The following is a 72,089-nucleotide window of genomic DNA, read 5'->3' on the forward strand; positions in this document are numbered from 1 at the left end:
AAAAGGGATTCACAATATATTATGGTCAAGCACAACTCTATCCTCAATAACCTCATTATATAACATCCTGAATACTTTTACATTTCATCATAATACATCTGTCATGTCCACAAGCTAACTATTATATACATAAGACTCTTTCTCTTCTTGCCTTCTCTATCTATCCCGTACCTGCAAACCTGGGGGTTAGGGGAGAGGGGTGAGCTAGATGCCCAGTGAGTAGAACTATATAAAAGAATATTTAAAACATGCTATCATGAAATGCGTCACTGCACAAATAGATCACATCACGGATGGACTGATTCAAAAATCCCTCAACTCCATGCCCGGCCCTATTATGGGCACCACAGGACTTCGTATTGCCCGGCCCTATTATGGGCACCACAGGACTTCGTACTCGGAGTTATTGCTCGGCCCTATTATGGGCACCACAGGTCTTCGTATTGCCCGGCCCTATTATGGGCACCACAGGACTTCGTATATAGAAGGCTAATGAATCATCCTAGTGTCCATCCACTATCATCTAGCACAACAATACTATGCGGCATATTCGTGAATTCTAATGCAAACAACCTATAATATAATCATGATGCATGAAGCATGATATAAGCATTTCATTTCTTAATTTAAAAGGTTTAGTTTAGTTCCACTCACCTCTGGCTGACTCTGACAAACTCTGTAGCAGCTGGCTCACTGCTGGGGTCCTTGGTTCCTCGGGTCCGAACCTACACAGGTGGACTCCAATGAGGGACCAAACATACATAAACATAACTCTAATATATCCCCCAAAAACCCCCTAAAACATCATGAAAATATCACAGAAAATATGCATGAAACGGCTGAACAGGGCACTTTCGGCGGCACCTTCGGCGGCCGAAAGTCCTGGACAGAGACGAAACTCAGGCAGGTTCGGCGGCACCTTCGGCGGCCGAAAGTCCCAGACAGAGACGAAAGTCTCTTTTCGGGGGCACCTTCGGCAGCCGAATGCTGCCTCCTCAAGAGGGGTTCGGCGGCCGAAACTCCCTTCGGCTGCCGAACCTGGTTTCTGCCAAACGGGCAGAAACTTGGTTCACATGAACCTCCTGCCTCCCAAAGCCACAAATCATGCATATACTTCAACCAAAGCATGCATACAAGTTCCTAGGGGCCTCAAACATGCATAAACCCCATCTACAACACTTCAATCACACACATTCAAGCTACATTGTTCATAAATCACATAAAACCTAACATTTACTTAAAAACTCATACAACTCAACACATGCCATTCTACCCCATAAAACCACTTAAAACTTACTTAAAACATGCATTGAGCTTAAGATCGGCTCTTACCTCTTGAAGATCGAGAGGGTTGAGGAGATCTAAACTTGGAGATGGGGAGAAGTTCCAACTTTAGGTCTCCAAGCTCCAAAACTCGCTCCAAGCTCAAAGATCTTCAAAACCAAAGTTATAAACTTGTAAAAACCATGGAAAAAGGAAGGAAAAACTCAAGATTGAGCAAAGATGGCGGAGAGCTCACCTTGGTCGAAATGGGGAGAAAAAGCTCGCCCATTTTCGACTAAGGGACCCTTTTATAGTGGCTGGCCAGGCCACGTTCGGGGGCCGAATGTGCCTCCGCATCCATGCAAATGTTCGGCGGCCGAACCTGAACTTCCCTAACTCATGCTTTCGGGGGCCTAACGTGCCTCCAAAACGCATGCATGTTCGGCGGCCGAACTTGACTTTCGGCGGCCGAACCTGGGTTTTCCTCCAAGGACTTTTCATGCAAAACTCATTTAGTTTCATACTTTAAAACCATTAAAAACATGAAAACATTTTATGAAAGCATGGTTCCACCCTTCTAGAGGTCTCCGACATCCGGGATTCCACCGGACGGTAGGAATTCCGATACCGGAGTCTAGCCGGGTATTACACGATCAAACCAAAATAACCGATTTAGTGGCTAGGCCCAAGCCCAAGTCCAAGCCCGAGTCCTCCCCCTCTCATACCCAACCCAGCACCCCAAACCCTCTATCCCTTTCGGCCCAGGCGTTCTCCTCCCCATTTCCGATTTCCCCTCCCTGCTCCCCCCTCCCAATTTCCCCTCCCCCCAGCCCGAAACGAAACCCCTATTCAGTATTCACTCACAGTTGAAATTAAAATCCCTAACGACGAATCATCGAATCCCATTATTCTCTTTCTCGTCGACCATGGCCATCAACCTCTTCCCGTCAATCTACTGAATGAAGTCACGAACCCTCTTCCCATCGATCTGCTGAAAGAAGTCACGAATCGCTCGCTCCCTATCAATCTCTTTCCCTCACTCCCTATCGATCTCTTTCCCTCCCTCCCTAGTCCCTATTGATTTGCTGAGTGTCACCGTCAACCGTCGACTGTCTGTCCTCTTCAGTGATCTCTTCTGTTGGCTTATAATTTGAGGTATAGTTTTTGTATTGTTGCTAAAAAATTGAATCTGCTTATTGAGTTCTTGCATTGTATAGAGTTTACTATGGAGCTTCTCTCTGTTTGGGTTTTGTTTGTTGTATGAGATTAATTGTCTATGGATTTTGGATCTTGTTGAAGGACTTGGGTCAGCTTTGTTAAAGGATTTGGGTTAGCTTTCATCATTATAACTAATTCTCATAAGTCATAACACTGCCTATTGAGTATTGATTCACATGCACATACACTGACTTCAGTGACTGTAAACTCTCATGAACAATGGAAGTGATAATTATTTGTTTTGTGCGATTTCTTGAATTAGTGCATGTGCTTGATTTCTATTTTAATGGTTGTGAGGATGTGGACTTTATATATATATATATATATATTTGAGGGATGAAATGCAAGATAATCAACTTGAGTGTTACAGACTTACCGGAAAACTTTGGACAGTGAGGGTCGGTCATTTATCTTTGTGACTGACATATATGACTAGGAAAAAAATTCTAGTTACATTCTAACCATTCTAACAGCACAAAAATAATACTATGTTATTTGGTTTATTATAAAAATACTAGAAGTGTATAATGTAAATATATAAGGTATACTTGTTACATCCAAGAGCTTAAATTAGGAATATTAATCTGAAAATTAACAACAAAAATTCAAGCCTTATCATTTAGGTAGAATTTATGACATAATAGAAAGGATAGACAGTGTTCAGCAATTAATTTAAGTTATAAAACTTGTATGTTTAGTATGTATTATTTGTAAGAAAAAATATTATTTCCAATTTCTTTTTTTTATATTGTTATTAATTAATTTAAGCTTATGTTCAATTGAATATTTTTGTTACTTTTTAGGTGAATCATGGAGTCACAAAATGATCAGATGCTCCAAAATAGTACTAGTGATTCGAATCAAACTAATACTGACGCTTCAACAGAAGCAACCACATCATCAAAAGCAAAGAGAAAACCAGTAAAGCCAAGGTCTGTAGTTTGGGATCACTTCACAAAATTCATTAATGGTGAAGGTGAATTAAAAGGTAAGTGTAATTACTGTAAAAAGGAATTTTGTTGTGATCCAAAAAGAAACGGAACCACTGCACTTAGGAATCACCTTAATGCATGCAAAAAGCACCAACATTCCATTGAGACTAGACAAACACAATTATCATTGCAAAAAAATGCAGGTGATAATGATGTGAATGATTTAGGCACTCTTACTACTTGGAAGTATGATGATAATGCAATTAGGAAGGCCCTTGTCCATATGATAATCATTGATGAATTGCCTTTTAGATTTGTAAAAGGAGAAGGTTTTAGAAGCTTCATGAGAGCAATTTGTCCAAGGTTTAGGATTCCCTCTCGTTGGACAATTTCATGTGATTGTTATGATTTGTTTATTGAGGAGAGATCAAAATTGAAGTCTTTTTTTAAAAAAAAATTGTCAAAGAGTGAGTCTTACTACAGATATATGGACATCATTGCAACGCATTAATTACATGTGCATAACTGCTCACTTTATTGACAATGATTGGAAGTTGCATAAGAGAATCATTAATTTTTGTCCCATTTCAAGTCATAAAAGTGAAGAAGTAGGTAAAGCAATTGAGACTTGCTTGCTAGAGTGGGGGTTGGATAAAGTGTTCATTGTTACAATTGATAATGCTAGTTCTAATGATGTGGCCATATCTTATTTGAAAAAGAAGCTTGCTAATTGGGGTGTTAGTGTTGCTAACTCTACTTACTTGCATATGAGATGTATGACACATATCATCAATTTAGTTGTCCAGGATGGCTAAAAAGATGTGAATGATTCAATGATGAAAGTACAAGATGCAGTAAGATATATCAGGAGTTCTCCAGCTAGATTGAAGAGATTTAAGGAGTGTGTGCTTCATGAAAAAATTAAAAGCAAATCTTCATTATGTTTAGATGTGCCAACTAGATGGAATTCAACTTACCTGATGTTAAATTTAACATACAGCTCAAAAATATGAAAGGGCGTTTGAGAGGTATGAGTCACAAGATCCTATGTTTACGATTGATATGGGAGAGAATGGCATACCTGACTATTATGATTGGACACAAGTTAGGAAGATGGCAGATATGTTGGCTCATTTTTATGAGCTCACTTTGCGTATCTCGGGCTCTAGGTATGTCACATCAAATCTATTTTTCAGTGAAGTTAGTGACTTAGCCTTTATTTTAAACCAATGGATTAGTAGCAATAATCTTGATATGAAATCTATAGGGGAAAGAATGAGGGTTAAATTTGACAAGTATTGGGGAGATGTGAATGAAATGAATAAGATTATCTATTTTGCTGTTGTCCTTGACCCTCGTGACAAATTTGAGTTTATAGAGTATTCTTTCTCCCAAATGTATGGTAAAGAGAAAGGTGTAGAGCTATTCATTAAGGTCAAGAGTTCTTTATTTGATTTGTTTAATGAATATAAAAAAATGTATCAACCTGATGTTGAGCAATTCAATGATAATAGTTCACAATAATTAAGTGGGAGTTGCACTACTACTGGTTCAATAAACCCTAAGCCTAAATTCTTTTTGAGGCATCACTACAAGAAGCAGAAGTTGGAGGAATCTGGTGGGTTTGATTCAAAAACAGAGTTAGAGGTGTATCCAAGTGAGACAATTCAAGAGAAAAAGGAGGATTTTGATGTCATGAAATTGTGGAAAATAAATTCTGAAAGGTTTCCTATTCTAGGAAAAATAGCTAGAGATATATTAGCAATTCCAGTTTCCACAGTTGCCTCAGAGAGTGCATTCAGTACTGGTGGAAGAGCGCTAGATTCCTTTAGGAGTTCCCTAACTCCTAAAATTGTTGAGGGCCTGATATATGTGCAAGATTGGATTCGTCCATTAAATATTCAATTAAATGTTGAGGAAGATCTAGAGGAACTTGAAAAGCTTGAAGAATGTATGTTATATACACTTTCATATTTGTGTTAATTTCAATATATATATATATTAATTTTTTTAGCTTATTATTATTTGCAGAATTACAGTCTGTTGGAATCACCTATGATTTAGGTGGATCATGCTCTACTCTTACATCATAGATGTAAGATTAACTATTAAAAATTTAAATTTATTTCATGATAAGGAATCAAAGTGATTTTTAAATATCTTTTTTTTTATGCAGATTTCAGTCTTTTAAGTATGTTTCAACTCAACACTGTTGAAGGTTGTTGTGGATTTAATATTTTATTAAAAGTTGTTTGTGGAATGATATTTTGTTGTGAATTTGTTGTTGTGGATTTAATATGTTGTAGCGAATTTATTATGTGGAATTTTGATTTTATATGTACTTTTAAATTTTATATGGTCGTATATGGACTGTTTAAGTATTATTATTGTGTATTCAGATAATATTTATTGATAAATTTATGTGAAATATTTATTGTATTATTTTGTTGAAATTAGAAATAGAAAATTTTAAAAAAATTGCAGATTTCGGTTTGAATCGAATCGAACCGAACCGAATTGATTTTTATCGGTTCGATTTGATTTGGTTATATCTTCATAATCGATTTTTTTGATTTTTAAAATTTTAACACTTCGGTTTTCGGTTCGGTTCAGTTCGGAACCGAATCGACCGATTGCACAGGCCTAACCATAACTAATATTATCAATTAATAGATTTTAAATCTCTAAATTTAGTTTCCTCTCCCATGCAACTGAAATAGGCAAACTAAAAAATTCTCTCAAAATAAATAGCAATTAGAGACCCTAGAGAATCCCAAAACCCTAATTCCAAATCACTGAACTCCATTGCATTGTCGCTACAATAAATTACACTTTTTGTGACAAAGTTTTAGTGAGAAAAAATTGCCACTAAAAGTACACTAAAATTTATGGATAAACATCTAAATTTCGCCATTGACATTCTGAGATCCAGAAAATAGGGTTTACAGTGGGTCTGTAAGTTTAGTCGGGAAAGAAGACGTTCCTTCCCTTTTATCCATTTTCCTTTTGTCTACTAGTGATGTCTAACCGCTTATCTACTACAGTGCCACATGTCTCTGTCACTCAGATCCGTATGTACGGATGCGTCAGAGCCCCTCTCCACGCCAAGCGGCCATTTAATTTCTCTCTGCACACATGCGGATAGAGCTGCGAGGTGACTGGGCATGCTCCCCTACCTCTTGTCACGTCACTGGGCTAGACTTTCCTCGGATGGGTCCGCGCGCGTTGCCTATCTGGCTTGCTTCATGTCACTGGGCTGGGATACGCAATGGGGGGCTGGTTTGCTTGAGAAAGGCCTGATGGGCCTTGGGCCTGCATTCTTCGTTAGGGTCTGGCACTATCCCTAGGCGTAGAAAGCCTGGCGGTCATCAAGTGCCCCTTTACCTCCTCAGCAGTTTTTCCATGAGTGATGAGATGGTAAATCCCTAGGCCCCATTATGACCGCACGGGCGGAGAACGGTTCCTATCAAAACGTCCTTTCTTTGCCTTTACTCTTTTCAAATTCAAAATCTCCAATTCTTCTCCAGGCTCTTCTTCTCACTTTGCTCTCTATGTGCTTCTTTCCTTTCATCTTCTGCTAAAATCTCTCTGAGGTACGTCTCTTGCTCTTTAATGGCTGCTCCTAGACTTCCTAACATTGTGAATCTAAAGTCCAACATCACCCCTTCCTCTCTTTTCAATTTCTTTTCCCAGGAGTACCTAGGTACCCCTCTTTTCCATATTAGGGCTCCTCACCGTAACGAGAGGATTGTTCTTCTTGTTCCTCCACCTTCTAGTCTGATTGATCTCTAGAGGGATCATAGCTTAGTTTCTTTGTCAAGCAATGCGAGTTCAGCTTGACCTTCCCCTTTTCCTCGTTTTTCATACAGGTCTTTTGCTATTTCAGGGTAACCCCTCGTATGCTTGCACCCAATTCCATCCTCTTCATGTGTTCTTTTGAGTCTATCAGTTTGTGTTGGGGTTTCACCCCGTCGGCTGCCCTATTTTTCACCTTTTTTCGTTTGGTCAGGGCTAGTCAAGGGTTTTATTACTTTGCTCTCCAGGGAGGGTTATCTATCTTTTCGGGTTATAAGGACTCCATCGAGGGTTGGCTGAAAAGTTTCGCCGTGGTGGAGCTGAAGGAAGGCTCTGGGATAACCTGGGAGGAAGACCTCTCATGAAGGGATGTGCCCCCGCGTTGCAATGACCTTCCTTAACTGTCCCTTTCGGAACAGATATGCCTTCTCCGACTGACCTCTGTTTCTCTGAAGTATGATGTCGAGAAGTGCATATTAGTGTCCAGTCTTCAGGACTGCTGGAAAGCTGGTATTTACTTGCTAACGTCCTGTCTTTCTCCTGTTTTTACTTTTCCTTGCATTTGTCTCTAACTGTTTGGGTACTTTCATTTTTTGCAGTTTCTGATTTCCCAATGGAACAAATCAAGCCACCGATGAACTTTACCTTGTCCCAAGAGAACATGAGGGCCGCTCTGGAGGCCTTCCAGACTGGTTGATTCGTGACTGACACGACTCGAGAATGGGTTCAATTTTCGCTGCGTAATTTTGGATTGCAGTAATTTCTAGGTTCCCTTACAGAATCTGTAACAACCCGAAAATCGGACCGCTACCGGCGCTAGGATCCAGATCGACTTAAGGTCGCCGGGACCCGTAGCAAGCCTAACATACATCCTGTATACCTGACAAATCCCATACATGATCAAACATACACATGAAGTTTTAAACTTTTTCTTTCCTTTACCAAGCTTAACCTGTGCATGCACAATCCCATAAACATAAAATCTCACACTGGAGTCCTCATCAAATGCTCCAATGGGGCAACATATCATACGTTAAGCTTGGTGTACATAATCATCATCATATAAACATTAACATACTATCACGTATCAAAGGGATTAACCATACATGACTAGGGCAAAGCACAATTCTAATCATGACATGACATTACATATCCTTACATTTCAATATATACTTTTACATCATTACATGGCTTTACAAATACATCATGTCCACTGCTATTCTATTACATAATCATGACCATAACCATAACTTGCTGACCTCCTGAACTATCTCTGTCCCTGCAAACCTAGAGTTAGGGGAGAGGGGTGAGCTATAAAGCCCAGTAAGCAGAACCATATAAAGAAAACATTTAAACATATGCCATTATGAAATGCATCACATCACAAACAATACACATCAAGGATGAACTTGTCACCAATAGCCCTCAACAAATCGTAACATGTCCAACTGTGCCAAGGGCGATAAGGCCACGCCTGGTCTTTCCTTACATAACTCATATCATAACATGTCCAACTAAGGTAGGGGCGATTAGGCCACACCTGGTCTTTTCTTACATATAATGTATTGCCAGGGGCGATTAGGCTACACCTGGTCTTTCCATCTCATGTCATACCATGTCATATCATATCATATCATATCGTACTGAGGGCTAGAGGGTCATTCAATATTCATCCACATTATCATCATCGTATTATGCAATGCATCATATTCGTGAATTCTAATGCAAACAACCTATTACATAACATGGTATTCGTGATGCATGAACAGGCTTAAATCATTTGGTTTAAATTTAACAAAAATATAAGGTTCAGTTCTACTCACCTCTGGCTGATGCTTACTAACTCTGGAGCAGCTAACTCACTGCTGAACACCTCGGTTCCTCAGGTCCGATCCTACACAGGTGGACTCAAATGAGGGACCAAACATACTCTAAACAACTCATAAACAACTCCCCAAAAACCCCCTAAAATATCACCAAAGCATGCATAGAAAACACCCAAGAAAAGGCTGGACAGGGCACTTTCGGCGACACCTTCGGCGGCCGAATGTCCCTTCCAGAGCCGAAAGTCATGCAGGTTCGGGGGCACTTTCGGCGGCCGAACCCTCTCTCCAGATCCGAAAGTCAGGCACTTTCGGCGACCGAACATCACCTTCGGCGGCCGAAAGTCTGCTCCAGATCCAAAATACAACTTTCGGGGGCAAGGTTAGGCGGCCAATCCATGCATCCATAAGCAGGTTCGGCGGCCGAACCTGAGTTCATCCAGAACTCAGCCTCTTATGCATACAAGCCTCCCAAGCCTTCCAAACACCCAAAACATGAATCCAACCTCTTAAAACATGCATAAACCCTTAATCATGCTTAAAGGAGCTTAACAACTTGATTAAACTCCAAAAACAACATCAAAAGCATACATAAATAGCTTATGACCCACATAAGCCAAAATCATTAAAACAACCCATAATCTCACTTGCTCTCTCCCAATCATGCATACACTCTCCCACATGCATATAGGGCATAAACACTAGTCCAAGCCCCCAACAATCAGCACATAAACATACATTGGGCATAAAACCCACATAAACCGAAACATGCATATCTACCCATACTCAACCATCAAAACATCCATACACTTACTTAAAACTTCATTAAAACGCAAAGGAAGCAAAGATCTACACTTACCTCTTGAAGATCGAGGGGTGGTGCGATCCCTAACTCGGAGGTGTGGAGGATCTAAGCTCCCAAAACTCCTATTTAAGCTTCAAAACTTCAAAACAAAGGTAGAACTCATGAAAACTTGAGGGATGGGTAGAGAAAGCATGAAAACGACCAAAGGAGGACAAAAACTCACCTGAGCTCGAGAATGGGGAGAAAACTCGCCCATTTCCGATCTGAGGGCTTTTTTATAGGTGGCCAGGTCAACAACCTTCGGCAGCCTAACGTGCCCCCTAAACTCATGCATGTTCGGCGGCCGAACTTGAGGTTCGGCGGCCGAACCTTGATTCGTTTAAACAAAGCTTTCGGAGGCCAAAAGCGCTCCCGAAACCTTCCCATGTTCGGCGGCCGAACTTCACTTTCGGCGGCCGAACTTCACTTTTGGCGGCCGAACCTGGCAAATGCCTCCTTGGTCTTTTCCTTTAAAAATTCATTTCTTTTCCATTAAAAACTATAAAATCGTATGAAAACATTTTAGAAACACATTTTACCCCTCTAGAAGACTCTGGCATCGTCAGAATTCCGGATTCCAACGGAGATTCCGCCGGAAGGTAGGGATTCCGATGTCGGAATCTAGCCGGGTATTACAGAATCAACCCCTATAGTTGCGGAAATGGGCTCAATAGGAATGGGGACTAATACAAAAGGATCAAAAGCAGGAACTGCTGCAAAAGCATCCATTGCAGAAGACTCGGGCTGCGAATGAGTCGACCTTTCCATTGTAGGTGGGGAGGATGAGGAGGAGGAAGCATGTTACTTCTTCCACTCGATGAGCACGCTTGGAAGGGGGATCGGTTGCCCTAGCAACAACTTTACCCTTGCGAGCAGCACGAGCCGCCTCAGCAAACTTATTCATCTTTTCAGTTATATCTGTATAGAATAAAAAGTGAGTAAGTAAGCTGAAGTACAAGAGAGAACAGAAAGAAAAATACCCTTCTCGCTTGCTAGAGAGGTGCTCTCCCCAAGACAGGGAAGGCTGGATGGGTGAGAAACCTGAGCCTAGCTCGCTTGAAAAAGGCCCTGCTAAGATAAGATGCCATTTCTCATTGCCTTAGTGATGTCCATTTTCTGCGGGGACTTAGCCATCATCAAAAGAAAGTCTAGTGCCTCTTCCTCATCCCTCCGTGGCTACATCCCATCCTTCCTCAACTCCACCCATATATTCCAGCTCATTCAAAGGCATCCAAAACCCTCGGACGTCCGATGAGGGAGGATAAAAAACTTGTTCTTCCATCGCTTCAATGAAGAAGGTGTCCAATCAAATATCATTTGGCATTTTCTCTCACTGAAAAATTAGAATTCCTCGTTTCTTCGAGTGCTCAGCTAATACAGTTGAAAGAAGAGGGTCACACTCAGCTCGATGTTGTTATTAGAATAAATAAACCAAAAAGCCACCAGGATTCTCCAACTGTTGGGATGCAGCTGGACGACCAAAAGTTTATGAAACCGTAGGATCTCAGCAAAGAATGGGTCCATAGGGAACCGAAGACTCGCCTTCAGCTGCTCTTTGTAGATTATGATAGTATTCTCTGCAGGGATCTAGTCATTCACACGAACGCTTGAGAAAGGAGCAAAGGCACATAAAGTCTCTCGAAAAATTTAGTATTTGTCATAAAGACGATCTACATCTTACTCTGTTATTATAGAAGGGACGTCGTTGATCATACTGCCCTCACTTTCGTGAGCCATCCTCAATGGAACAATGGGGTAGGGGCACGGACGGGGGCCGTCGGAGGAGGAGTTTGAGGCTGAAGGCAAGAGAAGAAGAGAAAGTATCTCTATTCATCTTAAAAGGAAAAAAGAAAATGGAATTATTGTAAAAACTAGGAAATATAAAAGAGGAGAGACCGAGTATTTTCTGAAAGCAGAGACTACAGTTGTGAGCAAAAGTGATATTTGGGAAAGAAGAAGTGTCCTTATACGACGGTTTTGATGGCAAATTTTAAAGATGACATGATAAACAGGATAGTTATCTTTAATGTATAAGAGCACGCGAAGTGACACAAATAACGAAAGGCCAATCTAAGTTAGCCATGCACCAAATCGGTGAAGATAACTATCACCTTCGTATATGAAGAATCGAAGACCAATGGAGTACCTTTGATGCTACACAAGAATCGTGCAAAGTGAGCCATGAGCTGTCACCATAAGACACAGCCATGTGGCTCAAGAGCTTGATAAGCCGATATGCAGTCCTACTCAAGTAAAGAAAGATTCAGACACCGTTGCACCCGGTTAGTTCTTCACCAAGATTCGTCCTATTCTGGAAAGGTCGAGTTTTCACATAAAGTTTACCGTTAGCAAACACAATCCAACATACTCTTGTCATGCCTATAATCACGGGATCACGGATCGCTTAGCTGGAGGGATCTCTTATCGATGAGCTGGTCACATCATTATCAGATTTTTAAGAAATATTATAATTAAGCCTACCTTTTACAGTATAAAAGTTAAGAATCACAGAAATAAAGGTACGTTATTCTCTAACACAACTACTTTTGAGTTCCAAATATTACAATGCTCTTGCCCTTCTCTTCAATTTACTGACTTGAGCGTCAGAGTAGCTACCGTAAGCACCAATCACCTCACTTTTTCTCTTGCAGAATTGACCAGTTATAACACGGCTCTATTTAGTGAACCAACCACAGTACAACTCTATTTTTCGGTTATATCAAGACTAAATACATTTTTTTATACCACATAGTGTTAATAATTTAATAATTCTAGAGGTTTTTCTCAAAATTTAGAAAATTACTTTCTTTTTTTAAAAGATAAAAGTTGTTTTCCTTAAAATTAAGTTAAATTTTTTTATTAATCCTTAGTTTGGCATAATTCATTTTGTAACGCAAAATATTAGGAACACATGCACTCACTCACCATCGCAATAATAAAGAAAGAAACAAGAAATTTAATGTAACTCGACCGCAAAGTTTATGCTTACGGACAAAATAAAAATAAAATTTCACTATGAAAAAATGCATAATACAATTTTTTAGAGTTCTAAAAACTCTAATTCTAATGTGTTTTCTAAAATCTCACATGTTAAAGGAAATGATAAAAATATAATTATTTATAACTTCAATATTAACCCTTGCTTTTTGCTCTCAAATTTGATTCTTATTTTTTTATTTAATTCAGATTGGAGGGAAAATTGTTTTAGTTAGATCACAATTTGGTCTATAAAAAAAATACTCAAAATTCAAGTCACATAATTAACGCAATTTATTTTAAAATAAAAATTTTTAGGTTAAAAATAATGGAGTTTTCTCAATTCAAATAAGATAATTGTTTAAAAAAATCAATTAAATTGAATTTTTATAAAATTTTTTATTTTAAATAAAAGGATAAAAATATTTTTTATTGTAATTTTTATGAGTAATTCAAATGCTATAAAATGTATTGTTTGTAGAATTTTTTTTTCTGTGTGCAAAAGAGACACAGGCCAGAAAGTGAAGAATTTTGATTGATGGCCGAATTTACAACTGTCCCAGTCCGTACAGAACTAGACCTCGAATGGGCTGAAAATTAAATAACATCAAAGCCCATGGACTCATGAGGAAAAATCCCTTAACCCCGCGATAATTGCTTTAAAATTATTATAATTTTTAAAAAATTTATTATTCCGTCTTTATTTTAAAATACTTTATTAAAATATTTTTTATTTTATAAAATTAAATTATTTAATTATTCTGTAAAAAAGAAATTATTATTCTTATATAATCTAATAAAATAATAAAATTAATTTTTTTAAATTTATCATATTTCCATAACCCCTTAAAAAAGAAGAAGAAAAAGATACATTGGAGATTCATAATCAGATCTAAAGGCGCTTGTCTCCCCTAATATGCTTGGATAATTATTACGGAGTCACCCAAACAAGTATTCTCTGCAACCTCTGTTTTTGGCCAATGTATCTCTACATGCATAATAAAAAAAAAAATTAAATTTTTGTAAAATATTTAATTTCAAATAAGAAGTTATAAAATATTATATAATATAATTTTACAAAATTGGAAAACATGTTGATTTAGTGATTTTAAAATAGAATAAACTGACAAATTTTCTAAAAATATGGGGTTTCATAGCTTTTAAAAGACAACTTGTGTGGTCAGTTGGTGGTTGGCTCATGTAACAAAATGTTCTGAAGTAACAGCCTCCAATGGCGGATGGACGCTACTGAACTCCAAACTCATCATCTGGATAACTCCTTCACCAGATGGCCCAGAAAGAAGCAATCCCCTTTTGCCTCTATTGACCAATTGCACGCAAACACACACATTCACTCGCTTGCCTTTTTTCCCATTCAAAATTATGAAGCCTCGACCCTTCAGCGTCTTCCAGAGCCAAAAAAGAACGCTCTCTCAATCATTTTTATTTATTTTAATTAATTAATTAATTCAGTCTCAAAATCACCTCATATCTACAGCATCTGCAAAATGTCTGCAGGTTCATCTCCCTTTCCCTCTATATCTCTCACTCTCACTAAGATCCAAGCGCTGCTGTATTTAAGCCCTAGCTTCTGATTTCTTTACAGTGTGGAAACTCATGGCCACCATATCCAATTCGCTCTCTCTCAAGCACGGTCTATCTCTCTGCTCTCCATACTCTTCTTCTCTCAATCGAAGTTTTCACACTCCTACTGTCGGATATCGAACTGTCTACCGGAACTACGTTGTCGCCTCATCCGCCTTCTCAAATGAGAATCGAGAGTCTGTGCAATTTTTCTTTCACGCATTTATATTCTGTGTTGTGAGTTATTATTTATGATTTTCTTAAAATTTTTTCCCCATTGGTGTAGGTATGTGATTGTTGGTGGCGGGAATGCGGCGGGATATGCTGCGCGGACTTTTGTCGAGCACGGAATGGCCGATGGGAGGCTCTGTATTGTGACTAAGGAGGTGGTTTATTTATTTATTTGGACTTCCAAAGTGAAAATGTTAAATGCTGAATTTGAGCTTGATTCCTTTTTTTTTTTTTTTTGTGGTTGCAGCCTCATGCTCCCTATGAGCGACCAGCTTTAACTAAGGGATACTTGTTTCCTCTAGATAAGAAGCCAGCACGCTTGCCTGTAGGAATTATGCTGCTTACTTAGGCTATTTTGCTGGTGTTTTGACTTGAATTTTTTGCGGCATTTTATTTATTTATTTACTTTTTATACTTAGAAATGTCCATTCGGTGTAAATTACTTCTTATGAACTGTGAGCCAAAAATTTTACCTTAGCAACTTCACTATTTGATTCAGTTTCGGTCTTCTTTTATCTTGAGGATCATTGTGTTTTGTTCCATTCAAATGTTCATTTCTGTCTGGAGTCTTAATTTTCATGTTCTGAATTTAATTATGGTAGGGATTTCATACTTGTGTTGGATCTGGTGGCGAAAGGCAAACTCCAGACTGGTATAAAGAGAAAGGGATTGAGGTACTCTTTTATTCTTTTTTCCCCCTTCTAAACAACTGGTTCTTCTGAACATGCTTATTACTTTCTTGGTTGCATTAAGTACATCAAATATTTACGGGATATTTTTACTATGGATATTGTGTGGAGAGGTTTACGAAGAATTTTCTTATGAATTGATGGCAAGCAATGCAGGAAAGATTGACTCACTGACATGTGACCTTCCTAGTTTCACGGTTGTGATTGTTGGCTTCATAATTTAATAGCTGCATTGGTATATATAATGCCACTTACTCTTCTGTCTTTGGTTTCCTTCATGAGATGTTGTATGAAGATCCAGTGACAAGCGTTGATATTGAGAAGCAAACACTTGCAACGAATTCAGGCAGGGTTCTCAAGTATGGAACTCTAATCATCGCTACAGGATGTACAGCATCAAGGTACCTTAATATTTTTTTCATCTAGTGTCTGGTTACGGTGTCGTCCTATGGAAAACTTGATTTCTCTAATGTCTTGGTTAGATTTCCGGAGAAAATTGGAGGAAATTTACCTGGGGTTCACTACATCAGGGATGTGGCAGATGCTGATGCACTAATATCATCTTTGGTAATTTACTTTCATTTATGCATTATAATTTGATAATTTCTTGTTAAAAACCTGCTTTTTATGTTTCCAAAGCCTCCTATTGTACTTTTTCCTTATTTCATAATGATAATATTCAAAGCCTTTATTTAAGCTTTAAAACTCGGTTGAGTTGAGTATGGAAATCAAACTCCTGAATTTATATGTCATGGACTGCATATCTTTGTCAAATGTTACTTATTTTTTAAGATTGTTTAGTGTTTGTTGCTAAAATAAATTTCCATTTTGGTACAGGAGAAAGCACGGAAGGTAGTGGTGGTTGGTGGTGGTTACATTGGTATGGAGGTTGCTGCAGCAGCTGTTGGTTGGAAACTTGATACTACAGTATGTATTCATGATAATGATAATCACAGAGCTTTTGATAGTTTTGACTACTCATTAATATGATTTTCTTGAAAGTAGAGAATTCTGAATTTTCTTCATCTATGTTATTTTAAAATCTTATTTCTTTGCTTGTTTGATGATTGTCCTCCAGACTTGATCCATTTTATATTTGTTTAATCTGTTGTCCAATCAATCCATTTTATATTGCATCTTTTACATGAACTGCTATGGGGAATAGTCTTCACTTATGAGTTGGACAATGCCTTGAAAATTTCGTAACAAACTATAGCATGTGACGCTTGGGAAATGGATTGATTTTATAGTTCTTCTCTCTGAATGTAAAATAACATTAAATCTTAAGCCTTCTCTTCCTCTTTGATGATGAGTGATTAACCTCTGTTATGGTTCTGTCAAATCTGAGTCGTGGGGGGGCATAAATCTACAGAGCATGCTATACTCAAACATTTTTGCATGAAGTGGGTGCTCTAAATCTGAAGCACATGACTTCTGCAATTCTACAAGAAAATGTGATCACCCCCCCCCCCCCCACCCCTCCCAATTTCTCTCCTTGTGATGGGTGAACACCAAAGAATTGATAAATGATGCACCACAAAATCCTGCTTTCTAAAACTTAGATTCTTTTATCACTATTCTACCATAAATATTGATTTGTTTGCATGACCTTAATGCAGCATATCATGACCTAAGCCGAAGTGGATTGTTAGCCTAACAACTGGGGTTGGGCTTGACACTTGTGTTTGCTTATGGTAGCTATTTCTAGTGGATCTAATGTGCTTATCAAGGTTCAATCTGACTTGCACATTCTTTCTTTCTTTTTTTTTTTTGGTTGGAATAGATCATTTTTCCAGAGAAGCATCTTTTGCAAAGGTTATTCACTCCTTCACTTGCTTATAGATATGAAGAATTATACAAAGAGAACGGTGTCAAATTCTTAAAGGTATTCACTATCTCTCTCTGAATGCACATTAATAGTTTTATTCTGGCTTATGGACCAATATTTGATTATGGCCTTAACCCAGGTATTTGTGATTTTCCTGTATCTCTGGCCAGGGTACCTCTATAAAAAACTTGGAAGCTGGTTCAGATGGACGAGTAGCTTCTGTTAAACTTGAAGATGGATCTATCATAGAAGCAGACACGGCAAGTCTAAAGCTTCTTTTCTTATTACCTCTATACTTATTCATATTACTTCTATTTCTATATTCATTCATATTTTAAATTTAGTTTCTGACACATACTGGAAATTTTCAAGACTTGTTTCCTAATTAGGGGTCAAGGACTCAAGAAGAAGGGTTCTCTTTTTTCTCAGCCAAAAAGACTTGAAGCAAATAACAACGTGTCTCTTCCCTTTTAATTTATTTTGCAGGTAATAATTGGTATTGGAGCAAAGCCAGCTGTCGGTCCCTTCGAAAAAGTTGGGTTGAATTTGAATGCCACTGTTGGTGGAATACAGGTGAGCTCACAACAAATATTTTTGCGTCTCAACTCTTAAAACTGTAGACTCATCTTTGCAAGTGAAAAAAGAACATCTGTGATCCAGTCTTTAGAAAAATTTAATATTGATATTCTATGTCAACTCTCAATAAACCATGATTTTGTAAAATAATCATTGATGCACTATACTGTTATAATTGCAGTTTACTATTTCTGGATCAAATGTGTTAATTCAACTGAATCAATTGAACTCATCAGTATTGTATTACCATGGCATTAATTAACAAGCATGATGAAATTTGGATTGCCTATAGTTTGTAAGGTGCTCCCACCTTATTTATTGGAACATTTATGGATAGAGTGAGTGAACACATACGCTTTTTTAATCTCAGGTAGATGGTCTGTTCAGGACAAATATACCTGGAATTTTTGCAATTGGAGATGTCGCAGCATTCCCATTAAAGGTATACACATCAGAAATAAGCTTTGGTCCTTTTTATTTATTTTGATAGTTTTAAAGTACCTGTGGTTTACCTATGCAGATGTATAACCGTACAGCTAGAGTTGAACATGTAGACCATGCTCGTAGATCAGCACAGCATTGTGTTAAAGCATTACTTACTGCTCAGACTACGGTGTGAGTTGTAATCTTCTCTATAGTGATTAAATTCTTGGGTTTAAGATCTGTTGCTTGTTTTATGTTGATATACTGCTTCATGTCCAGATATGATTATCTCCCATACTTCTATTCAAGGGTATTTGAGTATGAAGGGAGCCCAAGAAAAATATGGTGGCAGTTTTTTGGAGACAATGGTACAATTAAGAGTTATATGATTCGTTCTTGTGCCAATACATTTTGTGATTATTTAAACTCACTATTATCTGTCTAATTTTGAAGTTGGAGAGACAATAGAGATTGGAAATTTTGACCCTAAGATTGCGACTTTCTGGATGGATTCTGGTAATATAAATCAAGTCCTCTCTCTCTCTCTCTCTCTCTCTCTCTCTCTCTCTCTCTCACACACACACACACACACACACACACCATTCACAATACTGCAGAGATGGTTATTTGTCATTTGCAGAGAGGTAATTTGGTTAATTCTTGCTTCCCAACAGGTAAACTGAAAGGAGTTTTACTTGAAAGTGGAAGTCCTGAGGTATGCTTTCGAACCCATTTAGACTTGGCAATTGGGACGAGTGTCCAGCAAATTTCTTCTTTCTTTCTAGTTATTTTTCTCTTTTTCCCCCAACGAAAGAGGGAACCCGCTGCCCCATTGTTTTTGCTCTCTTTCCTTTTCTTGGTAAATTCTACAAAATTTTACTTTGCTAATGTTGATTTATGGTGTTTCAGGAATTTCAACTCCTTCCGAAACTTGCCAGGAGCCAACCTAGTGTTGATAAATCCAAGCTTCAGAAAGCATCTTCAGTTGAGGAGGCACTAGAAATAGCTCAGGAATCCCTGCAAGCTGCCGTTTAGTTGAGCATTACATGCCAGTTCCTTTAATGCGGTCACTACATACAAATTCTTCTTGATGGGCTCCATCTGCATATGTGTATGTCTATAATAAAGCTGATTCCTGAAAAATTTTGATATTTGGTACTTACACATGCTTTATATATTTCCTAATAAGTCTATTTAAACTTTTTAATCCTTGATCTTCTTTATTAACTACGTTATGTTAGTTTCATTATGCAATTATTTAATTTTTAATATCAAACTATAATTTGTTTTTAATCATTTTAAAAAAATATAACAAAATGTCTAGAGTACAAGTGTTGCAGAATTATAATTTTAGTTATTATATATATTTCATAATACGAATTCTATTATTTAAACTAGCAACATAGAAGTGGTATACTAAATCCTTGCATAAAATTTATACTGCTCATGAAAACTAAAATATAAATTTTAAATAAATAGACTATATATTATAATAACATAAAATTAAAAATTAATTATTCAGATTAAAGAGATATGAAAATTAGAAATTAATGAAACAACAAAATATATTAGACAATCTTTATGTACGATAGATGTATTTTTGTTCGTACTAAATTATTGATTACTTTTCTATGTTTTAGTTTATGTATTAACTTACTAATATATTTATATTGAAAAGAAGTAAAATGCATTAATTTTAAAAATAATTTAATAATATGTGCTTTTCAATAAAATAACATGAGTGGAGAATATAATAAAAAAAATGTAATGCTTTAAGTATATTGACATTTAATTTATATGAAAAGAGAAATATTCATTCCATGAAATGTTTTGCCATCTTCTAAGAAATCATATTTAAAGGGATGAAAAATCTGAATGGACAGCGAAACAATTTGATTTGGCAATTGACAAATCAAAAGAACATGGCACGGTGGAAAAGCATTCGAGTTTGATAACAATTTAATGGATGGCATCTCACTAAACAGAGGACAAGTTTTTGTAAACATTACATCTGACTGTCTTCAGCTAGTAACCAATCTTAAAGATGGCAAAGGTTTGTTCTCTCTCTAAGTTTTTCAGAGAGAAAAACTCTCTCTAGTCTTTAGCTTTTCTTCTTGCCTTCGTTTTTGTTGGTCTTCACGGCTGGTTCTGTGCTATGGAGTAAAGACGGCTTCCTCCCTCTCGAATATGAGTTTACTTCCTCCCCTTTCAAATGAGATTATAAATATTTTTGGTTAATTCCCATTTTATATAAGGAAGTTTTGCTATGGTCTTACCTTTATTTGCGATGGTCACAAATTATCTGTGCTTAAAAAAGTCGGTTTCTTTCCTTTAGATTTGCTTTTTTAAAGTTAGCATTTAATTGGTTCGATTTATATCGAATCAAATAAATTAAAAATTAAAATTTTAATATTTATAAAAATTAAATCAAATTGATTTCGTTTTTGTTGGTCTTCACGGCTGGTTCTGTGCTATGGAGTAAAGACGGCTTCCTCCCTCTCGAATATGAGTTTACTTCCTCCCCTTTCAAATGAGATTATAAATATTTTTGGTTAATTCCCATTTTATATAAGGAAGTTTTGCTATGGTCTTACCTTTATTTGCGATGGTCACAAATTATCTGTGCTTAAAAAAGTCGGTTTCTTTCCTTTAGATTTGCTTTTTTAAAGTTAGCATTTAATTGGTTCGATTTATATCGAATCAAATAAATTAAAAATTAAAATTTTAATATTTATAAAAATTAAATCAAATTGATTTTAAATAAAAATTAATTTAAATTGAATCGATTTCTGATTTGATTTGATTTAATTTGATCAATATAATTGTAATTTACAAAGCTAAACCCATACTGCTGAAATCCATATATACTGCAATCTATAAACTCAAACCAATCAAAAGGATTACAAGATAGAATTCACACCACATATCTGAATGAAAATAAATAAACTGCATAAACCCAAAAATGCATTCATAAATCAAAATCACAAATCATTATAAATACCTATAAAAACATGCATGAACCCAGAATTACAGTTGTACCCATAAACTCAAAACCACGAGCAAGGATACTTGAACTCAAAACCACGAGCGAAGAACTTGAGACAGAATGCATCAACCTTCGAGCATCAACCATCGAATATCAACTATTCTCTCAAATTCAAAAAGCTAATACATGTTAAAACAAAAGCGAGATGTTTTTTCAACCAATATCATTTGGTTAAGACGAAATGAGAGAAAAGATAAGATAAAAGACTAAAAATTTTATTGAAATTTCTCAAAAATTGAAAAGTGTTTTTCTAATAGCCAAGGGGGCTATTTATAATAGAAATAAAACTCTAATGTGCAAAATTATGAAAATATCCAAAATATCCAAAAATAATAATTAAAATACAAAAGTTAGGTCCGGTCCAAATTTGTTGTAAAGTCCAAGACTAACTGCTCCATATCATTCCTTTCCACTTGTAAAGAACTCGACCTCGAATTGTCTTCAGCAGGATAGTACTGAAATAGATCTGCCACGTTAAACGTCTTGAAAATTTTCATCTCATATGGGAGGTCAAGAACATAGGCATTGTCATTAATCTTCTGAATGATCCGAAATGGACCAATCTTCTTGGCATCCAGCTTTTTCTGTCCTCCACCACGTTTCTTGCGTAAATACACCATAACTTGATCACCGACATTGAAGGATTTGAAACGCCTATGTTTATTAGCTGTAGCTTTGTATTTATCATTGGCTTCCATAAGGCATTGTTGTACTTGCTTGAAAATATCCATGTGCTGCTTTGCCAGGTTGCTTGCTGCAAGACTGTTGTGATAACCTGTGGGAAGTGCGATAAGATCAACTGTATGCGCTGGGACTTTTCTGTGCACAATAGCAAACGGTGACATCTTTGTGGAGCTGTGAATCGCACTATTGTAAGCAAATTCTGCTTGGGCAAGAGCAAGATCCCAAGCAGTTTTCTTGTTACTACAGATGCATCGTAGAAGATTGCCAAGCGTTCGGTTCACGACTTCAGTTTGTCCATCAGTTTGGGGATGGGCAGCACTGCTGTATCGAAGTTCAGTCCCAAAACGTTTCCATAAAGTCACCCAAAAGTGAGCTAGAAACTTCACATCTCTATCAGAAGTAATGGTCTTGAGGACACCATGTAAGCGAACAATCTCCTGGAAAAACAGTTTTGCTACATGAGAAGCATCATTAGTTTTCTTACAGAGAATGAAATGCGCCATTTTAGAGAACCTATCAACAACAACAAAAATGGAATCAGATCCAAGTTGAGTACGTGGAAGACCAAGAATAAAATCCATAGGTAAGTCCTCCCAAGGATAGGCTGGAATAGGCAGTGGAGTGTATAAGCCTGTATTCTGCGAATGTCCCTTCTGAGTTTGACACACTGGGCACTTCTGAACCATCCGACCTGTATCCTTTTTTAATTGAGGCCAGTAAAAACGCTCCTCCAACCCAGCAATAGTCTTGTCACGCCCCAAATCACCACTCAAACCTCCTCCATGGATCTCGCAAATCAACTTTTTCCGCAAGGAAGATCGAGGGATGCATAACCTGTTCTCCTTAAAAAGAAAGTCATCATGTATCAAGAACCCATCAGTAGGCTGGTGAGTCTGGACTCTAGCCCATATATCAGCAAAATCATCATCTGTAGCATACAAATCCTTCAGGAATTCAAAACCTACAACCTCCTGATTAACTGTAATCAACAGAGCAGCCCTCCTACTCAAAGCATCTGCCACCTTATTACTATGGCCAGCCTTATGTTTGATGACATAATGAAAGGCTCCAAAGTAAGCTGCCCATTGGGCATGCATCTTATTCACATGTTTTTTAGTTTTAAAATGGATCAGAGACTGATGATCTGTGTGAATAATAAATTCTCGTCCCATCAAATACTGCTCCCAAGTTTTAAAAGCCCGGAATACTGCATATAGTTCCTACTCATAAGTAGACCACTTCTTTCTAACTTCATTCAGTTTCTCACTAAAGAAGGCAATAGGCCTTTTAGACTGTGACAATACTCCTCCAATCCCAACTCCACAAGCATCACATTCAATCTCAAACAGTTTATCAAAATCAGGTAGAGCAAGAATAGGGGCAGAAGTAAGCTTATCTTTAATCTCTTCAAAGCTCTTGTTGGCAGCTTCAGTCCATGCAAATTTCTGCACTCTCTCTTTCTTCAAGCAATCTGTGATAGGGGCAACGATGCTGCTGAAATTTCTGATAAACCGTCGGTAGAAAGTGGCAAGGCCATGAAAGCTGCGAACTTCAGAAATAGTTTTGGGGATGGGCCAATTCCGTATTGCTTCTACCTTCGTCTCATCAACATGTATCCTCTGCACTAACAATGAATCCCAGGAACAGAACGCACTCCGTCATATAGATGCACTTCTTAAGATTAATAATCAGCTCACTTTCTTGTAGGGCCATCATGACTTGACGGAGATGCTGTAGATGTTCTTCCTCACTGCGACTAAATATCAAAATGTCATCAAAATAAACAACCACAAATTTGCGTAAGAAAGGACGCAAAACCTGGTTCATGAGTCGCATAAAAGTGCTAAGTGCATTTGTTAAATCAAAGGGCATAACCAACCACTCATACAAGCCTTCCTTAGTCTTGAAGGCAGTATTCCATTCATCTCCCTCCTTGATCCGAACTTGGTGATAGCCACTTTTGAGGTCGATTTTAGAAAATACTTTAGCCCCGGATAGCTGATCCAGCATGTCATCCAATCATTGGATAGGAAATTGATATTGAACTGTAATTTTGTTGATGGCCCTGCTATCCACGCACATTCTCCAAGTTCCATCTTTCTTTGGAACTAATAGGGTAGGTACTCCGCAGGGGCTAATGCTCTCCCGAATATGCCCCTTCTTCAGTAATTCTTCCACCTGTTCTTGGAGGATTTCACTCTCCTTTGGACTCATCTTGTAATAAGGCAGATTCGGTAATTTTGATCCAGGAATGAGATCAATCTGATGTTGGATATCCCGCAGGGATGGAAGCTCGGATGATTCCTCCACTATCTTAGGAAACTCCTTCAACAACTCTTTAACGGGCGGTGGTAAAAATGGTGCATCCTCCATTGTACCTTTTGCTCTCACCAATAAAGCTAGTGTGCCTCCAGATTTCTCAACTGCGCCTGATAGCTTCTGCACTCCCGTAGAAACAGCAACAGTATGCTTCCTTTCCACCTTAGAATGTTTCGCAGAATCAGAAGGCAAGATAGTAATCTTCTTTTGATTCCACGTGAACATGTATGAATTCTCCTTCCCTTTATGCAAAGCATCAACGTCGAATTGCCACGGGCGACCTAGCAAAATACCATAGCAATCCATATCTACAACATCACAATTAACAGTTCAGTATAAGATTTACCGATTGAGATAGGCACGCTGCAGATTCTGTTGACCTCAATTGTCGGTCCTTCCTTAATCCATCCGACTTTGTATGGTGAGAGGTGAGGCTGTGTAGGCAACTGTAATTTTTCCACCAACTGCTTAGCTATCAGATTCTCACAACTGCAGCTATCTATAATTAGCCTGCAAATTGCCTCTCCTACTCGACACTTTGCCTGGAAAATCTTCCTCCTTTGTGTCTCGTTCTCCTATTTTGTTGAGCATAAGATCTTTTTCACCACATAGGTGACCTCTCCATCTTTAGAACCAGCAATAGATCCGTCATCGTCATCCTCTTCCTCGTCAGTTTCAGCCACCTGCTCAACTATATTAACCTGCCAGCGGTCAGTATTAACTCCTCTACATTCTGGACAATTATTCGATCGATGACCAGATTGCCTGCACCGGTAACATATGTCTCCCGTTGGCTTCTGATAAGGATTGGTCCTGCCTCCTTTGTCTGTTGTAGTAGTGACTGCCTTGCCCTTACTGTCTCTCCTTTCTTCCATGGTATTCGGCGGGTTGCCAGAGTTTACAACCTTAGAAGGCTGCCCGCTGTAGTTGCCTCTATATTGCTGCGTCCCTGTTGAACCAGAATTTCTGTAATTGAAATTTCGGTTGTACTGCTGCTGTCGTGGCTGCCAATCAACACGCTCTTCTGCCCTTTTTGCCATCTCAATAGCGTCTGCCAAGGTGAAAATCGCTGCTACTCCCATCATACAACGAATTTCGTGATTCAGCCCCCTCTGATAATGAGCAACCTGTTGGGCCTCGTTCTCACAGTTTTCACATCTCGCCTGCAGTCTTAAAAACTCCTCGGTATACTCATCCACCCTTCGGTTCCCTTGTACACAGTCATGATACCGGTTGTATAAGACCTGAGCGTGATCGCTAGGCAAGAACTGTTGTTCAAACATCTACTTCATCAGCACCCAGTTTCGTATGGGCTCTAGCCTCTTCCGATAGCGTTTGTTTTGAATCGAATTCCACCAAGCTGCTGCTCCCCCTTTCAACTTATAGGCCACAATTGGAACCTTGCGCTCCTCTTTCACGTTCATAATTTCAAAGAAGCGTTCAACCTCTGCCAGCCAATCAAGAACAGATTCAATATCTAACGAACCAAAAAAGTTTTGAAGGTCTACCATGATCCTGTAACCTTCCTGATAGTTCTGTTGGGGATTTGCGGGCATAGGATTGACGACCACAGGATTGGCGGCCATAGGAATGGCAGCCACAGGATTGGCGGCCACATGGGGATGTGCAGCGGCGGCGGATTGGTGGATTCCCTGCTGCAGGGTCAGCTGTCTGATCATCTCCCTCAATTCTGCCAAAGATGCCTCAATCGCAGCAAGTTGCACCTCTTGGTTATCTGCCATGGTCGAATTTTGCTCTGATACCAATCTGATAAATGACTATTTAGACTCTGTTAGGAGTTTCAAGGAATTTGAAAAATGTCTTTCTAATAGCCAAGGGGAACTATTTATAATAGAAACAAAATCCTAATGTGCAAAATTATAAAAATACCCAAAATATCTAAAAATAATAATTAAAATATAAAAGTTAGGTCCGATCCAAATCTGTTGTAAAGTCCAAGACTAACCGCTTCATATCACTTTTATAACGGTCAAATTAATACAAATAATTTTTAAATTTTTTTATTTAATTAAAATAATTTCTTTTTTTTAGAATAAAAATCGATTCAATCTAAATTATTTAGTAATTTTTAAGTTAAATATTATATATTTCTTTTTCTATCTCATATTCCCACAAAATTTGCGAAGTATCTATCGTAGCATAACCTAACCTAATTTAAATAAATTTTAATTTAAAATAATTAATTTAAATTTAGAGGAGTTCGTCGGATAGGAGGAAGGTCCAGTCGAGACCTGAAGGGGACATTGATGGAAGATGGGATAATTGTCGCTAAACCAAGATGAGAAGAAAGGAAGCTCTGACGCTGGGCTGAAATAAATGACCGCCACAAAATGGTTGCTGCCACCGACCAATGGGTAGACAAGGAGCGACAACCATTTGAGGGAGGAGTTGTGGCTATGCTTGAAGGATTGGTAAATTTCAAGAAGAAAATAAGAGGGTGGCTAGGGATTGGAGTTAGTGATGAATATATAACATTAATTGAGTGGCTGAGATCATTTCATAATGAATGGTCCAGATGAAAAGTTAGTGTTATTTATACTATATATAAAGTGAAAAGAGGTGGAATGATGGGTTTTCTATAATATCTTTAAGTTTTTAAATTATTTATAATAATATTTAATTATTTAAATAGTTGATATTTTTATTTTTTTAAATAAATAATAATATTAAAAAAATTTTTAAAAATATATATAAATATAATAACATTAAATTTTTTAAAATAAGGATATAAATTAGATGGTAATTTTATTATTTATATTATATATATTTATATATATAAATATTATATATATATATATATAGGTAGAAGTATAAACTATTTAATATTATGTAAAATTTATACTGTATAATAAAATAAATATAAAAATAAATTTTTAAATATTTGCAAAAATATTAAGTTAAATATTTTTATAAATATACATAGAGAAGGTTTATTTATTGACAATTAATTAATTAAATAAATAATGATATTTGTAGTTTAAACCTCTTATAGTAGCATATCATTATTATATTCTAAATTTAATTAGAGTTATTGTATAAATAGAACTGTAAATACAATAGGATATTTTTTATATTATTTTTTAAAATATATAATATAATAATATTAAATTTTGAGCATATTTACTATTGAATTTATAGGTATATATATATATATATGATAATTAAAAAAATTAAAATTTTTATATACAATTATTAAAATAATAAATTTAAACATTATTTAAAAATATCAAAAATAATTATCACAATATTAAAATAATAACAGATAATTATTATTTATTTAAATATAATTAATTCTCATAAAATAATAATTAGTAAAATTTATAATTTGATTGTTATTTATTCTCGTAAGCAAATAAAAAAACTATTATAAAATAAATTGAATTTAAATTAAATAAAATTTATTCGAAAATATTATACATCGGCATGAAATTGGTTATAAATATTTTGGAGAGATATTATATATTTACATACAATTATTTTCTTCTCTAATGCTATTAAACTCACACTATTAACTTTTTAAGTTCTAAGCATATCTTCAAACTCTCATGATTCAATTGTATTTATAGTCTCTCCATTGTTAGACTTAAATTTTTTATATGTGTAGAGTTTTTCTTATTTTAATTTAATAATTTTATAAATTTTATAATTTATATTTTTATGTATTTATTTAAATAAAATTTAAAAGGTAAAGTAATTTTTGATTTTATAATTTTTAATACGTATTTATTTAAATAAAATTTAAAAGGTAAAGCAATCTTTAATTTTATAATTTTTTTTCTATTAGATCGATTTTATTTTTATTTATATTTAATTTAATATTTCAAATATTTTAAATAATGTTCATATAAATTGTCATTTTAAAAAATATATATAATTTTTTAATTTAAGAAAGAAAGAATAATTACATTTTTTTTTAATTTAAAATTGAAAACGTTTATAAATGGTAAATTTGCTAAAATTTTATATTTTGACCATATATTATTTAATGTGATAAATTATTTTAAATATTTATTTGAAATTAATAGATTTGAATTATTTTATTTAATAAAATATAATTAATAAAAAAAATAAAGTGAAATAGCTTTATAAAAATGAGAAGAGAAAGAAATATTGAAATTTTTAATAATAAATATAGTTAAATTTGGTAATTGTAATTATATTTTTAATTTAATTAACTAAAATATTTTCTATTTGAATATAAATTTTATTTTATAAAAAATATAATTATAATTAATTAAATATATAATTATATTATTAAAAAGAATTATCCTATAATCGAAACTCTAAATATATATTTCTTGTAACGTTTTCTTTTTTAAAATTAAAAAATATATTTTTCATTAATTACCTTATCATGTAAATTTAAAGATATTAATATCATTATTAATAGAGCTATATACAATTAACAATTTTAAGAATTTCTCTATAAAACCTTTTGTTGATATTTTTTATGAATTATATTTATTATATTTGAATATTAAAATGAAAAATTATATTTATTATAAATAAATATTTAAATTTTGGTTATGTACATTAATAAATAAAAATATCAAAATTAAGATAATATTATTAAAATAAATTTAATTTTGATAATATTAAATTACTAAATAAAAATTTAAAATTAAAAAAAATTATAGAATAATAAACGATAATATAATTAAGTCATCTGATAATGACAATTCAATTTTTATTGAAAATATTAAAATATAAAAATTATAATTATTAAAGTGATAATTTGATAATATAAAATTTTTAGATAATATAGTGTTGTTTTAATTATTAATAATATATTTAATTTTAAAGTAAAAAATTATAAATTATAGTGATAAATCATAATATCAAAAATCAATAAATTTCATTCTCTATTTTTATAGAAAGTTAAAAAAATTCACTATATTAATTTTAAATTTTCATTTTATAATATTAAAAAATAAAATAATGTAATATTTTTTTTAAAATAAATAACAGTATCATTCGATTTATTAAAAAATAAAAATAAAAATTAAATAATTTAAATAATAAATTTATTTAATTTAGAAAATATATTAAATATTAAATTATTAGAATAATATTAAAATATTACATAATAAATTTAAATTTTAAAATTCTTATTATTTTTTATATTTAAATCATTATAATTAATTTTTTTATTATAATTTAAATTTATAATAAATATAAATAAATAAAATTTATGAATATTATAACGAGTTTAAAATCGCTGCAGTATATTTAGAAAGAAAAAGGAAGAGAAGAGATTTGTTGCAACAGGGGAATCAAACTCTAGTCTTGGAGATGTTTGATAAGCCCTTAACCATCAGCCAATAGCTAACTTAAAAGAAAGTATATCTATTAAATAAAATATATTGATTGAATTCGATTTTGACAATATTTTTACTTTTAGAAATCGAATTAATTAAATTAAATTTTAAAAATATTATAATCGTATCAAATTAAATTAATTAATAAATCAAACTAAAATTTTCATTTTATTCGATTTTATTAATTTTTTCAATTTAAACTTAATAAAACTCATCTCTATCCATAATTTTATTTAATATTATATTTAAATAAAAATAATATTTTTTTACATGTGAAAAAAATTAAATTAAAATATAATTTTCTGATAATTAATTTGCTTATATATTAATTTTAAATAGCACAATTTTATAAATAATTTATTTTAAATAATTAAAATCAAATCAAAATCAAGTCAGATTATTAAGTCAAACCAAGTAATTTCTATTCAATTTCAATTTTAATTCAAACAATAGGTCGAAGCCAACCCCAAATTTAACGTTCTAGTCTTCTCTAGAAACCAAAACTGATTGATTGATCGCATTGCAGGTTTGACCGGTTTGAACCATGGCACGGACTAGTTAGACTTTGTAAGGGAGTTTTAATTGGTGGGAGTTTTAATACCTCAAAACTTTGTAAGGGAGAAAAGTCTCCAACTCACATAAGTTTATAATTATTTAGGTGATGAACTCTATTAATAAAAGCACCCTCATAATTCTATTACATTTTAATTTTGGATAAAAAATTTCAATTTATTATAATTATAATAATTTTTTAAATTAATTTTTATTAAATTTAAATTAAATTATACGACAATATTATATATTAGTATTTTTATTATATAAATAATTTAATTAACTAAAATTAAATTTTGATTAAGACTCTAAATATTTTTTTTTTGCAATGAAAATTTAAAAATTGAACAGTAAAATATGAGATTTCTCATATTTACTCAGATTCACTAATTATTGAGTTAAGTATGTGAGTCCAATTAAACTTTTAATTATATGAAAATTTTAAAATATTTAATTCTCGTTTTTACTTAAATGAGAATTTCATTTAGAAATTTTAAGTAATGGAAGAGTCTTTCGCCTTTTCTAAAACTTACTTTTTTGAATTCTTATACAATTGTGTCACAACTTTTATTCACTAAACATCATGCTCGTGAAAAGAGAAAATTGTTAGTATAGAGATTTCCCTAGTAGGTTCTAGTAGGTTCTTGTATTTTCTAGTAAATACCTTGTAGACCTGGATCACCTATAAATAGGTGAGGTATGTGTACTGGAACTTTACTTCAGAATATACAATACCAATACATATATCTTCCAAATACTATCATTTAATCAAGAATACTATCATTTAATCAAGATGGTATCAAAGCATGCAATTACCTAACCTCTTTCCTTCTCCCATCCGGAGACTCGAAGACCCAAACTCCTTTCTCCTTCAAGCTTCCTCTGCTCTTTTCGTCTGCAACTTCACCGGCGAATTGCTCTTTTCCGTCTGCAACTTCACCGGCGAATTTCTTCTCCATTCTTTTCAAATTTGAGCTAATTCTGCCTCTTCATCTTCTACTTCAATTTTCGGTTCAAAAATCGAAAGTCATCGTCACAAGAGAACGAGGCAAAAGCGGCAGAATCCATCTCCCCTCACGACCAGAAACTTTCATCGAGACCTCTCTTTTCCCCAATCAGATATTTCCTTGAAAATGGCAGAAAGCAGTTATGCTAGGGCACTGAGCAATTCGGCTCCGACGATCTCCAAGACGGTCGATGATGCCTTGATGCTGCAAAACTCAGATAATCCGGCGATGCTTCTGGTATCTGTTCAATTAAACGGAATCAATTATCGTGGATGGAGCCGGGCGATGAAGATTGCTCTCGGTGCGAAGAACAAACTCGCATTTGTGGAAGGAAAAATCGATGCGCCTGAGGACGGATCTGAGGAATACGAGAAATGGAGACGATGCGACTATATGGTGACGTCGTGGATCCTCAATTCCATTTCGAAGGACCTCGTTGGAAGCTTCCTCTATGCCACCACCGCTCGAGAACTGTGGGTTGAGCTAGGAGAACGATACGGCGAGAGCAACAGACCAATGATCTATCAAATTAAACGAAGGATAGCGTCCATCTCCCAAGATAATCTCTCAGTGACAACATACTATGGCAAATTAAAGCAACTGTGGGACGAACTGGCCAACGTTGTCCCTATACCTCCGTGCATCTGCGGGTCAGAGAAGCTAGCAACAGAGATTCACAATGCGGACCATCTCATGCAATTTCTGATGGGGCTCAATGATACCTTTGATCAAGTTCGTAGCCAAATCCTTCTGCTGGATCCATTACCAACGGTGAACAAAGCTTTTTCGATGGTCCTACGGGTAGAATCTCAGAAAGAAGTTCAATCCAACCTCACAGAACACTGTGATGTAGCTGCTTTGGCCATCCGGTCTCAAGGTAACAGACGAGACTACAAGAAATACGATGCAAGAAAGGGCCATTGTGACTACTGTAATTTGGATGGACATACACGAGCTGGATGCTTCAAATTGATCGGTTATCCGGAGTGGTTTAAAAGCAAAAACAAGCAATTCAACGATCCAGGAACGTTCAAGCCAAGATACACTGCTCATATCTCACATTCTGAAGGTCACAGTATACAATCTATCCCGGAAACACCTTTGGCAAAAGCTGGACCGATCGCCTCCAATGAATTAAGCAGGATAGAAGAAGTCAATACAAAGCTGGAGCTACTGCGACAGGAGATGAGCAAATTGGTCAAAGGGAAAATGGTTGCCTCAATAAACACAGCCTACTGTCACAATCCGGCCAACTATACTGGTAACGGCTTCTTCTGTCCAACTGATTGTTCTGGTAATGGCTCTTTAAACTCTTTCACTCATAAAATTTCTTCAATATTTGCCTGCTGTGCTATGATAACTGGGTCAGAAGCATGGATAATTGATACTGGTGCATCAGATCATGTCACACCATATAAGCATCATATGAAATCTATATGTTCTATTACTGCTCCAATAACTGTACACTTGCCGAATGGCTCTTCCACAGAGGTCACACACACTGGAAATGTTGCATTAAACACACATATGAAATTAATTGATGTCCTGCTTGTTCCTGATTTTAATATGAATCTTCTGTCTGTATCCAAACTACTTAAGCATGCCAACTTGACAATACAATTTTATTCATCTTGTTGTTTTTTTCAGGACCAGAAGAATAGGTCTGTTATAGCTGTTGGCAAAATGATTAGTGGTTTATACATTTTAGACAATAATAGCTTCTCTGTTTCCATTATCCAGTCCTGTGTTGACTCTGTGTGTAATAAAATTGCCCCAAACCTCAATGTAAAAATGGCTGAGCTTCAAAAGTGCAATAAAGAAGCTACAAATCTTGCAAATTCTATAATAAAAATTCCTTTCTCTGTGATTCATGCTAGATTAGGACACTCATCTTGTCATAAAATATCTCATATACCTATGCTAAAGCAGGTTGTTGACACTAATCACACGTGTACCTTATGTCCTCTAGCTAAAATGTCCAGATTGCCCTTTCACAATAGTAATACGGTTACTGCCAATACTTTCGATCTTGTGCATATGGACTTATGGGGACCTTTTTCTATTCATTCTATCACTGGTGCTAGGTTTTTTTTAACTATTGTTGATGATAAGACTAGGGCAACTTGGACCTATATGCTTAGATTTAAAGATCAGACATATTCTATTTTGACATCTTTCATTCAATATGTCAATACACAATTTGGAACAAGAATTAAAAATATAAGATCCGACAATGGAGGAGAATTTATTAATAAAAGGTGTGCTTCTTTGCTTTCTTCATATGGTATTGTTCATCAAACTACTTGTCCTTATACACCTCAACAAAACGGGACAGTAGAAATTAAACATAAGCACCTTCTCAACATAGCTAGAGCCATTCAGTTTCAGGCCCAATTTCCAAAAAATTATTGGTCTGAGTGTATATTGGCTGCTACCTACATCATTAACAGAATACCAGTCAAAGCTTTAGGATGGATAACCCCTTTTGAAGCCTTGTTTCATAAACCACCCAGTTATGATCACCTAAGAACCATTGGTTGCCTGTGCTTTGCCATTAATAACAGCCCTCAAAAGGATAAATTTGACCCTAGATCTACCAAATGTATTCTCCTTGGATATTCAACTACACAGAAGGGGTATAGATTACAAAACTTAGACACAAAACAAATTTTTGTTAATAGAGATGTTCTTTTTCATGAATCCACTTTCCCTTTTCAACATAATCCCTCTCAGGAGTCTTCTTTTTCAGATGTTGTTCTTCCTGTTAATTTGGTTGATGACGAATCAAGCTCTTCCTCTAATGTTCAGTGTAACGACCCCAAAAAGGACCGTCACCGGCGCTAGGATTCAGGTCGGCTTAAGGCCGCCAGAACCCGTAGCAAGCCTGCTATACTCTCTGTGTACCTGTAAACCTCATACATGATCATACATGTTTCAGTGAAAATAAAACTCTTTTCTGAACCAAGGCTTAACCTGTGCATGCACTATCTCTGTACTCTGTACTCATGTACTCTGTACTCTGTATCCCTGACTAGAGCTTGCTCTAGATGGGTAACTCATACCTGTTAAGCCTGGTTTTCACATACAGGAAAACATATATACATATACAGATCATGTACAACACATACATCACTAGGTCAAGCAATCACTATGACATTTCTTTCATATTACATGTCCACTCTAAGCTAGTACAGAATCCCATCGCTTACTGCCTGTCGCACCTGAACTGGGGGCCTTAGCACCCGAAGCCTGTGCCTGTGACTGTTTCTGAATCTTGGCACTAGCTTCCATTTTCCTGGCTGCGTCTACTATCGAGTGAAAACTCTCCTTCTCAGCTGGAAGGATCAAAGAAGCATACCTGGGATGAAGTCTCATAGTATATCTCCTTGCTTTCTTCTGATCAGTATCATAGGCTTGACCCACGTACTGAAGCAGATCCAGGAACTTATCTGTAAATTCATCAACACTCATCTCATCTGTCTGTCGCAACTGTTCAAATTCAATTACTTTCATCTCCCTCGAACTGTCAGGAAAAGCCCACCCGGCAAACTCATTGGCGAACTCTCCCCATGACATACTGTCCATTCTAGGCTCCACATAATTCTTAAACCATTCTCTGGCTTTCTTGCATTTTATTGTGAAACCTGCCATCTCAATGGCTCTCCTATCATCTGCTCCCAACTCACTGGTGATCATCCTAACTGCTCTGAGGTAATCAAATGGATCATCTCCTGTGTTGTATTTAGGAGCATCCAATTTCAAGTACTCCGTCATTTGGACTTTACCTCCAGATGAGCTAGGTTCATGTCTGTCAACAACAGGGGCTACTGGTTCTGGTGGTAATACTGGTTCATTTGGCTCTAGGTGTACTGCACTTGGATGTATAGGGGAAGAGGGATACATAGGATATGGTGGATATGATGGGTAATAGTGAGGATATGGCATATATGGCATGTATGTAGGATATGGGTCAAATCGATAGTACTCCGACATCCCCTCCATCGGATACTCTGGCTCCTGAAACAAGGATGGATAGCCAAAATCTGAGGCCTGAGCACCTCCCTGCGACTCTCCCATACCTTCCTCAAAACTGCCTATACCCATGCTATCATCTCTAGACTGATCAATTTCCATAGCTTCCCTCCTTTCCTCTGATCTTCCTCCCCTAACTACTCCTCTTCTGCTCTCGTCTACAGACCTTCTAGGGTCTATTGACATGCCTTCCCTGCTAGATCTCTGAGACCTTGCCCTTGGCAATGCAGGAGGACGAGCAGCTGGTCTCTCATTCTCTGGTGGGACTCCAGTCAATCGAGCTGATCGACGAGTTCCTCGCATCTTTCCTCTGAAAACACACAGATAACATACCATTTTAGCATATGAACATCACATATCAAACATACACATACAACACTCATAGCATATCATAGCAGATAGGACTCAAGACCCTATCCTAGTGGACATGATTTCCTATTGTGCTTGACCACTTCTAACCTGTCTGAGCCCAACACTGTCTCTATAGGTCCGATCATGTGAACCTAGGGCTCTGATACCAATCTGTAACGACCCCAAAAAGGACCGTCACCGGCGCTAGGATTCAGGTCGGCTTAAGGCCGCCAGAACCCGTAGCAAGCCTGCTATACTCTCTGTGTACCTGTAAACCTCATACATGATCATACATGTTTCAGTGAAAATAAAACTCTTTTCTGAACCAAGGCTTAACCTGTGCATGCACTATCTCTGTACTCTGTACTCATGTACTCTGTACTCTGTATCCCTGACTAGAGCTTGCTCTAGATGGGTAACTCATACCTGTTAAGCCTGGTTTTCACATACAGGAAAACATATATACATATACAGATCATGTACAACACATACATCACTAGGTCAAGCAATCACTATGACATTTCTTTCATATTACATGTCCACTCTAAGCTAGTACAGATCTCTTTACTCTTCCTGTACTCTGCTGAACTGTCCCTGTACACTGTACACTGAACCTGCAAAACTGGGGTTAAGGGAGTGGGATGAGCTCTATAGCCCAGTGAGTAGAACAGTAAAATAGCCCAGTAAAATATGATCTCATGAAATGCATCATATCACAGACAAGCCACATCAAGAGTAAACCTGTCACCACATAGTCCCAGTAACTCTGTGCCAGGGCGTAGAAGCGAGCACCTGGTCTTCCTGTCATATATGTATATGTGTATATAACACCTGTGAACTTACCATTGCCAGGGCGTAGTCAAAGGCTCCTGGACTTTGCTATATACCTGCCAGGGCGTAGTCAAAGGCTCCTGGTCTTTGCTATACGTGCCAGGGCGTAGTCAAAGGCTCCTGGTCTTCCTGTCTGTGACTATTGGATCATTCAGCATTTACTCACATCATCAAATAACAATGCAATGCAACATATTCGTGAATACTAATGCAATCAACCTATGGCATAAACATGATGCATGAGATATGCTAAAAGCAGTTTGTGATTCAATTAAAAGTCATAAGTTTAGTTCCACTCACCTCTGGCTCTGGACTGACTGACTCTGCAGGTTTACCTCTGGAGCAGTACTCACTGCTGCTCTCTCTGGTTCCTCTGGTCTGTAACACATAGAGATTCAAATGAGGAACCAAACTAACTTATCAAGACCTCTATTACACTCCCCAAGAATCCCCTAAAACTCACTTACCTAGCCATGCAAAAACATGCAAAAGAAAAGCTGGACAGAACACTTTCGGCGGCAGGTTCGGCGGCCGAATGTCCTCTCCAGAGACGAAACTCAAGCACCTTCGGCGGCACCTTCGGCGGCCGAATCCCCCAAACAGAGCCGAACATGCAAAACTTGCGGGGGCAAGCTGTGGCAGCCTAAGCTACCATGCAGGAGGTTCGGCGGCCGAATGAACTTTCGGCTGCCGAACCTGAGTTCATCCAGAACTCAGTTTCATGGCAAACCATCTCCTTCTTCCCTTCAATCTCTCTCTACCATGCAAACTTCACCTCCTCAACATACATATACTCATGTATATGATCACAGGGGTCCAAGACTAGCTAATAACCCCAAACAACAAAACAAACATAACATATACACATGTATACATGCATAACTCATCAAAACTATCATTAAGAACCTAAACATGCATCTCCTTCCACAAATCCCCCTAAAACCTTCAGAAAACATATTCAAGAACATCACTTACCTCCTGTCGTAAGAAGCTACACACTCTAAACAAGGGAAAACGGATCACCTCCTCTCACACTCTCAAACTCTCTCAAACTCACGTTTGTTTCTCTCAACTCTCAATACCTTTGCAAGCACCTCAAACTGCTGTGAGAACACCCAAAAACATGTACAGATGAGTCATAAGAGACGTGGTCATTCCATGGCAAGAATCTGAGGCCAACACTTGTCAACACAAACATGACTCAGCTGGCTGGCCAACTCATCGTCGGCTGCCCAATCGCATGTAACACCATGCAACATTCGGGGGCCGAACTTCCCTTCGGAAGCCAAACACTTTCGGCGGCCGAACTTACTTTCGGCGGCCGAACTTGGCTCAACTGCCTTAGGTCATTTCAACTCAAAACTCACTTCCCTTAACCTTCAAACATTGAAACACATCATAATACCTAGTAAAACATAAATCCTACCCTTTTGAGAATTCCGACACCCCGGATTCCACCAGACAACAGGAATTCCGGTGCCGGATTCTAGCCGGGTATTACATTCAGGTTCCACCACATCCAGGTTCTGTTTCCCAATCACATTCCCAGGAACAGGTCTCTTTTCCTACTCTTCCTTTAAGAAAGAGTACCAGAATTCATAGTAAACCTACTTGGATGCAAGATTTTGTTGTAAATCATCTATCCACTGCTCCTAACGTCGGTTTGTCTGTTTGCTTTACACCTTCACATCACATTTATCTTAATACAATTTCTCGCATTCATGAACCCTGCACTTACACTCAAGCCTCCAATGACCCTAATTGGATTGAAGCCATGGACCATGAACTTTCAGCACTTGAAAAAAATGGAACATGGGTTCTCACTGATCTCCCAAAAGGAAAAAAGGCCATTGGTTCTAAATGGGTATACAAGGTTAAAACCAAACCCAATGGGGAAGTTGATAGATATAAAGCCCGTTTAGTGGCTAAAGGATATAATCAAATAGAGGGATTAGATTTTAAAGATCGGTTTTCTCCTGTAGCTAAAGTCGTCACCATTCGGATCTTTATTGCCTTAGCTACTTCTAAAAACTGGCCTATCTTTCAAATTGACATTAATAATGCCTTTTTACATGGTTTCTTGGAAGAAGAAGTATACATGCATCCTCCTGCAGGTTACTCCAAAGCTAGTCCGGGACAAGTTTGCTTGTTAAAACGATCACTTTATGGTTTAAGGCAGGCTTCTCGGCAATGGAACTTGGAGTTCACATCTTTTATCCAGTCCTTGGGCTTTGTTCGGTCAGTACATGATAATTGTCTTTTCACTCGGGATGACAATGGTACATTCACTATCCTGCTAATCTATGTAGATGATGTCATTATAAGTGGTAATTCTGTACCTACCATTGATCAGATTAAAAGTGCCTTACATTGCAAATTTACTATTAAAGATCTTGGTCATTTGAAATATTTCCTTGGTTTAGAAATTGCTAGATCTGCTTCTGGTACTCTCATTAGTCAAAGAAAATTTATCTCTGATGTTTTAGGTGACACTGGCATGTTACATGCTAAAAATGCTTCTATTCCTCTACCCAAAGGTTTGAATCTTGATCCTTCTACTGGTGATTTGCTTTCTGAGCCTGATAAATATAGGCGGCTAATTGGCAGGTTGTTATTCATTAACATTACTAGACCTGACATTAGCTTTGCGGTTCATTATCTCAGTCAGTTTATGTCAAATCCTAGAAAGCCCCATTGGGATGCCGCCTGCCATGTCTTAAGATATCTTAAGACTTATCCAGCTAAGGGATTATATTTTTCTGCTACGTCTGACTTGTCTAATATTTCCGCTTATTGTGATGCAGATTGGGCCACTTGTTCTTTCTCGAGGAAATCTGTTACTGGTTTTTGTATTTTTTTAGGAGATTCTCTTATTAGCTGGAAAACCAAGAAACAGAAGACAGTTTCCAAATCCTCTGCCGAAGCTGAATATCGAAGCATGGGAGCTGTCGTGTGTGAACTTTTATGGATTTCGTATATATTAAAAGACTTACAAGTTAATGTGCAATTTTCTGTTTCTTTGCAGTGTGATAATCAAGCAGCCATTCATATAGCTAACAATCCCGTTTTTCATGAAAGAACAAAGCATCTTGACATAGATTGTCATCTGGTCAGGGAACAACTCCAAAAAGGTTTTGTTGCTCCTGTTCATGTGTCATCCACTTCTCAGCTTGCGGATGTCTTTACTAAACCGTTGGCCACTCCACAGCACCATGTTTTTGTCTCCAAGTTGCATCTGGTTGCTTTGCCCCCTGATCCAACTTGAGGGGGGGATGTTAGTATAGAGATTTCCCTAGTAGGTTCTAGTAGGTTCTTGTATTTTCTAGTAAATACCTTGTAGACCTGGATCACCTATAAATAGGTGAGGTATGTGTACTGGAACTTTACTTCAGAATATACAATACCAATACATATATCTTCCAAATACTATCATTTAATCAAGAATACTATCATTTAATCAAGAAAAATATGGTACATTTTGTTTGCCAAACGGGTTAAGACAGAGACTGGCTATCACTACTACATCAAAGCTTACATGCATCATTCTCCCACTACCTATAAACAATAAAAGAATAAACATACAGTGGTCAGGAATAATTATACGACTGGACTGCCCTGAGAAGTAGAAAAGTTCATGCCTGCATAGAAAAGGTTAAATGTTATTTTATATTGGTGTGGCTGCCTACTTTGGTCGGACTCTAATGAAATAGATTCCTCTTCCATCTATTGCATTTTTCACTCCAGATACCTCGTCAAGATCCACAAATCCAGTTCAAGTTCTGGCTCGAACAAGAGGAGATTGAGGAATAGGAGAGTGGGGAGACATGACAAAATCATCGTATATTCGAGAGGAGAAGCTGAGTTTGAGGCTGCCTTGCCAGCATAATTTCTTCACTGGCTTCATGGCTTCCTTGTTCTTGAGCACAAATGTTCTAATTCTTGACAGAGCAACTTCCATGGTCTGATCATCCATATTTGCAAAGCAAACTCTAAACCATCCTGGCTCGGTGCAATGGAAAGAAGAACCTGGCGAAACATTGAGTTTAACATCCTTAATTATCACTCTCCAAAGTGCTGTTTCTCCTTCAACCGTCTGCTCTTTGAGAAGCCTACGTAAATCCATCCATACAAAAAGGCCTGCATTGCTCGTCTTCAAACACTTGATCCCCACTTGAGCAAGCCCCTTAGTGAAGTTACTATACCTTGAAGCTAATCTGTTCTTGCTTTGCATGATGAAATTTTCCACAAATTCATCATCTGATAACATTGAAGCAATCATGTGTTGAGTCTGCGACGATACTAATCCGAAGCTCGACATCTTGCGAGCACAGTTCACAACTGCATCATTGTAAGAGTAAACAATTCCTACTCTAAATCCAGGGAATCCCATGTCTTTAGAGAGGCTATAAACAATGTGGATGAGATCAAGGTTGCACTCCACCTCCTCTATTATCTCTGAGATGCTTACAAATTCAGGCTGGCTAAAGACTGTGGCTGCGTAGATCTCATCGCAGACTAAATGGATGTTCTTCTCATTGACGAAGTTGACAATGCTTTTCAGTGTTTCTCTATCTAAGATTGTTCCTAAAGGATTTGACGGATTGGTAATGAGCAAGCCTTTCACTCTGATGTTGTCTAATTGTGCCATCTCATAGGCGTATTCCAAGGCTTCTCTTGTAACCTTGAACTGGTTAGAGCTTTCACAGTCAACTGGGATAAGTTGAACTCCTGTTCTCCATCTCAAGTCTCGATCGAATCTGCAATAGGCGGGATATAAAAACTTTAGAATAATTCTTAATGAATACTAATATTAAAAAAATCAGATTTTGGGTTTAATTTTATCTTAAATTGCCTAGTTAATCAAATAAATAAAGATAAACACAAATTAATTAACCAGAGATGAATTTAGGTGAAAAGGGAAGATGGCTTCACTGTGACATATTGGCAGTTTCTGTACTAGTCAAGTGATCATTAATTCTACAGTTCCTATCACCAAGTAAAAGTTTAAATGACAAGACATACGCTACTGCAGCCAAAAGCAAAATGGAAACTAAAATCCAAAAAACCACCGAGTAAGATTGAACTAGGAGGTTCCAGATTCTAACTCTCTCAGTTTTTCAATCCTTTCAACTCTGAAAAATTAAATAAATAAATAGACCTAGCTACTATTTGTTTGGTCTTCATGAAAAATCCTGAGTGCTCAAGGACTCTTGTGGGAAATCCCAAGAATTTAATGCCCCCACCAATAATACAGGTTGCTTTGCTAGCTATTAGGATTGTGACATTTCAACGACTGAAAGCTTCATTGGTTTGACAAGCAGTGCTCAACTGAAAACGATCAATACAGTATCCTAATCTCAATACAATAATTAATATTGTCTCTCCATCTCTCTTGTGGGTTGGAAATTAAGGCCATATAATCCACAAATAAAATATATTGGCATAAATAAGAATAGAAAATTACCCTGGATAATAAGGAGTAGGCACCAGAAATGCATCGCCGGGATCTGCCAAGCAGAAGGCGATCATCTCATGAGCTCCGGTGGCTCCTCCGCTCATAACAATGCGGTCAGGGTCAAATGTTACTCTATCTCCTCTGCCTTTTGCCATGAACTTTGCAAGAGCCTGTAGGTCAATGGTCATTAAATTTCAGTCATGTTATCTGCAGAACTTCAATTATGAAAGTTTCAGTGTCTGCATCTGATACTTACAATTCTGAATTCTTCCAGGCCATGGTAATCTTGAAAGATAGCAATATCCCTGAACTCATCTGCTCCTTCTGGAGTGCAAATGGAGGCTTTAGGATTGTTCTTGATCCATTCTTGAATCAAATCGAAGCAAAGCTGCAAGTCACCAAACCAGAAAAAATTATATATATAGTTTAATGAACAGATTACCTTAATCTTTAACCACCACCAACTACAACTACCGAGTTTCTTACCTGATTCTCTGCAAGACCCATCTGGATAACTCCAGATGGATTCTTGGTGGGATGATATGGATCGCTGTCGTATGCCTTCCATCCATCAAAATACGGCGAGTCTTCACCGTGACCTTTTCCGGTTGCTATCTTTGACAGCAGCTGATTATTCAACTTGAACACCATATTTTCTTCGCTAAAGTTGAGCTTGAAACTAATTGGCCAAGAAATGTAGAGAGAAAGCTGAAGATGTGATGCAGAGGCTGTGTCTTGTAGCAGACGTCTTGCAGAAGTTGGTGAGTGATTAAATTAAAGAACGAAGTATAGAAGTAAGATTGAGAGATGAGGGAGCATCCCCTCACAAATGCATAATATTTATAGATCCCAAGAGGTCGATCGGGTGGGTATTGTGTCTATGGCTCTATGCTGTTTCCTTCTTTGATAACTGAGGAATTAAAGTCTATGTAGAGAAGGTTCCGTGAAAGATCAACTGGTATTTGTTTGACAAAATTGCTGGTGAGATTTGGTAGGCGTTCTCGATTTCTTTATCCACGTTTCTATGTAAGCCTGTTCTTTTGTTTGATTCACTTACAACACTAATCCTTTCGTATTTCGTTGTTGTTCCCTCTTAAGATTAATACTCGATGATTCTAAACCTTTATATAAAATTATTTTTAAATACAATTGTTAAGGGTAAAATTGTAATTATGATATTAAATTTTTAAATTTTGTTTTATATGTTTTTAAAGAAAAAGTTATTTATGAAATCACTTGTGACCTAACACTTGTGTCGTTAATGATACTACTGATTACTAACAACCGAGTTATTTAAAGGACAAATGGTGTCAAGCTAATTCAACACAATTTCTTAATTTGGTCCCAGAAATGTGCCAGCATTTTGCCTCATTGTCTTAAATATAGACAAACTCAATAGGAAGATTGGGCGTGTAGGGTACCCTACGAACTAATTATTAGGTATCCACCGTACCTCTTGATGAAGGGCATTTAAATATACCTAAAATATATTTATCTAATTAGAATAGGGAATATTATGGGCTGGCATTGCCTTTTATTGGATTTATTTCTTTTTTCAGTGTTATTTGGGAATAATTTAATTCAGAAATTTTAATGTTAGGAAAATCAATTGATTTACTCTAAGAAAGTGACTTATTTACCTTAGTAAATTATTTTCTAAAAGATGAACATCCTAAAATATGGAAATCAAGGAGAACTTTATTATCCTTTACAAAATTAGCAAAAAAAAATATATATTTTCACAATTATATAAGATGAATAAAATGTTAAATTTCATCTTTTTAATTTAAATTTATTCCTAAATTATCATTAAAAATTTAAATAAATTAAATACAATATAAAAATATGGCGCGATTATAGCTGACCTTCTATACCGAGGTAAGACCAGGCCCTAATGAGAAAGGCAGGCTCAAAATTCTCCTAAACCTTTCTTAAAGTGAACCAGCTCAGATTACGTGTCTTAGCCCAGTCAAGAAATCAGGCCGGATAGACCTCACATGCAGACCATTTTTTAAAGGAAGCCCAGCCTGGTGATGTGATCAGAGGAGGAGAGCAGGTCCGGTCGCTTCGCAGCCCTACCTGCATGTATGTTAGGAGAATTAAATGATTGTCTGGTGTAGAGAGGGATTCTGATATATCCATGACCGTATGTATAGATCTAAATAACAAAAGTAAAAAACACTATAATAGAAATACGATTAGATATCACTAGCGAAAAAAAAAATAAAAGGGATAAACATTTTATTCTCTATTTAAATTTATGCAATCACTATAATTCTATTTTTTGGATTTCAGAACATAATTAGTATATTTTGAAATTTTAATAAATAATGAGTTTATATAAATATGTTAATAATTTATGAATGTCTTCGGAATTTTTACAAATTGTTTACATTTTTTATGGTTATAAAAAATGCAAAAATATTGTAAAATTTAATATTGACATAAATTGGGTGAAATTGTACCTTTCGTCGGCTGCTAAAATATTAAATAGTTAATTAACTTAAAATAAAAAAAATAAAAACATAGAATGCACCAATGTGGAGGACGTCAGGTTCCACTCAAAAATAGGTGTAAAGAAAAGTCAGTTATAAAATTTTGCATACTATATTCAACGGAGACATGATGGGATTCCAAGGAAATCAACATAATATAATAATTACACAAATCACATCAATCAAAAAAAAATTAAATAATTTATTTTATAATCCCTCCTTTAGCTCGAATGATTTTATAAAATACAAATTTATTTATAATTTTTTTTGTACATGATAAAAAAATTAAATTAAATAGAAAAAATATGAATTTATATTAAAATATTTTAAATTTTTACCAACAATATTATTTTCTCATAAATAAAATTATGAATTCAAAAATGAAAAGAGCGAAAATCGATCATAAAATATATTTTTTATTTTTTTCAAGATTTGTATAAATAGTATTCTTAATGGAGCATAATGTTTTTTACCATAGAAAATTATTTAGATTAAATTAATACAAATTGGCATTTTATATGAAAATAACTGTAATAATTTTTTAAAACGTATATATTATTATTGAGATATGTAGGGGTAAGCAGTATTCGGTTCAAACCGAAAAAATTAATCGAATCGAATCGATTTGAAATTTTGGTTTGGATTTTATACATTTTGGTTTGATTCAGTTTTTAATTTCAGAATTTTCGGTTATTTCGGTTCGATTCAGTTTTGATCAGAAAAAAATTGAAAAAACCGAACCGAACCGATTAGTAATAATAATATATTTTTTCAATAATATAAAGAAATTAAATCATATTAATATTAAAATATTTTAATTAAATTTTAAAATATTAAAAATAAAGTGTAAAAAATAAAAAAATATTAAAAATCGAAACCGATCAAACCGAACCGAATCGAACCGAATCAGACCGGTTCGATTCGATTCGGTTTCTGATTAAAATCGGTTCGATTCGGTTTTCATAAACACTAAAATTTCAATTTTCAATTTATTCAATTCGATTCGATTTTGAACCGAACCGACCGAATGCTCATCCCTAGAGATATGTATATAATTTAAATAATAAATATATAAATTTCAATAAAAATGCTAAATAATAATTAAATTTACTAAAAAGTAAAATCAAGTTTAGTTATAGCGATTATGCTATTAACTTTGTGATTGGGTAAAGTTCTAAATCTTAATATTTCTCGTTCACACCGGAGATCGATCAATTTGTAACACAGCCTGTTATGTTAGAGACTATTGACATTGAAATTTGACTTTGACATTAAAGTTTGACTTTTCCTACTACCTTATATTTATAATGAAATTTTAAAAAATATATATATATTTATAACTAGAGGTTAGGTTGACTCAATATAATAAATTAATATTTTTTAAATATCGTTCGTAAATATTGATATAGTAAATAAAATATAATTATTAATTAATATTTTTAAATGAAAAATTACAAAAAAAAATTATACTACTATCACATACGTTAATTTCTAAATGCAAACTGATCAAGACTCCATTGCCTACATAAAGCCAGTGACGATAGAGGAGGTTGACTTTGAATTTTGACTTTTCCTATCACTTTTATTTTAAAGAGAAATTGGGGCAGTGGTGATTCTGTTTTGTTTCTCATTACATTAACTTAGTTATAGCTAAAATTTGTAATTAAAAAATTATAAATTTTAATTGAATATATTTTCATTATTAAACTTTAAAAACAATTGGGTGATTTAAAAATTTTGTAATAATGTTTTAAAAAAATAAAAAAAATTCAACCGCGTCTAGAAAGGTTCAAGTTCAATCTTGGCCCCATTCGTATTAATGCAAGCAACTGAGAATTTGTACAAGCCGTCCCCTCTCGGCAGTAGATATAACTACAAAGATTTTGACTTTTACTTTCTACATTTGTTTTTGTTAGATTTTTTTAATTTTTTTTAAATAAAAATTAAAAATTAAAAATTAAAAAAATAGATATAAAATCTCTTAAATTTACTCATATATTTATTATCAGATTAAATTTATGAATTTATATTTAAATAAATTAAAAAATTACATAAAAATTTTCAGGACAGATAGTAAATTTTACATGCAAGAATAAAAATTTATCAATATTGTGAAAATAAAAAAGTATACAAATAAAAATATATATTTATTATTTTAAATGCTTTAATAGTTTAATAAATAGATAAATATTTGCATGTTTAATGCGAGTAGTCGGTGAAAACCTGCAAACAATAAGGGTCGGTGACTGAAAGCCTGCAATACGGCCAGTGACGGAGTTCCTGTCGGTGGTGAAATGGTCATCTAAGCTGATAAATAAATACATATAAAGAGAGGAAAGAGAAGGTCATGAAAGGGATATTCATATACTTGTATTCTACTTGTATCCCTCTCACGCCACTGATCGTATATATTCATTTAATTTAAAATTAATATATTATTTAAAAATTAAAAAAATTATTTATAATATAAAATAATAATTTAATTTTTAATTAATTGTGTGTATAAATTCACAAAAATTTTCCGACAAGGTGGCTACAATGGATTTTGGTCGTCCTATTGGGCAGGAAAGTTTGAAACTTGAAATTGAAAAGCCTTCAGTCGGGTAATTTGGATTGGCTGTTTTTGTTTGAGTTGATCTCTTTTTCCTCTACTTATTTAAAGTTAAGATTATGAAGAATTCAAACTCAAACATAAATAAGTTCCATCACTACTCACTCATTCTATTGACTTTTTTATCTATGATTTTTTAAAAAAAAAAAAAATTCTAACCCGAACGTCAATATCAAACAGGGCATGACATGTCATGTCTTCGGTGTCTTCCACGTTGAGAGTTGAAAATTCCCACATTTCTCATTCACCCATTCATTCAACTCTCCACCTTCTTCACTCAATAATTTATGTAATGTTTGGCTGTTCACCCTTTTAATTTTCTTTCAACCCCAATTTATGAATTTTAGGCCTTCAAACCAAACATCCAAACTTCAAATTTTATTTGCAATTATTTTATTTGTATCAATTAAGCCATCCCTAATTATAATTTATTAAAATAATTTTAAAAAACAACTGTTTAAGAATTTTCCTCTCTATTTATAAAAACCCAACAGCAAACCAACTTCCAGGTAATTAAGGGGGAAACTAGTCTACAATTCTCACCAAATTCAAATTGTGATATGCAATAACAAAAATTCTAGTCAGAAAAAACAATAAAGTAAAATAATTGAATCAAATGAATGAATTTGTCACAATAACAATGTGCAATTTGAGTATTTCAAGAATTATATGTGCTATTAAAAAAATGTTATCATATATATATATATATTCTCCTTCTTGTTACATTATGAATTTAAATATTATACATAAGTACTATTATTCTTAAACTGTCTTTTTCGACTGAATTAAATTTGGTCTAATAAATTTTCTAATTTATTATTCTATTTTCTCAATGTATTACCAGAATGAGTTTTCTAATTTATTATTGAATTATCTATATACATATTAATATCTACAAATTTCACTCTCTTAAATATTTATATTTAAAATAGAAGTGAATATTCAATCGATTTGATTTAAAATTAAATCAAACTAAATACATAAAAATTAAATAAAAAGAATTTACTTAAATCAAATTGAATTATGAGAAAAATCAAACTGAATCAAATTATTCTGATTTTATGTGAATCGGTTTCATCCAGTCAGTTTACCTTCTTGGATGAGTTTTTCTAAAGACTTTTATTTCTGCTTTATTTTTAGTATTATAAAATTTAATTTTAATTTTAATTTTTTTCTTAATAATAATAACTAATAAATTAAATTTTATAAAATATATGAAGAGTTAAATTGAAAAAAAAAACTGCATAGTTTATACTTCGATTCACTTCGATTATATGGTTTTTTTTTCTTAAATCAAATTGAAACAATATCATCAAAATTTTAAAAATAAAATCGAATTAAATTACACCGAACAGTTTGATTCATTATTTTGATTGAAACCAAATTCTGTTCACTTCTGACTTAAAATGACAGAGATAGTTTTAGATATAAATTTAATATTAAATATAATAACTTTGATATTCTCTTTTCTTCTTTCTGAATAATATATGTTCACAATTAGAAACAAGATAAACAAGGTTCATTGTACTTCCATGGACACAGCATTTTATAAAGCAATGATATAAGTAGAAAAAGATTGGTGTTCATCCTCTATACGACTCTGAAAAAACACGTTTCGTTTTTATGCTAATTAATTTCTAAAATAGGCATTGACAGGTATTCGTCCACCAGAAGTTGACCAGAAAATGAAGTGAGAAGAGAAAGCAAAATGAGGAAAATAGAAAGGAAAAATGGTCGGCTTTGATAACTCATTCTCCACGAGCATTTCTCACAACAGCTTTATAATTCCTCAAGGAAAGCTGCAGCATCCATTTATCTCAACTACTGTAGATTATCTTCAAACAACCACATTATAATTATATTGAATACAGTAATCTAGAAGATTTTTTTTTTTCTCTTGAAAATACATCACTAATTGTTCACTTTAACTTGTTAAGTTATAAATCAGAGTTTAATTTCTGCCCGATCATATGTTTTAATGTGTATAATAATTAAATAAAATTGTAATAAATAATAAATAAATTTAAATAATGTTATAAAATTTTTTATAATAAAAAAAATGTGCAACATCATATGGAGATTTCAGCTTGTTCATTCTTTAAAAAAGATGTTTCTTGGTGACATTTCTCAATATTGGTTAGGCTGTCTAAAGTGCATATATTATTTTCTTCCAATGTCTTTATATTCCAAAATTTTGGACATGGAGGTTCCAATTTATTCCAAATGTTGGCCATGGAGGTCCTGGTTGTATATAATTATCGAGATAAATGCCTTAAGAAAATGAATTATTAACGAGTATCGAAATAAATAGTTAAAAATTAATTTAAATAAAGTTAAGAATTTAATTCTTATAAATAGAGTAAATATTCGCTTAAAACACTTTACTTTTAATAAACCAACCCGATACGAACACTCAGTACATGGATAATTCCAAAATTTTGAGATTTTGAAGATATGCGTCACTTTTTCATGAGAAGACAACTGTGTGATCTGCTATACTTCTATTCTCACCTAAGCTGTCAACCTTCTCATGAGTTTTTGCTTTGAAATTTATAACAGAAGGATCTGCTCCAAGCAGCTGACACAAATTTTCTCTGATAGCCTACTTGTGAGGACTCAGTTTTGGTCTTTGAAGAATCAAGGTGGCATCCAAGTTTCCAATATCATAGCTTGACTCATGCATGAGCCTTGCCTGATATAAAGCAAATTAGTTGATAAGCTTGATGAGACGGATAAAATGCATAAATTGAATTTGCTGAGAGCATATTCTGCTATAGTTTTCAAATATTCTAAATAATCTGAATGATCCAAATAATTTTCTAATGCAGATCACTCTAATATCAATTATAACAGTTCAATTAAATCCTTCCAAATAATTTATTAATTTTCTATTCGTTTTAAAATAATTATTCAAATTATTTAATAACTTTTACTAATTATTTATAAATTCATCAATAATAATAATAATAATATTCACTCCATGAATTGAGATGTATTCAATTGACAATGAAATGATAACAAAAATATGCAATTAGAATCAGCGGTATTCCCATCTGAGTGAGCCTCACAGCCTCTTTCACCAATGATCAAAGGGTACCCAGGCTCCAAACGATGGAGATCAAAGGGCGTGTTTCATTCTGCGGACTCTGTTTATTTATGCTTCTTGACTTCTTCCAGTTTTTTATTTTTTATTTTTATTTCATGTATAAATAATTAATTAGTTTGAACTTTTTTCAAGAGAAAATAAAAATAAAAATAAAATTTATATTTACTCTAAAAATATTTTCAAATTCAAAATGTATTTCTTCCTTATTTAATAATTATATTATTTGATGAACGCCAGGTTGCCGCCGTCTAGAAAAAGGTCAGACCCAAAGAATGAATCAAATCCAAAATTCTTGAAGTCCACCTCGCCGGACCAGTCCAATACTTCAGCCCTGATCCAGGCACGCAGAGCAGGCTGGATCACTCACAAGTTCGGGTCCCATAGAAAAATGTCTGACCCATTGACGTGACATGAAGAAGGATAATAAGTCTAGTCACTTCGCAGCCCTGTCCGCATGCGCATCAAGAGAATTAAACGGCCGTCTGGTGCAGAAGAGACCCTGACGCTTCTGTACATATAGACCTGCACTATAAAGACAAGTGACATTATAGCAAAAAGGCCGTTAGACATCACTAACAGACAAATAGAAAGAGATAAAGGAGAAGACCTTCATCTCCATCTAAGTTTATAATTATACTGTAAATTTTATTATTTAGATCCCATAGTATTGATATTAAACGGTGAGATTTGATAATATACCTGCAAAAAAGAACACAATTAATATATTTATCGAATGTAATACCCGGCTAGACTCCGGTATCGGAATTCCTACCGTCCGGTGGAATCTCAGATGTCGGAAGCCTGTAGTAGGGTAGAATCATGTTTTCATAAAATGGTTTAAGGTATTTCATGGTTTTAAGTAAAATGGAAATGAGTTTTTGCATGAAAACAACCTTGAAGGAAAACTCAGGTTCGGCCGCCGAACCTCAAGTTCGGCTGCCGAACATGCATGCCTTCGGGAGCGCCTTTAGGCCCCCGAAAGCATATGTGAGGAAAGTCCAGGTTCGGCTGCCGAACCTCAAGTTCGGCCGTCGAACATAGCATGCATGCGGAGGCACGTTCGGCCCTCGAAAGTGGCCTGGCCAGCCACTATAAAAGGGTCCCTTAGCCGAAAACAGATGAGCTTTTTCCCCATTTCCGGCCAAGGTGAGTTCTCCGCCACCCCTCACCGATCTTGAGTCTTTTCCTTCAGATCTTTCGAGTTTTTCACAAGTTTTTACTTTGTTTTGAAGATTTTCGAATTTTAAGCAAGTTTTGGAGCTTTAGGGTTCAAGAACTCAAAAATCTCCCACCTCCGAGTTTAGGACGTCTCTCTCTCGATCTTCAAGAGGTAAGAGCCGATCTTAAGCTCATTTCATGTTTAAAGTAAGTTTTATGCAAGATCTATGGGGTAGAATGCATGTTTAGCTCATGGTTAGGTTTATGGGTTTTATTTGTGTTTTTGAACAATGTGAGTTGCTTATGTGTTGTAGTTGGGGTTTTTGATGGTTTGATGCCCCTAGGAACTTGCATGCTTGTGTATGAGTGTTGTAGAATAGGTTTATGCATGTTTGGATGAGAGTGGAGGCATAAATGCATAAGGGAGCTGAGTTTCTGCCATTCTGGGAGAAACCAGGTTCGGCAGCCGAAGGAGCTTTCGGCCGCCGAACGTGCTTGTGGAGGCAGCCTTCGGCTGCCGAAGCTTGCCCCCAAAAGGAGACTTTTGTCTCTGTCTAGGAGTTTCGGCCGCCGAAAGTGCCGCCGAACATGCATGAGTTTCGCCTCTGTCTGGGAGTTTCGGCCGCCGAAGGTGCCGCCGAACCTGCCTGACTTTCGGCTCTGGAGGGACTTTCGGCAGCCGAACCTGCCGCCGAAAGTGCCCTGTCCAGTCCTTTCTTGCATGTTTTTCTATGATTGTTTCATGATGTTTTAGGGGGTTTTTGGGGAGTAGTTTAGAGTTATGTTCATGTTTGTTTGGTCCCTCATTTGAGTCCACCTGTGTAGGTTCGGACCCGAGGAACCGAGGACCCCAGCAGTGAGTCAGCTGCTCCAGTGTCTGGTCAGAGCTACCCAGAGGTGAGTGGAATATCTCATTATGTTTTAAAGCAAATGATGGACTTTTTAGCATGATTCACGCATCATGAATGCCATGAGATGTACTAGGTTGTTTGCATTAGAATTCACGAATATGTTGCATTGCACCTTTTATTGTTGATGTGGATGAATGTTGGATGATTCATAACCCTCGATCTATGATATGACGATGTGATATGTACGGTACGGAATGTAAGACCAGTGGGACCCATTCTACGTTCGCTGGCACTATGTAAGGGAAAGACCAGGACCCATTCTACGTTCTGGCACAATTGGACTATGTAGAGGGCTATTGGTGACAGGTTCATCCTTGATGTGATTAGCTGTGATGTGATGCATTCCATGATCCATATGATTTAAATGTTTTTATTATTCTGCTCACTGGGCTCTAGTAGCTCACCTCTCTCCCAATTTCCCCAGGATTACAGGTACAGGGTAGACTAGGAGGTTTACAAGAGTAATAAAGTCTGATGTATGTAATAGATAGTGTGGACATGATAAATGTATTAATGTTATGTAAAAGTATAGTTTCAGTCATGTAATGATATTGAGGATTAGAGATGGTGCTTGACTTTATGTATGAGGTATCCCTTTTTATACATGATCTTAAATCTTTTTATGATGTTTATGTAGACCAACTCAACATATGATGTTTTGCCCATTGGGGCATTGATGAGATCCCACAGAGGGGTCATGATTATGATTATAAGTATGTTCAGTGCATGCACAGGTTGAGTTTGGCATATGAATGAAAGAAAAGTTTTAAATTTTTATGTTTTTTCTTGATCATGTATGGGATTAAACAGGTTTTCAGGATGTATGTTTGGCTTGCTACGGGTCCCGGCGGCCTTAAGTCGACCTGGATCCTAGCGCCGGTAGCGGTCCAAATTTCGGGTCGTTACATCGAACATGGTCTGAAAAATTCGTACAGGCAAGTATTATTTATAAAAAATAAAAATAATTTTTTAAAATATAAAATATAATTAATAATTGAAATTATTATTAATTATAAAAAATTTATATAAAATGTCAGCGACACTTTTGTAAAAATAATTAATAATTAATTTTTTTAAAAAAAAATATTTAATTAAAAATATTTTTTTAACAAACAAATCCTTAAATATATAATTTTTTTTATATTTTTCAACCTATCTACTTTTTAAAATTCTCACAAATATGATCTCTTAAAATTTAACATATTTTTATTATTATTAAAATTTAATTTTAATTTTTTAACTCACAATTTAATAAAATAATTAATAAAGATTTCAAAAATATATAATTCCATTCTACAATTTTATGTTTTGACAAATTTGATAATTCAATTTTAATTTTTTTAAAATATAAATCACAACACCCCATATTTGGTAAAATTAAAATTTTGAGCCATTTTATTTAAAAATATTAATTAAAAATTATTTTAAATTTAAATTTTATATTTTCTAATTTCTATTAATTTTAATTATATAAGTCGTTTGTTACTTTATATAACTATTCCTATTATTTAATTATTTATATTATTTTTAAAATAAGTTGATTAATGTTTTTAACTGAAAAGTTAGAAATTTTAAATTTTATAAGTTATGACTTTGAACAGATTAATTAATTAAAATTTAATAAATATAATGATTTAATAACAATTTACCCTTATTCCAAATGTTATGGTTAATTTAAAAAATTATTTAAATAATACATTTATTGGACAGATCACATCTTCGGCAGTTAATTTTAGAATAAAATAATTTAATTATACAGTCATTAGTTTTATTAATAAAAAATAAAAAACAATTTTTTATAATTAAGAGATATTTCTAAATTTTTTTTTATCAGTGATTGAAGTTGCAATAAAAATAAAAAAAAATTAAATTTATCATATAAAATTCAAAATTAAAATTCTCAGTCAAATACCTCACAAAATTATCTATTTATATCTTTATTTTTTTTTAAATAAGAGAAATATCATTAATTTAAAGCGATCAAAGAAATCATATGAGGATGAGGGATATGAACCCAAACTTTTTGACCTGATTCAGAATTAGTCGATATTGCTAGAACATGAGCGATATAATTCGCAGACCTATAAATAAAATCATATCTTACTTTTTCATAACTGGATAGAATAATAATAATAATAATTTACCTGGAAACGAAGTCGAAGCGGGTGGCTTGACTACTGTGTTTGACTATCTTGTTCTAAATTTATAAGTGATTTTTCTTAGATAAGTTTGTTAGAAATTTGATTTTTGAAAAATAAAAATAATAAAATTGGGACTAACCAGTCTTTTAGGTTGAAGGATTTGACTGCTAATTAACCTTGCCAATTGCCAATTGCCAAATTAGTTGGTCAACAACATAGCAGGGCTGCAATTAGTCTATCAAATCTTCTCCATTTAAATACTTCAACCTTTATCTTCAACTCACATTCCAAACCCCAATTTATATTCATTAAAATATCAAATTATTTCTCAATTATATAGCTAGATTAAAAATATTTAATTTTTTTAATTTAAATTTATCCATGAATTATTATTAAAATGCTAAATAAAATCAACATCTTACTCTTCAATTACAATATACAAGTCCCATGAAAAATACTTAAGTTATTCAAATGAACTATACATTTAGTTCATGCATTCCCACATGGCATGAATTTTCCATTTGTTTTCACTGAAAGATTCAAGGCATTAAACTTCTAATGATGAATTAATGTTCTATTTTGAAATCAATGCTGAATTAATAGTTAATGCATTCAATATAAATTCAATTTTAGTTTCATAATGATTGCATTAAATATTTATGTAAATTTAAGGGAGATTTATAATTTAATCTTTAGGTATTGCCATTATTAATAAGTTAGTCCCTGTATTTTAAAATGTTCTTATCTTTTCTCTCCATCAACGAAATAGTCATTTCGTCTATTTTTAAAGGTAAAAGACCAAATTACTCCATTCTTTTCCTCTTCCTCCTCATTCTTCATCGATTTTTCCTCTTTCTCCTTCTTCTTCTTCTTCTTCTTTATCTTCTTCTTCTTTATCTTCTTCTTCTTTTTTTTCTTCTTTTTTCAAAAGAAGGAGGAGGAGAAGAGACTATTTCGTTGACAAAAAGAAACGATAAGAATGTTTTAATAGATGTGAGAAAATATAGGGACTATTTCGTTGACGAAAATAAACGATAAGGATCTTTTAATAGATATGAGAAAAGATAAGGATGTTTTAATAGATTTCTGAAAATATAGGGAGAGACTATTTCGTTAACGGAAACAAACGATGAAAAGGGATTATTTCGTTAACGGAAAGAAATAATAAAGATATTTTAATAAATATGAGAAAAGATAATAACTATTTCATTGACGGAAAGAAACGATAAAGATATTTTAATAAATATAGAAAAAAATAAGAATGTTATAATATATTTTTAAAAATGTAGGAATTGACTTGTTAATAATAGTAATATCCAAAAACTAAATAAGAGGTTTTATTTGAGGGTAAAATTAGATTTTAAACATTTTTTCTCTAATTATTTATATAATTTTAACGAAAAAAGGACGGAAAGACTATTTCGTTAATTGAAAAAAAATATTTTAATAAATTTTAAAAAATATAAAAACTGACTTATTAATAATGATAATACTTAAAAAATAAATTATAAATATCTTTAAATTTAATTATATGTTATATAAAGTTGAATTTGTAGCAGCAGCATCTTTTAATTATTACATTAGATTTTAAATTTACTTTAAGACAAATCAATTTATGATTCAGCAACGTAGTCCATAATATGATTCAGTTTTTCTTATTCTTTGTTCTATTGTTATTTGAGCCGTTAACTGAGTTTCTTCTATTGCGATAGCTATTTAATTAAGTGAAAGAAGAAACAAAAAAAACAAGAAAATGTAGAGAATTTAAAATTTATTAAAATAATTTTAAAAATATTTGTGATTATGAAAAGTTGAGATGATTTAAATGAAAATTAAATAAAATTGTATTTAAATAAATAAATATATATAGAAATAGATGGAAGTTGAAAGTAATATAACTAATTATTAACATATAACAAATTGTTATAAAAAAAACTTTTTAAAAATGTCATTTAAAAAAATATTAATAATTTATTTTTATTAATTAAATTATTACTTTTATTTTATTATTTTTTTATAAAATAAAAAATACATAAATTTTTATATTTATTTTAAAAAATTTACTATTTAATTTTTATAATATTAAAAAATTTATTAATTAATTTCTCAATTTTAAAAAATATATTAAAATATTTTTAATATTTTAAAAAATTTATTTAATAATTTATTCATTAATTTTAATATTGATTATTTTTAAAAAATTTAAAATAATATTAATATAGAGAAATTAATTAGTAAATTTTTTACAAACTAAAGTGATTAATTAATAAAATTTTTTAAATTATAAAAATTAAATAATAAAATATTTAACAATTAAAATTAAAAAATGAATCAAAATAATAAATTTTTTAAAATGTCAAGAATATTTTAATATATTTTTTAAAATTAAATAATTAAATAATAAAATTTTCTCTAATGAACTAAATAATATTTTTTTATTTTTTTATATAATTTTATTTTTAAAATTTAAAATTTAAATTAATTTATTATTTTTTCAAACACATTTATTTAAAAGGGATGTCAAGTAATTGTTAATTGATATTTTCTTTTTATAAATTTTTGTTTCCACTTCAAATATCAGTACAATCTTCTTTCTTTCTTCTCTTTAATTCAAATTTTTAGAAAATTATAAAATTACTGTCGTTTCAAGTTATATCTTAAAGAGATATTATCTTAACCATGTAGTAATTGTAGTGGCACAATTAATTCCTTAAAAAAAGAAAAATTTACACGGCTCAAAACCAGCTTTTCTGTACCTACTGCCATAACACCTTCACCATTAATAATAATAATAATAATAATAATAATATCTTAACATTAAATTACAATCGATTAAATTTTATTATAAAAAAATTCTTTTAGTATTTAAATTATTTATATTAAAATTTTATCATAAGTTAAAAAGTAATTTTTAAAAAAATAAAAAATAATTACAATTTATTATTATTTAAAAATTTTTAATTTAATTATTTAATTACAATATTGATGTTGTTGAAAGTATAATGACACCGTTAGAATAGAGTTATATTGTGATTACTCATAATTTGTAAGGAGAAAACGTGAGGTGGTAGTGGATGTTCACAATAGCCATTTCGATACTTATATTAATATTCTGAAAAAAAGAATATAACGAATAGCTTAGAATTTTAGTGGTAGAGATAATATTCTTTTATTTATATAGTCTTCTCTTTTTATATTGCAGAAGATGAAGATAAATATAATATTTTCTATGAATTCGATGATAATGTGGTCGACTATTTGGTAGGAGGTATGGCCAGCTAATGAGAGGATAATCTCGCAATCTAAGGTAAAATAGGAACGTGTCTGACAATGGTACCTTTATACTAAAACTCGACTCGTTGAGAAAGAGCGAATCTTACCATTAAACCGGATGTTAAAGTGTTTGGATTTTTCTTTTCTTAGGTGAAACTATATTTTCCACTTCTTAGTTCCTTATCACTTGGTCTCTGGTTTGGAGTCGCCACTTATAATTTTTCTTTTTAATAATATATAATTTTATGCTAACTTTTTGACATGCTATTACTTGAATACTATCATTTTTTTCAGAGTAAATCTATCAAAATAATTTAAAATAATTCTATTATATTGATTATTAATATATGCTATTATTTAATAACTTTAATAATTTTTATTTTTCAATATAGATTAATAAAATACTGTTAGTTTTATAAAAAGCTTCAGCCAACAATAGTGATGAAATTTTTGAAATTTTACTTATTTCAAAAGAAAATCAATAATAGCACTGTTAAAATATTATAGTCACATTTTATGATGATAATTTAAAATTGTCCAATAAAATTTTTATTTTTGCAAAATTTTTATACATTTATCAATCGTATAATTAAATTAAATTAAAAATATTATAGTCCTCTTATTAATGATCCTCTAGATGTGGAGGCAAACACTTTGGTGCTCAAATCATTATAGGAAATTATACTAAATGAATGAGTAGATATCACAGAGAAGCATTAGCTTTTCTTTTGCAATTTTTCTTGTGTTCCACTTGGTTGTGACAATTTTTCTTTCTTCTTTCTTGATTAAGGACTAATGGAGAGCAATTGCTTTGCTTCATGCTTTCTTCTGATTTAATTGTCAATCTAATGATTGTGAATATTAAATTGAATATCGAAAATCTTAAATATGTAATTTCAAGTTGGTGTTGGAGAGTAGCATGTTGAGTGACATGGGGATGTAGCTGTTGGTTATCATTTTCAATAGTTTTGCAGTAAAGGATGATAATTGATATAGTTTTGTTGATTGTAGTCTTATAAATTCTAATCCCAACTACCTAATGAGAAAATCTTTTGTTAAATTATTTGGATATTTAGATATTTGTGGTTCAAAATTAAAATATTTGAATATAATTATAAATTTCAAAAAGATTTAGCATTTTCTTTTCAATTGAACTTCTACAAAGAGTGAGGTGAGTTTATCTGGAAATGAAGAATTTGATAAATTGAAAGAAACTGAAGGAAAAAAAAAAAAAAGGAAAGGAAAATTGCTTAGTTTCAGGCTTGATAATTACTCCTCTCTCTTTCTCTCTTTTTCTATATTTGCTTCTCCAACCTTTTCTTTGTCGATAGTCGATAAGTGATAAGGGAAGTTCTAAATTCAAAGAGTTTTTACTTAGTTATTTTTCTAAGGTTCTTTCTTTCTTTCTTTTTTTTTTTTTTTTCAAAATTTTGGTCTATTTGTAACTTTTGGTTTGTAATTTCGAATGACACCTCTTGTATTTAATAATCTTTGTGATCTCCTTACTAAACATGACCTTTTATGGTCAACTATAAACATGTCTATTAAGGAACAAGTAATGATCTTTATGAAAATTGTTAGACACAATACTAGATTTCATAAAATTGCTGTAGTATATTATAAGTTTGTTGAAACTATTTATCGATATTTTAGAATTGTATTGAAAGCAATTCTAAGATTGTACAAGCATCTTATTAGAGATTTAGATAATTTCACTCTTGTAGAGATAATGAATAACTAAAGACTATCCTTATTTTAAGATAATAGCTGTTTTACTAATTTTTTTTTCTCTTTTTAATATCATCTTCTTATACATTAAAGTATTTTATACTACTTTTGTTCATTATTAATTTAGGATTGTATCGGAGCAACAGATGGAACTCATGTACTAGTAAATGTTCCAATTGAAATTTTAAGAAAAATTTCGAGGTCAAAAAGATAGAACAACACAAAATGTTTTATTTGCAATAAGTTTTAATTTAAAATTTACCTATGTTTTAGCTAGTTAAGAAGAAACTACACATGATTCTCGTGTGTTAAATGATGCATGCCAAGGCCGGGAGGACTTAAAATACTTGAAGTAGAAATTTTAATATTATAATATGTGCATCAAATATATTATTATATATCTAATATTTAGTAAATTTTTTTCATAATTTTTAATTGAAAAAGTATAAAAAAGTATCTTGTAATTTTACTGAAATTTCACTTTAGGGTTTGTAATTTAATTTGTGTTAAAATGGTACTCATGATTATATGCCGTTAACAAATTGAGGTTTATCATATTAACGTCATTAAATTTGCTGACGTGTCCTGATGGGTCTCGGTCAAAGCTACAAAGAATTTGGTTCTCAGAATAAGAAATTTGGAATGTATTTCCTTCATAATCACTGCTGCCAATACAAATGAATAAATAGCAGAAAAAATAACCGACACATCCTATACTTAAGGCCACAAACGGCACAATGAATAAAAAAAGGAAATATTTACTGCAGTAAAATCTCAGCAGTCAATTTGACTTATTCTAATAAAAATAAAGAAAGAATAAATGCAAATAAAATAAACAGCAGGCAGCAGCAGGACTTGGTCTAAGAACGAGACTTAGTCCACATATTTTTTATTCTTGATAGGAATCCTTGAAGAACGACGCAGAGCTCTATCATTACTCCCCCATTAAAAGGAACCTTGTCCTCAAGGTTCAGTGCTGGAAATCGCGCATGTAATTCAACTGAATTTTCCCATGTAGCATCCTCCAGTGGCAAATGTTTCCATAAAACCAGACTTTCTTGAACTGTTCGGGACCCATTGCGAATCCATCTCGTATCCAATATCTCTGCTGGTTCCATAATGACATCTCCATCATCGGACAGTAGTGGTAAAGAATCAGAGACAGGAATAATATCACCAATATGTTTCTTGAGAAGGGACACATGAAACACTGGATGAATTCTAGAACCAGCAGGCAGTTCTAATTTATAAGCCAATTTCCCAACACGTTCCAGCACTCTATATGGCCCATAATAACGACTTGCAAGTTTCTGAGAAGACCTCCTAGACACTGATTGTTGGCGGTAAGGCTACAACTTAAGGTAGACATGATCGTTGACCTGAAATTCAACATCTTTGCGTTTGAAGTCAGCATACTGTTTCATTTGATTAGCAGCATGCGACAAATGAGATTTCAGCTCCTTCAAGATCTCATCTCTAGTTTTCAAGGTCCGATCAACTTCATGAATAGGAGAGTGTCCCCCATCATACCGAGGCACCATAGGTGGATGTCGACCATACAAAGCCAAGAAAGGAGACATACCAATTATTCTATGGAAGGAAGAGTTATACCAAAATTTTGCCCACGGCAAGAAAGAGCACCATTTGCGCGGCTGTTGAGATGCGAAGCAGCGAAGGTACTGCTCCAGACATCGATTCGTCACTTCATATTGGCCGTCTATCTCGAGATGATAAGAGAAACTCACGTGCAGCTTAGTTCCGGACAGTTTGAAAAATTCATGCCAAAAATTGCTCACAAAAATAGGATCTCTGTCACTGATAATGGATTTAGGCAGTCCATGGTACTTTACAACCCCATCCACAAATTTTTCAGCAATCACCTTAGCAGAATAAGGGTGAGACAGGGGCAAGAAGTGCACATACTTACTAAGCGGGTCAACAACAACAAGAATTGAATTCTTTCCAGCTGAAGTGGGCAGACCATTAATAAAATCCATGGCAATATCATCCCAAACCTGATGAGGAATGGGTAGTGGTTGCAGAAGCCCGGCCGGAGAAGAGGTGGAGACTTTATTTTTCTAACAAACAGAGCAGGCAGCAACATATTCTTGAATCTGTTTGCGCATTGAAGGCAAAAAAAAGTGAGAAGCAATTCTTTTGTAGGTGCGTAAAACACCAGAGTGTCCACCACAAGGAGAATCATGGAATTCCTGTAGAATCTGACAAGTTAAATCGGAATTTGGGGGAACAACAACCCGATTTTTATAGAAGAGCAAACCATTTCGCCAAGAGTAAAAAGAGCCTGGATTATTGGAAGCCAGTTGACTGATATTAATCATGTATGGATGAGTGGTGATTGTACACCGAATTTGATCCCAGAGTGAAGTATGAGGCAAAAAAAGGGCATTTAAACATGGACTACCACTAACCCGGGATAAGGCATCAGCAACCATGTTTTCTTTCCCGGGTTTATACACAATTTCATAATCAAAGCCCAGTAACTTTGAAACCCATTTCTGCTGTTCAGGAGTAACAATCCTCTGCTCCACCAAATATTTGAGGCTTCGTTGATCAGTTTGAATGAAGAACTTTCAGCCAAGCAAGTAAGGACGCCAAGTATGAATAGCTTGGAGAATAGCTAGCATTTCCTTGGCATATGTTGACAAAGACTGTTTGGAGGCTCCCAAAGCGCGACTCATGAAAGCAATTGGTTTATTATTTTGAGATAACACAGCGCCTATGCCATTGTTGGAGGCATCGGTGGTGATGAAGAAAGGCTCATCAAAATTAGGCATTGCGAGCATTGGAGTAGTGGTCATCGCTTTTTTCAAGTCGGTAAAGGCATTTTCGGCTTCGGCATTCCAAGAAAATTGCCCCTTCTTTAACAAATTAGTCAAAGGTTGAGCGATCACTCCATAATTCCACATGAATTTCCTGTAGTAGCTTGTTAAGCCTAAAAAACCACGTAAGTCAGAGACATTAGTGGGTTTAGGCCATTCAAGCATAACTTTAATCTTCCCCTGGTCCACCTGTACACCAGCACTAGAGACAATATGTCCCAAGTATTCAACCTGTTACTGACCAAAGGCACATTTGCTAAGCTTGACGTAGAACTGATGTTGTCAAAGTAACTCAAGAGCCAATTGCACATGTTGTAGATGCTCACCCCAAGTTGGACTATATATTAAGACATCATAAAAAAAAAACTAACACAAATTTCCGTAAATATGGATGAAAAATTGTGTTCATCAAAGCTTGGAACGTCGAGGGAGCATTACACAAGCCGAAAGGCATCACCAAATATTCGTAGTGGCCATTATGTGTTCTGAATGCTGTTTTGTGGACATCAGTATGGTGTACTCAAACTTGATGGAATCCTGCAATGAAATCCAGTTTAGTAAAGTAAGCAGCTCCATGAAGTTCGTCCAACATATCCTCAACGGTTGGAATTGGAAATCTGTCCCGGATTGTCACTGAGTTGAGGGCTCTATAATCTGTACAAAAACGCCAAGAACCATCCTTTTTCTTAACAAGCAGAACAGGAGAAGAAAAAGGGCTGGTACTGGCCTTAATTAATCCAGAATTAAGCATATCCTGGACCTGTTTTTCAATCTCTGCCTTCTGGAAGTAGGCGTACCTATACGACCGGACATTTACTAGATTTGTTCCCTCCTTGAGGTTGATACGGTGGCTGATAGTGCGTTCTGGAGGAAGTTGATTTGGCCGATGATAAACATCTGGAAATTGATCTAGCAATTTTTGCATTTCCGGGTGAATTCCTTCGGGCAAATCTGTTGACGAAGTTTCAACACAAATGGCAAAAAGTGAGCTATTTTGCCGCAACTCCTTAGACATTTCCTTCAAAGAAAAAGATTGAATGTGCCTTTCTGTTAAACCCTGCAGGTGTCGCTGCTCCCCATTCCAAATAAAGTCCATAGTCAGTCTGTCCCAATTCCATTGGATTGTTCCCAATTGTCGCAACCACTGGACCCCTAACACCACATCCAATCCCATGAGTGGCAATATAATACCCGGCTAGACTCCGGTATCGGAATTTCTACCGTCCGGTGGAATCTCGGATGTCGGAAACCTCTAGAAGGGTAAAATCATGTTTTTATAAAATGTTTTGATGTATTTTATGATTTTAAGTAAAAAGGAAGTTGAGTTTTTAAATGAAAATAGCCTTGGAGGAAGACCCAGGTTCGGCTGCCGAATCCCAAGTTCGACCGCCGAACGTGCATGCGTTTCGGGAGTGCTTTAGGCCCCCGAAAGCATAAGTGAGGGAAGTCCAGGTTCGGCCGCCGAACCTTAAGTTCGGCTGCCGAACATGGCATGCATGCGGAGGCACGTTAGGCCCCCGAAAGTAATCTGGCCAGCCACCTATAAAGGGGTCCCCATGTCCGAACGGGAGAGCTTTTCTCCCCGTTTTCGGCCAAGGTGAGTTCTCCGCCGTCCCTCATCGATTTTGAGCTTCTTTCTTCGAATCTTCATGATTTTCTTATGAGTTTTCACTTGGTTTGAAGATCTTTGAGCAAAAGAGCAAGTTTGAAAGCTTGGAGACCAAAGAGTGGATTTCTCCCTACCTCCAAGCTAGGATCATCTTTCCTCTCGATCTTCAAGAGGTAAGCTTAGATCCAACCTTCCTTGCATATTTTAAACAAGTTTTATGAAGATCTATGGGGTAGAAATGCATGTTAGGTTTTTGTTATGTTTATGGATTTATGTATGTTTATGAACAATGTGGGTTGTTTGATGTGTTGTAGTTGGGGTTTAGGATAGTTTGAAGCCCCTAGGAGCTTGTATGCTTGTATGCTTGAGTATGCATGTTGTAGAATAGGAAAATGCATGATTGAATGAGTTGGGAGGCATTTGTGCATGTTGGAGCCGAGTTTCTGCCCTTTGGGAGAAACCAGGTTCTGCAGCCGAAGGGTCTTTCGGCCGCCGAACCTGCCTGTGGAAGCAACTTTCGGCCGCCGAAGATGCCGTCGAACATGCATGAGTTTCGTCTCTGGAGGGAACCTTCGGCCACCGAAAGTGCCGCCGAAGGTGCATGACTTTCTGCTCTGGAGGGACTTTCGGCCGCCGAACCCGCCGCCGAAAGTGCCCTGTTCAGCCCTCCTTTGCATGATTTCCTTGATTGTTTTAAGGTATTTTAGGGGGTTTTTTGGGGGATGTTTTTAGAGTTATGTTTATGTATGTTAGGTCCCTCATTTGAGTCCACCTGTGTAGGTTCGGACCCGAGAAACCGAGGATCCCAGCAGTGAGTTCAGCTGCTTCGGTGTTTGTCAGATTCAGCTAGAGGTGAGTGGAACTAAACTTAATCTTTTAAATGATTTTATCATGTTTCATGCATCATGATTATGTAATAGGATGATTGCATTAGATTTCACGAATATATTGCATCGCATTCTTTGTTGTTGATGTGGGTGAATGTTGGATGACCCAATTAGTCCCTAAGGAAAGACCAGGACCCCATTCTACGGCCTGGCACAGATATGGGACTTGAAGACCAGGTGCCCAGAGGAGGCCCTGAGACAATGGTAAGTAATGTATGATATGACAGGAAGACCAGGACCCCATGCTACGGCCTGGCACGAAATGATGCTGGGACTATTTGGTGACAAGTTCACCCAACCCTTGATGTGAATTGTCTGAGTTATGATGCATTTCATATGAGCATGTTTGTTAACATGTTTTTATGGTTCTATTCACTAGGCTTGTTAGCTCACCCCTCTCCCTTAACTCCCAGGTTTGCAGGTACAGGATAGAGCAGGAGGTCGGATAGAGTAAAGTCTTAGTCATGTAATAGCTCGTAGTGGACATGATGGATATTGTAATGTAATGTTGAGTTATGTAATGTAATGATGATATTGAGGTTTAGAAGTGTGCTTGACCATAGTATGTTGTAAATCCCTTTTTAGATACATGATCTTAAATGTTTATGGATGATTATGTTTAACCAAACTTAATGCATGATTATGTCACCCCATTAGAGCATTTGATGAGGACTCCAAGGTGGGGTTAATGTTAATGCCTATGTTAATGCATGCACAGGTTGAGTTTGGTTCTTGAATGAAAAAAAAATGTTCAATTTTTATGTATGTTGTTGATCATGTATGGGATTAAACAGGTTCACAGGATGTATGTTAGGCTTGCTACGGGTCCCGGCGGCCTTAAGCCGATCTGGATCCTAGCGCCGATAGCGGTCCGATTTTCGGGTCGTTACAAGCAATGAATATAATGTAATGGAAAAGGGAATACCTTGCAAGAGAGCCGAAATATTTCTGAATTTTCCACTACACTGCAGAGGATCCCCATTAGCCACTTTCACGTTGAAGGGTCTGGTTGGTTCAGCCAGCAATTTGAGAGATTCAGCCACTTTTTCGTTGATGAAGTTGTGTGTGGACCCACTATCAATAAGGCAAATTAGTTCGAAGGATCTGATTTGAATAACAACCCGCATGGTACCTGATGATGACCATCCAGTAAGTGCATGAAGGGAGATTTCTGGTTCACCCTCATCGTCATCTTCGTCAATGTCGAACCCACCATCAAGAATAAGAAGTTGGGGTTTAGCATACCTGTGTCTGGGAACGAACTTCTCATCACAATTAAAGCATAACCCTTTTGCTCGCCGAGTCTGCATCTCATCCCAAGAGAGTAACTCGTCTGAAAAGATGGACGAATTGCCTTCTTTTGTTGCAGCAATTGTTCATCCTTCATTCGAGCTAAGGTAATAGCTTCTTTTAGAGTTTTTGGCTTAAACATTCTTATTCCTTCCGCAATCTTTGTTTTAAGACCTCCCATAAATGTTCCCACCAATGCCTTCTGGGTCCACCCTTTCACTCGATTGCCTAATCTTTCAAATTCACATTGATAGTCACGTAAAAGGCCTATTTGGCGAATTTTCAATAAAGACTCATCGAAATCTTCACAGTCAGTAGGTCCAAATCAAGACCACAATTCCTCAGAGAAGATTTCCCATGTTACTATCGTTCCAGCAGCGGTATGGGTCCTGCGAAGCCACTGCCACCATTCGTTTGCCTCTCCCCGAAGGTGATAAGAAGCCAAAGATACTTTTTCTGAGTCTGGATTGCCTTGGTAGTCAAAAAACTGATCCACCCTTGCGAACCATTCAGTTGGATCATCTCCTGAATAATTCAGAAACTCCAATTTTGCCAATTTCGCAGAATAAAACGACCGTCCTCCATCTCTGGATTCATCCTGATTAACGCGAACTTGGCTAGCTCGATCACTTGCACTGCTAGCGGGTTCTTTGCTTGGAAGCGAAAGTTCAGAGAATTTAGTGATGGCTGCTTTGATTTGTTGCAGTTCATCGCTAAGCCCTCGTTCCATTTTAGACAGATTGTCTTGGAGCTGGCCAAGGCCAACTTCCAAATTTTCGATTCACTCTTTGTTTGTTGCCATGAAAAGGAAAAGGAAAAGGAAAAGAACGCAGCTCTGATACCAGTGATGGGTCCCAGTCAAAGCTACAAAGAATTTAGTTCTCAAAATGAGTAATTTGGAATGTATTTCCTTCATAATCACTGCTGCCAATACAAATGAATAAATAGAAGAAGAAATAACTGACACATCCTATACTTAAGGCCACAAAAGGCACAATGAATAAAAAGAGGAAATATTTGCTGCAGTAAAATCTCAGCAGCCAATTTGACTTATTCTAATAAAAATAAAGAAAGAATAAATGCAAATAAAATAAACAGCAGACAGCAGCAGGACTTGGTCTAAGAACGAGACTTAGTCCACATACTTTTTATTCTTGATAGGAATCATTGAAGAACGATGCAGAGCTCTATCATGTCCTAAATTATTTAATAAAAAATTATTTTATTATAATTATGGGTCCTTCTCTTTCCATTTCTTCTCTTTTATTTTTTTTTTCCGCCGACCATCTTCTTCCCACTCTTATGATCTCGTCACTTTTGCTATCAACTTTATTCTAATGGTGTTTAACATAATTTTAAAAGGGGTAGAAGATTAATTATATTTTTCAAAAACAAGTAATAGCAACCCGCTAATGGGGTTCATGGGAATAAATAATCTATTTTTGGCGTGGGGCCATCATCCATCAGACTTATTTCTTGTTGAGTGTCATCACTACTAAAATGGAGAAAATAGTTTTGAGTTTGTTGCATGTAATGACTATATATTATGAAAATGAACAAAGGCATGTAACTACATATTCGTCCTTTTTGTGCATCTTTGACGAATTTATTTCTAGTTATTACGTAAACGACAACTATCATACTTGCACTTTATTACTAGTTTGCTTTTGGAAAGAAAAAAAATTCGATAGTGCCATTAAAGATAGTATCATAGCTTCTCTTATCTACTGATTAATACATTATTAAATTATCATTACTGTATCAGTTGGCAGAGTTAGAAAAAAAAAGGTTAAAATAAGTCAAGTTTGTGCAAGAACTTAGAATTGGACTAATAATAACTAAGGTGTTATTTCCATCACAAAAACCATCTATCCAATTAAAATAATAGAGCCTTTTAAATAAACATACATTGCAGCATATATTGATAACGCTATTTTTTATTAGAGAAACAGAGTTGAATAGAGTATTAAAAAATAAACACATACAATAAATGCAGTTTTTCTTCTTTATTTGAATAATTAATTCCTAGTACTTCATTTCTCTATCTTTTTGTTCTTTTCCTTCTCATAACTTAGTAATGTCATTTGAACTAATTTTGGTGAATTAAAGATGAGCACATTGCTTGGTGTATTGGGTGGGGTTTTCTTCATCAGCCACTACACTCATGAGCATCTTCTCAGCACTAACTAATAAACTAGCCTGATAACATTAGTGAATTGGATGCACTACAACATTTTTCCAGAACAGTAACGAAAAAATATGCTACTAACATAAAAGTATTTGTTACTAATTATATTTAATAATGGATTAGTAACGAACACAAACTATTACAAAAACCATCGTTGTTAATCATTTTGTAACGAATTTCAGATCCGTTACTAAATTTATAATGGATTTATAACAAATTAACGGTTACAAAATAGTATTTTATTTTTGTGAATTTTAATAACAGATATATTTAGTAACAGATTTATAACGGACTGATCGTTATAAAATTTTGTTTTGTATTTAATCAACAATAGTAACAGAATTTTTAATACAAAAAATCCGTTACTAACTTGTTACTAATTGCTTTGACCTTTTTTTCACCCCTCTTTGTATCCCTATTTTTACCTCTCATAATTACTTGCAAACTCACTCAAACAATACAACTCATATACCAACAATTCAATACAATAATAAGAAACTATTCAATCCATTAATAAGAAATCACTCAATCCATTCATAACAAACCATTTATAAGTATAAAACACTATAAATAGTAGAAAATAAGTACTAAAGTAATTTGAAAATTCAATGTAACAATTACAATAAAGTGATGAAGAACTACAAATCTATAGCATCCTCATCATCACCATTAGCATCATCATGTTCTCTCACATTTGGCTGATCTGGAGGCGATGCAGATGAAGTACCTTGATTAGTAGGAGTTGAAGGCTGGCTGGATGTGTTCTAAGTAATAATGTGCATAAACATATCCTTCATTTGGTCCAGCTGAGAGGTAATATGCTCATCATTTTTAGAGAGCTGCACAAGCCTATCCTCTACTGTAGAGTCATGCTGCTGATGCTCCTGCATAAATCGTCTAAGATTAGTAGCTTTATTCTTCCATCCCTCATTAGGCATAGTAGAGATAAACGAAGAACTTCTAGGAGACTCATTTAGAAAGAAAGTTGATGCTTGCGACCCGAGACCATAAACCCTTCTTTTCTTCTCTCTACCCACTGCCTCTAAGTACAATTTTGCTTCATCAATAGTAGGAGTAGGTTCACTATTACTCCCATCAATTGACTGTGATAGATAAAAAATTTTTTCCTGAAAGTATTTTCTATGTTATGTAATAAATTTAAACAACTAAAGTTAAAATACTTTAATAAAAATTGTAGTAGAATCTCACAAAAATAGATCGTGCATGTGCATCAACAAACTCCTCAGTTTCCTTTGTGAGGTAGAGGGGCTCTGCCTAATCACTCACGCTGCAATATAAATATAATTAATTAGTTTATCATATTTACAAAATAATTAATTATATTTTCTATGTTATGTAATAAATTTAAACAATTAAAGTCAAAATACTTTAATAAAAATTGTAGTAGAATCTCACAAAAATAGATCGTGCATGTGCATCAACAAACTCCTCAGTTTCCTTTGTGAGGTAGAGGGGCTCTGCCTAATCACTCACGCTGCAATATAAATATAATTAATTAGTTTATCATATTTACAAAATAATTAATTATATTCTCTATGTTATGTAATAAATTTAAACAATTAAAGTCAAAATACTTTAATAAAAATTGTAGTAGAATCTCACAAAAATAGATCGTGCATGTGCATCAACAAACTCCTCAGTTTCCTTTGTGAGGTAGAGGGGCTCTGCCTAATCACTCACGCTGCAATATAAATATAATTAATTAGTTTATCATATTTACAAAATAATTAATTATATTTGAGTTAATATTTGAATAATTTGTATATATTTCATATATACCATCTGCTCCATATGCCTATATTGGGAAATGGATTCTTCACAATTCATTGATATTCTAATGCCTGAACCATCTGTTTCACTTTTTCTGTTACTGAAAAATTTTTTATATTTATCTTGGTAGTCTGCATCACTCCATGCTACTTTTCATGATTGCATTATGCCTTCTGATACAACTAGCCTCTTTTCCTTGTCATTCCTTGTACTGCACATCAAGCTTCGATAACATTTAGCGGTCTTATTCTTCCAAGCTATTTTCACCAAGTGGTCTACCACCTCCTCCCATAAGAAGTATTTCCATCATTAACAATAACAATTAATATGAAATATGACAATTAAATTCATGCCAGTATTAAAGTGTTATTACAATACTTAATTTGTTTTTCAAAATGAAATTACCTTAAATTAATGCCAGTAGAATTCCTTAACCTCCTCTGACACGATCTTCTAACAATAACCATATGCAACCAACTTCTTCTTGAAAATCATTGTTATCTTTTTTTAAATTAGATCGAATAGCTGCAAGCTAAAAATGCAAAATTGCACAAAATAGATAAATTAGCAAGAGTTAAACATAGAAATAAAAATATAATTATAAATTAAAAATAATTATAAATTTACTTACCTTGAGTTCACTATAAATAGATGGTCATAATCCAGAATATGGTAGGCAGAGATAGATGCTGAGGCACATGCATATGCGGATGCTGATGCTGAGGCAGAAGCTGCAGAAGCAGAGGTTGAACCAAGAGCATGTGTATGAGTCATAATTTGCATGGATTGTCTACCTTGATTGGTTCGAGATGGATCCATATCTTGAGAATCCCCTAAGACGGATGCATTATTATTACCTTGATATCCTTGCCCTTGACCCGATGAATAGCCATGACTACATCCATCTCCTCTTATTCTATACAAATTCAGCATAATTGGCTAATGATGTCAACTTGGAAGAATTTGTTATGATTAAAGATGAGTTCTCTAGAGCTAATATAAAAGCTATATGTACTGAAGATGGTTTGCTTGCTTTAAGAGAAAGATATATGAAGGTGAGGCTGAATTTTAATTCTCTGTTTATCTTTTAAAATCTCATGTTATTGATTATGATATTGTTCTTTGCATGGAAGTATTAGACTTATAAGTCCATAACATAAGACCTATGGATGCCTATCATGTTTATGGGCACTAGAAAATAAGACTTCACTTCATCATCATGGCCATTTTTAAATACTATGTTGAGAATGAAGTTTGACTAACAGAGTGTATATGCCATTTCTTAGGCCCTGAAGTAGTGGATGCAGAGAGTTGAAGGCTCTATTCGTTTCCAACTTTAAAGTATCATACTGTGAATAGAAAACTAAATTCTTTAGTTCACATAACCTCATGGAACACAACAAATTATAGTTATGTCAAATTCTTAATCCAACACATTATAGCTTATTTATGGAACATAACCTCATATGAACACAACAAATTCTTCATTTTACCCATCAAAGAATGGAGCTTATATGCACAGCAGGAAGACACGCACAAAAAAACAGAAACCTAATATTAAATCTTAATCCAAATCACATAATTCTTATCAAAGAAAAATCAATGAACGTCGCACGATGAACGACAAGCAAACGACGAACGATAAGCCAATGGCAATCAAATGACAAAAGAAGAGTAGAACAACCAAGAGTGGTAATCAACAAACTTTGCACGATAGTCGACAAACAGCAAGTGAATGGCGAAGGAAAATCGACCGATGAACGATGAGGAGGGAGAGGGGTAATTGTAATGACCCGGAAACCGGACCGCTACCGGCGCTAGGATCCAGATCGGTATAAGGCCGCAGGGACCTGTAGCAAGCCTAACATACATCCTGTATACCTGTTAAATCCCATACATGATCATACATATACATAAAACTTTAAACTTTTTCTTTCATTTACCAAGCTTAATCTGTGCATGCACAAACTCATAATCATAAAACCCCACACTGGAGCCCTCATCAAATGCTCCAATGGGGCAACATATCATACATTAAGCTTGGCTTACATAAACATCAATAAAACATTTCATTAAAAGATCATGTACCAAAAAGGGATTAACATACACTAGGGCCAAGCACAATTCTATCCTCAATACAATTCTTTACATTACATCACATTATAACATTTTACAATACATGTCCACATCTAACTATTACATAAAACATGAATCCTTTACTCTTGTTGACTTCATGGTCTATCCCGTACCTACAAACCTGGGG

The 72,089-nt window shown here is 34.5% G+C and overlaps 3 protein-coding genes across 3 annotated transcripts; 1 reads left to right on the forward strand and 2 right to left on the reverse strand.

The window, feature by feature from the left end:
* The first annotated feature begins 14,049 nt into the window (after positions 1-14,049).
* LOC110629838 (monodehydroascorbate reductase, chloroplastic/mitochondrial) lies at positions 14,050-19,389 on the forward strand. The gene is made up of 17 exons (XM_021776996.2): positions 14,050-14,369; positions 14,458-14,632; positions 14,722-14,821; positions 14,914-14,991; positions 15,269-15,340; positions 15,638-15,756; positions 15,838-15,922; positions 16,193-16,282; positions 17,139-17,240; positions 17,354-17,443; positions 17,670-17,756; positions 18,130-18,201; positions 18,280-18,374; positions 18,462-18,550; positions 18,636-18,698; positions 18,857-18,897; positions 19,092-19,389. Exons 1-17 carry the CDS (start codon positions 14,360-14,362, stop codon positions 19,215-19,217), a joined length of 1,494 nt encoding a protein of 497 aa, XP_021632688.1. The 5' UTR covers positions 14,050-14,359; the 3' UTR covers positions 19,218-19,389.
* Positions 19,390-39,822: 20,433 nt separating this feature from the next.
* Positions 39,823-42,891, reverse strand: LOC110627552 (1-aminocyclopropane-1-carboxylate synthase). The gene is made up of 4 exons (XM_021773902.2): positions 42,285-42,891; positions 42,055-42,186; positions 41,808-41,968; positions 39,823-41,100 (listed from the first exon to the last, which is right to left on the reverse strand). The coding sequence occupies exons 1-4, from the start codon at positions 42,447-42,449 to the stop codon at positions 40,116-40,118; spliced, it is 1,443 nt and encodes a 480-aa protein (XP_021629594.1). The 5' UTR covers positions 42,450-42,891; the 3' UTR covers positions 39,823-40,115.
* Positions 42,892-49,371: 6,480 nt separating this feature from the next.
* On the reverse strand, positions 49,372-50,027 carry LOC110609024 (2-C-methyl-D-erythritol 2,4-cyclodiphosphate synthase, chloroplastic; the record flags this gene model as incomplete). The annotated part of the gene is given in 2 exon segments (XM_021748333.2): positions 49,372-49,591; positions 49,882-50,027. Coding segments are annotated over 2 exon segments (366 nt in total), but the record flags the coding sequence as incomplete, so codon positions are not given.
* Between the last annotated feature and the right edge of the window lie 22,062 nt (positions 50,028-72,089).

Source organism: Manihot esculenta, chromosome 1, assembly GCF_001659605.2.
Source record: "Manihot esculenta cultivar AM560-2 chromosome 1, M.esculenta_v8, whole genome shotgun sequence".
Taxonomy (NCBI): Eukaryota; Viridiplantae; Streptophyta; class Magnoliopsida; order Malpighiales; family Euphorbiaceae; genus Manihot; species Manihot esculenta.

Bases quoted from the DNA above. Each gene is read 5' to 3' on its own strand.
- LOC110629838 (XM_021776996.2), top strand. The intron at 17,757-18,129 runs GTGAGCTCACAA...TTTTAATCTCAG, and splicing joins CCACTGTTGGTGGAATACAG to GTAGATGGTCTGTTCAGGAC. The intron at 18,202-18,279 runs GTATACACATCA...TTACCTATGCAG, and splicing joins TCGCAGCATTCCCATTAAAG to ATGTATAACCGTACAGCTAG.
- LOC110627552 (XM_021773902.2), bottom strand. From the start codon at position 42,449: ATGGTGTTCAAGTTGAATAATCAGCTGCTGTCAAAGATAGCAACCGGA. The intron at 42,187-42,284 runs GTAAGAAACTCG...GGTGACTTGCAG, and splicing joins TGGGTCTTGCAGAGAATCAG to CTTTGCTTCGATTTGATTCA. The intron at 41,969-42,054 runs GTAAGTATCAGA...ATTGACCTACAG, and splicing joins GCCTGGAAGAATTCAGAATT to GCTCTTGCAAAGTTCATGGC.